Source organism: Chinchilla lanigera, unplaced genomic scaffold (assembly GCF_000276665.1).
Source record: "Chinchilla lanigera isolate Chin_1 unplaced genomic scaffold, ChiLan1.0 scaffold00001, whole genome shotgun sequence".
Classification (NCBI taxonomy): Eukaryota; Metazoa; Chordata; class Mammalia; order Rodentia; family Chinchillidae; genus Chinchilla; species Chinchilla lanigera.
In genome coordinates, this window is record NW_004955402.1 from 6,260,517 (window position 1) to 6,330,876 (window position 70,360).

A 70,360-nucleotide genomic window follows, 5' to 3' on the forward strand; every position below is an offset into this window, starting at 1 on the left:
AACAAAGCTCTGTCACTGTGAATTATCACTGCTGATTGCTGCCTGACTACATGAAGCTACTTTTAACAGTGGAGCTCTATTATTTACATTGAATTGTGTAAGTACAATTCAATTTGTTAAATGACCTATGAAGTGAAGATAGAACAACTTTTGAAGTACAGTAATTTGTTTCTTATTATTTAAATTTCTATCAAACTATATCACTATTACCTTCAGTATTGATAGTCTTCTTTTCTGAATAGGGAAAATGGAATTTTAAAAGTTTACTAAAAATTATTAGAAGTCTTTGCCTCATAGTAGTTGGGAGAAAAGATTAGTGATTCCCTCTGAGGGATAAATAAGCAGTAATTGTACTTAATAGTTGTGTTGATGACAACATATGGCCCTTAGAACAGATAAGGAGTTCAGCAATAGTCATGTTCTTAGCCATAACAGAACAATTATTTGCTTATTCATTCATTTAACATGTATCTGTTAGATGGCTATTACTGCATCATAGCCCTGTGCTAGCTGCAAAGAGCCAAATGTGTGAATAGAACAGACTCTAGTTTTCTTTCTACCATCATAGAATTAACAAGGCAAGAGGAGAAATATATTAAATCATCTCATAAACAGTTATGCAATGACTATTTTGATGAGAGCAACTCAGGGAGTAGCTAAGAGACCATGCCACATGTTTGGGGACCTTCACTATTTGGGGAACTGAGAGATGAGTAGTAAAACAGCCAAAGCCAGTCTTATAGGGAGAAGATGCTCCATGAGCAAAATCCATGGATCGGTGCTTGGTGCAGTGTGATGTCACAGGGGCAGACAGAAAAGGAACCTTGGGAAGAGAGTGAGAATGGAGCGCTTGAATCTGGATATGAAGGTAGGTACCAGATTATATAGACCTCTGCTGTGGTCAGAGTTGGCAAGGGAAGAGACTTAATACAGCATACATAATTTATAGGATTATTTTATAATATTCGCCCAAAGAGTCAAATGTAGAAGAGTGCAAGAGATCTGTCTACACACTAGAAACCCAAAGAATCCAGCTGAGGGCCTGGATCCCATGACAATATCCTACATGGGTCCAGTGGGAGGCCCAGAGCCAATGACAATATCTCATGCAAGTCTGTATCAAGGATCTGTGCTGGGAAGGCGCAAAGGTCAGTGGTGTAAGCTAGAAAGTCTGTGACAGTGGGATGAAGGATCTGTGCTAGCAGGCTGAGGGGTCTACACTGGAGCCAGGAAGCAACGCTCAAGGTAAGGACCAGAGCCCTTTCCTCATCCTCCCGAAAAGAACCACAGCCACCCTCAGTGACAGCAAGGACTCGAGCTCCTCTGATGATAACAGTTGAGCTCATATCAGGAAAGCCATCGTAACAAACTTCTCCAGGAGAATCAACAGCACACCATCTTCCCCTCCAGTTCTCCTTTCATGCTGTTGGCAACAACCCTCAGGTGGCCCTTCTGCACCCAGAACCACGCTGATTCAGTTCAGCTGGGTGTTACAAGTGGCCCATTAGTTAACCCACCACAACCTCCATGGCTCACCTTAATAATTTTGAACTTTATTCCATAAAATATGCTATGGAATATGATCATAGGTCCCATGGCAGTTGCTTCCAGTCCTGGCAAACCCTCCAGTCACTTGGGAATCCCTCATCTGGAATAGAATGCATTCATCCTGAGAGAAAAGAGAGCTTCCTGGCTTGTGGGTTTTGCTTTGTTTCCCTTGATGAGTTTAGCATCTCTGTACCTTGTCCTGGTCTGCTCCTTTGCTGTCTGCCCTGCTCTTGGTTATTGCTATCCAGGGAGTCAGATGCTTTTTTAGCAACCATTAACTTTCCATTACATTCCTTAACACTCTATCTTTTAACATATTCAAATTCAGCATTTGCTTTCTAGTCCTTTCTCATATATTGCAAATAGTACATTTGAAATTTCTCATCACTTAACAATTACACACACTATTTCATAAAAATATGAGACCTCCTCTGGACAGTAGTTATAAAAGAACTTAGATTGTGAAGACAGTGCTAGAGCTCAATTAATTGAGTTCATAAACAAGAGCCCAACTCATATGTGCTGGATTTTTATCTGGGAAGTAGAGACATTAATGTGTTGACCTCGCTGTGTTTTTGGAATGAGTTAGTTATAGTTCTTAAAACCATGCTTTGTATGTAAAAGTAACATATAAGGACATCCCATGTATTTATCATTCTAAAATGTATAGGTATAAAAAAAAAAAAAAAACTTCTGTGTGTGTCTGAAACCTTGTTTTCTGTTTATAACCAAAACAAATACTGATTGTTAGTCATAAAATGATCATTCAAGTGACTTTTTTGGTAAAGTGATATTGAAATGAGAAAAATAAACATATGAGAAATATCCTGGGACGAATTTATGAAATTCTTTGTCTTAACTGTCTAACGCACATTCAACAAAATGGAATGAACTTATAAAGACTAGAAAACAATGTTCATTAAAGGACAAAATAACTTTGGGGTTAACATTAGAATCCATTATGTACCATACATTTTTATTTCTCTTTTGTCACATACATTAAAAGTTTGATGTAAATTTCTAAGGGTATTTTAATGGAAGTTTTATGTTATGTGCACAACTTCCTAAATATTGTTCATGGCCAGCCAGCTTCTTTTGCCCAAAGATCTCATTTTTTCAGTGTTTCCTACTTTAGCTACTGCAGATCAAATTAACAATTCCCTGACCACCCGTGGTTTCAACTGTTCACATTTATTGGATATTTGGATCTCTCCCTTTGTGAAAGACTGTCCATGTCTCCATTTTTTACGATCATATTTTATATTAGGTTGTTGAAATTATTTATATGAGTCTTTAATGAGTTTTACATATTTCAAATATCTTCTCCCACTCAGTGTCTTGCCTTGTCATTTCAAAATATTTATTTTTTATTTCATCTACTTTTAAGATCATGCAACATATCAATGTTTCCTCTTAAAATTGGTGATTTTTGTATCCTGTTGAAGAAAATTCTATTCCAAGGTTCCAAATATGCTCTCCTATATTCTTCAGGAAGCTTCCTTCTTTTGTCTTGACATTTGGGAGTGATGTCTTCTAACTTCAACAGAGATTGGCAAAGAAGGTATTGAAATAGGAGTCTGAAGGGTATGAGTAGGGTTTTCTACACAGAGTATCCATCCATTCCTACTTACCCACCTACTTATGCCACCTATTTATGCTACTGATTTTTGACTGTTGACATTGTTTCAAACTATGCTACTAAATTTGATTATTAAATCTGCAAGTCTTTTGGTGGAATTTTTGACATCTTCTATGTAGAGTATCATGTTATCTGATAACAATGATAATTTCACTTCTTCCTTTCAATCCTTAGTACTTTTCTTTTTCTCTCTCTTGTCTAATTGCTCTGACTAATGTTTCCATAGCTATATTGAATAGGAGTGGTGACAGTGGACATCCTTATCTTGGTCCTGATTTTAAAATGAAATCGTTCAGATTTAGTATGATGTTGGACATTGGTTTATCATAGATGGCTTTGATCAGATTGAGGTAAAGACCATCTATTCCCATTTTCTGTACCACTTTTATCATGAATAAGTGTTAGAGTTTGTCAAAAGCTTTTTCTGCATCTATTGAGATGATCATGAGATTTTTGTCTTTGGCTCTGTTGATATGGTGTATTACATTTATTCATTTGTATATGTTGAACCATCCCTGGGATGAATCCCCCTTGGTCATGGTGTATAATCTTCTTGATGGTTTGCAGCATTGGGTTTGCTACTATTTTATTGAGGATTTTTGCATCTATGTTTATTAGAGAGATTGGCCTGCAGTTCTCTTTCTTGGTTGGGTCTTTCTCTGAATTTGGAAACAGATAATACTTGCCTCTAGGAATGAGCTAAGGAGAATTGCTTTCCTTTCAATTTCATTAAAGAGTTGAGAAGAATTGGTATTCAGTATTCTCTTAATTTCTAATAGAATTCTGCTGTGAATCCATCAGGACAGAGGATTTTCCTTGTTGGTTAGTTTTTAATTACATTTTCAATTTCTTTGACTGATATTAGGTTATTCAGAATTTTTATATCTTCTTGATTCAGCTTTGGTAATTCATATGTATCTAGGAATCTGTCCATTTCCTCTGTGTTTCCCGTCCTGTGAGAGTAAAGATTTTCAAAGTAGGTACCAAAGATCCTCTGAATTTCTACTTAATCTGTAGTAATTTCACCCTTGTCATTCCTCATTGCTTGAATTTTAGGTTTTTCTTTCCTTTTTGGTAAGGTTGGCTAGGCACTTATTAATTTTATTTATTCTTTCAAAGAACCAACTCTCTGATTGATTTGTTCTTTGTATTGTTTTCTTAGTCTCCATTGCATTAATTTCTGCTCCAATCTTTATAATTTCCTGCCTTCTTTGGGCTTTGGCTTTTGCTTGCTCTTCATTTTCTAGAAATTTAAGGTACAGTATAAGTTTGTGTATTTGTGCTGATTCTGTTTTCCTGATGTGAGAATTCACTACTATATTTCTCTCCTAGGACTTCTTTCATTGCATCCCAAAGTTCTGATAAGTTGTATCAGCATTTCCATTTGATTATAAATACCCTTTAATTTCTTCTTTAATTTCATCTGTGACCCATTGTTTGTTCAGGAGGGTGTTATTTAATTTCCATGTGCTTATGGAGTTTTTCTGATTTCTTATGTCAGTAATTTCCAGTTTCATTGCACTATGGTCAGATAATATGCATAGGATAATTTCAATTCCTTTGCATTCACTTAAGCATGTTCTATGTGCTAGAATATGGTTTATTTTAGAGAACTTCCTGTGTGCAACTGAGAAGACAGTGTATTCTGACATTGTTGGATGGAACACTCTGTAAAGGTCTACTAACTCCATTTGTTCACAGGTTTGGTTTAGTTCTGTTATTTCTTTGCTGATCTTTTGTCCAGTTGATCTATCTCTTTGTGCCTATGATGTCTTAAAGTCCTCCATTATAATTGTGTTATTGCTTATTTCATTTTTCCTGTCTGTTAAAATTTGTCTTATATAGTTGGGTGCTCCTGTACCTGGTGCATAGATATTTATGATTGCTATCTCTTTCTCTTGCAGTTTTCCCCTCACAAGTGTGTAGTGACCTGCTTTATCTCTTTTAATTAGTCTTTGCTTGAAGTTCATATTGTCTACAAACAGAATAACTACCACTCCTTTTTTCTGGGTACCTGTCACATGGAGTATTTTTTCCACCCATTGACTTTCAGTCTATGGATTTCCTTTTGAGCTTAATGTGTTTCGTGTACACAGCATATTGTTGGATTTTGTTTCTTGATCCACTCTGCCAGTCTACTTCTTTAATTGGTGAATTGAGGCAGTTTACATTGATGGTTATAAATGATATGTATTGGCTTATCTTTATCATGTAATTTGCCCACTGTTGGTTCCCTACTTTTCCTATCTGTTTAACTGCTCTGCTTGGTGATTCCTTTCTACTGTTGTTCTTAAAGTTGTACTCATTTTTATCTCTTTCTAGAATATTTTTCAGTACTCTTTATAAGGTTAGTTTGGTAGTCATGAATTTCTTCAGTTGCTCTTTGTCATGGAAGTATCTTATTTTTCCATTAATTTTGAAAGATAATTTTGCAGGGTACATCAATCTGGGTGAGAAGTTGTTATCTTTCAGGACCTGAAATACTTCACTCTAAACTCTTTTTGACTTGATGGTTTGTGCTGAGAAGTCTGCCATAATCCTGATAAACATTCCTTTATAAATGATCTGTTTGTTTTCTCCAAAAGCTTTTAATATTGTGTTCTTTTGCTGAATTTCTGGAATCTTGATTATTATGTGCCTTAGAGTAGATTTATTTTGTTTATGGCTAATTGGAATTTTATATGCCTCATTAACTGTACGTGAGATTGTTCTCCTATGCCTGGGAAATATCCTGCTACTACTTTTGCAAGTAGTCTTTTATGTCATCCGTGCTTACTCTTGCTGTTTTATTTACACCTATCAGTCTTATATTGTATTTCTTTGCATCAACTTGCACCTGTTGAATTGTAATTTCCTGTTCCTGGTTATTTCCTTGTTATTTGTAAGGGATCTTTCTTTTCACAATTACTAGCTGTAATGCTGTCTTCAAGGTCTGAAAGTCTATCCTCAGTTTTGCTCAAGCGGTATTGCCAGCTTTCAATGGAATTTTAACTTCCTGGATAACTCTTGGCATCTGTTTCATGAATTCTAATTCTTTCCTATACTGTTCATTCAAGGTTTCCATCATTTTTCTATGCTCCTCTACTTTTTTTTATCTATGTCTTTAGATGTGCTCAGCAATTCTTTCGTTAATGTTGTCATTTCTTTTTTTTTACTTGATAGGTTATTTCTGATCTATTTTCTTCTATGGCCTGATGGAGTTGTTTAGTTACTTCAGTTGCTATCATTTCAGAATTTTCAGGTGTGTGACTTCCAAGTTCTTTGTCAGTGTCTTCTGGACCTGTTCAGGCTGGGCTGGAGGTCTGAGATTGCATTTTGCTCCTTCATTTTGACATTTTCAAAGCTCCAAAATTTCACTGAGGTTCAGCATCACTCCAGTGATAGTAGAAGGGCTCAACATCACTCCTGTGATAGTAGGTCGTGGGGGCGGCTCACCGAGTCTCTCAAAGTTCCTCAGGATTCAGCATTACTCCCCCAACAGTGGTGGAGCAGAGCACAGCTCACTGAGGCTCCTTGAGCTCACCAGGGTTCAGTGTTCCTCCCACCATGGTGGTGGGCCAGTGTGTCACTCTGAAACTATTTGGGGTTCCTGAAACTATCTGGGGTTCAGCATAGCTCTCTCAACAGTGGGAGGGTTGTGGGCAGCTCACTGAGAATCCCAAAGCTGTTAAGGGCTCAGCATCATTCCTGAAACATTGGGGGTGTGGGGGGAAGATTATCAAGTCTCCTGAGGCTATCCATGGCTCAGACTTGCTCTGGCAACAGTGGGGATGTGGAATGCAGCTCACAAAGTTTCCCAAAGCTGCCCAGAGCTCAGTATCAGTCCCGCCATGGTGAGGCTGCAGGACACAACTCATCGAGGCCCCTGAAGCTGTCCCATCATCTTATTTTAATTACACATAAGATAATTATGTTACAGTCAATTTCTGATAATTGAATCTCCTGTAGCCTCTCTCTCTCATTTCCTGATATTTCTGGTAATGTTTAATTGAATGTTTGACATAGTGTATAACAAATTATGACAATAACCTTATGCTCTGACTGAAGTATCTTCCTCCATAAAATTTTTGGTTTTTCTCTGGGCAGGCAGTTATGTAGGCAAAGATCACCTTTATATACCAGAGATTGAGTTCATCTTATAATATGTGGCTGTAGTTCACTCCTATTTTAAGAGTGTATATGGCCAGCTTTTCAGAAATTCTGACAGAAACCCTCCTCCTTGGGGAGCCCTAAACTTCAACTTGTATATATTAAGACATTAAGACTCTGAAATCAGTATTCAGCTGTTTGATTGTGCTTTGTGGTTAGACAAATGATCAGATTAAAAACTGCGTTAAATGAAGATTCTTCCTTCCCCTCTGGTAGATATCTTGATCTCAAAAGCCCTTGCTGCCTACTTTGCTCTTTGATGTTAACAATTGTTTATTTGTTTGTTTGCCTGTCTGTTTCTTTAAAATTTGTGTCCATCAATAAAATTGATCCAGTAGGAAGGTTGGTCAGCAGGAAGGCAAGCTTGCCTTTCCTGGAAATGTAAACACTCTAATTATATTTTAATGACCTTGTCCCTTAATTTAAGAAGACACAGGAAAATGTTTTGACATCAAATGGGAGTATGGAGAGGTTTCTTTTAACTTTTAAAAACTGCAAAACCAGTAAATGTTTGACAAGCTGTTGAAGAAAGTATGTGGGCAGAGAATAAAAGAAAGCAGAAGGACTCTTGATCTTCCTCTTGCTCTGATTTCCACTCTATTTTGCTTTTATGTTCCATGAATTATTTTGATTCCAGCATAGCACTACAGAGTCATACAAACATAAAATGATAGAGTTGGATGTAGACTCTAACATTTTCTTTGTGAAATCCTCTACTTGCATTTGTATAAAAGGTGCTATTATTTCTTCTTTCCAGGGCTTTTAAATTTACTCTCTACTTTCTTTATTTCAGTTACCACCATCTTTCTCACCTCAGGTATAAAATACTTGAACAATGACAAGTCTTTCCAGTTGTAGGTTTTGTCTTTTTAATTCGTCTGACATTTTTCTCATGACTGACTCTAATTTACACTCCTGTCAGAGTACCACTCCTTCATCAAAACTCACAATGTGCCCTACCTTTACTGCATAGAGTTTAATAAACTGAAATACTCACTGCTTATGCCAAACCACCTAAGCAAACTTGCTTTGTACTGCTGCCCAGTCTCTCTCTGTTCATGCTGAATGAGCATTTTTCCCTCTTGATCTCTTCCTATGGACCATTTTATGCTCTCTTGCTCCATGTGTTGGCGTTCTTACCTCTTTTCATGTGGATCTGTTTTCTCTTCTTCTCCACACCCCACATCTTGAACTCTTTGTTTCTAAGTGTGGTAGTTTAAATTTACCTAATTGTGATGAAATTAGTGTTACTACAGAATTTTCAAGAAAATCACTACCTAAAACAAGAGAGTTAGTAAGAGAAGGGGGGTAAATATCTCCAAAGAATCTCAAAGCTAGCATTTATTGGCTATTCTATATGAAGAAAATCTCTCTTTTCAGAGATTAATACTATTGAGATCATTCATTTCCTTACACTCTTTACTGAATAATCTTTCAATTAATCTCACTATTTTCAAATTCATCCTCCTAGCACCCATGGAGGTGTCTTTTGTACAATCATGATCACGCTGCCTCAATGTCTGAATCCATTCACAGCACTGACCTTTTGTGGTCATTTTGACCTTGGGAAAGAACCAGAAGTGGCACAGTGTCTGATCTAGTGTGTGAGGTAGACAAGCACACCCAGTCATGTTTTTATGCACCTGCCCTTCTGTTGGGTGACCTTTGGTAGCAGCAGTCATCATACCTTTTTTCCACACCTCATAAAGACATTCAGTAAAAAAACTTTCAGAACTGCTTCAGAAAGTGGAGAGAATGATTGGATATGTGTGCTCAAAGTGACGCGGAAGATTTTGAAAGAGCTCGATAGCAACGGGTCGTGTACTATAATAAACTTCTTATATAAGCATTTTATATAAACATAGTTTTGATCCCACCTGCTCAGGTATATATACTATATATTAATATATAACCCTTAATTCTTCAAAGCTTTCAATAAGACCCAATAATTTAAACATAAAATTGAAGTTTCTTTTATCATTTGTCTCACATTTATACCTCCAATCTATCCATATAAAAATCTTCATATATATATACATATATTTATCTTCATATATATGAATATACATCTTTATATGTATAAAATTGTATGTGCAAAGTCTTCATATATATATAAACTGAAATATATATTCATATATTTATGTATATATAAATCTTCATATATATATATAAACCTTTGTATATATTCATTATATATATATATAAAATGACCATTGCAGCTATAATGCAGGCACTTGGGTACATGCGACATGTCTGTGACTTGATGTGTGTGGGTACATTACATAGGAAGCTAAATCTCTCCTGACAAGGAGACATCCTCCTTTCGTTTGATTCAGGGCAGTTGTGTCGGGGGACTATGCATGACAAACAGCCCCAAGGCCCAGGAAATCAAAGCCACTTTCAGCCAATCGCCAGCCAAGCCCACCCAGCAAGTTTTGAATTCTGCCCACAACCTGATTGAGCTTGGATATGCACCTTCCCCGAGGCAAACTTCTGATGAGACTGCAGTCCTTTCCAACAGCTGGATTACAAAAGGCAAAACCCTGGCTGAGCCATCTCCAGGCTCCTGTCCTGCCCAAACTGTGGGCTAATAAATGTGTGGTACTTGGAGCTGCTACTTTGGGGATGATACTGCAACAGGTGATTGCTCATTTGGTGCTGTTTCTCACCTTCGGACTTTCCATGTTCCACGCTGTCACCTACCTTCCTTTGTTTTCAGGGGAAAATTTGCATAAATAAAAAAATTGTTTTATAACATTACTAGGAGAGAATGTAAATACTCTGATAAAAATTTTTTCAATGATTGAAAAATGAACCAAGTATATAGTCAATTTATCAAAAAAGAATTATGTTTTTAGCTAATCACCGTATATTCTCTTTGACTCCCAGACAGGTCTAAAATGCTTTACACCATCTCATTCACGCAGTTCCACTGTCCTCTGTGAGAATACGGTAAAGGGCTAACAGCATACATTCTTGGATAATCATCATCTTTTTTCACGGGCTTGTGATAGAGGTGACCTAAGCTAATATATAAAGCACTGTTAGAAGAATACCTAACCTCAAGTAAGTACTATGTAAACATTAGCTAGAATTATCTTTACATAAAATTGCATTCTAGATATGTTAAAATACTGGCTAAGGGAAAATATGAGATGGACTTGCTGAAGTTTGAATCCAGTCTGTGTGATTCTAAATCACATAATTTCGACCAATAGTTTGTATAGCATGATAGCCATTTTTAAAAGTTTATTCTAGAGAAGTACATATTGAGATAATATTTCTCTTTAAAATTAACAAAGATGAAAATAAAATGAAGACAAATATCAAACTTATCTCATAAAAGTGAGACCTTGAGATTACCAGTATTAAGTGGTAAAAATTGAAATAGTTAGGCCTTGGTGAAAGTTAACTCTATAATGTGAAACCTACTATCTAATGACCTTTTTTGGTTCAACCTCAACTGTTAAAAATGAAACAAAAGGCTGGGAACAAAGATTTTCATCACTGTGTTACATACCACACCCGTGACTGTCTAAGAATAGTACAATGGTTAAAAAAATGCATTGTTTGTATTATTGAATATTTTATTTGTACATATTTATGTTATTGAATGCTCTACTGCTATTAAATCCATAGTAAGTAATGCCACTGCACAGAAATACATGTAAAAAATATAATTTGAAAAAATGCATAACATGGAATATTTGGCTCAATTTTTATAAAAGGGTTACCAAAGAAAAAATGATATATACAATGAAGTCTACAGAGATATACTATTATAATGAAAATAGCTTTTATTTATAGGAGGGATAAATAAGTAGTGGCTTAATTTTCTATCTGAGTGTTTCATTACCATGCAAGTCTCTGTAATGAGCCTATATTACATTTTAAAATTTTTACATGTTTTATTTTAAAGAGAGAAAGAAAAAATTAAAAGTAAAATAATACAGAGTTTCAAAACAGCCTCATGGGACAAAAACAACAATATTACATTTAAAGTGACAAAAAACAATAAATATTAGTTTAAAAAATAAAAGTCTGCTTCTAGCTTATGTATTATTGGAGAAATAAAAATAAAGAATTGCAAATAGTTTCAAGATGTTAAATGTGTGTAAGATCAATAAAGCAAAATTCGTAATAAAATAGTGTTTTACTTCTGCTGCCTGAAAGTGGCTCAGAATTAGTGGTGCTGTGACTTGGAATGAGTCCTCTGCATTTCTCATTTCACGGCACTGTGGATCACCCACGGATGCCACCTGAGAGAGGGAGGAAATCACCTGCCCAGCCCCTGTCCCAGAGTCTTACACATTCCTTTCCATGTCTCTGTGGTGACAGATAACGTCCCTTTATAACCATAGTAAGAGCCTCCTAGCCCCTCAACTCTTATCGACAGGATCTATTAGAGTACCTGTGTTTAACATAGATCATAGCTGAGTCTGTTAACTTCTGCAAGAATGCTGCCCAAGAGAAAAGGAGATGCAGAATATTCATGTCTTCCCAAAATGTCAGTTACCAGCATGTACACACTGCATCTCCCTAATGACTCGGTTTGGTAAATGAGCAGAAAACATTACCTTGTTACTGAGACATAGTAAATCCTGTGAATCAAAGCCTGACCTTTTACATTCCCTGCAGAGGAATTCCTAGGTGTGTGCCTCCTGCCTGGCAGCATTTAAATGTATTTCGGTATCTGTGATAACAATAAATAGCCTTGCTAAACTACAACCAAAGCACCCCTTCGTTTATCCTCCCCTCGCTGACAAACTTCTTGAATAACTGCTCCTTCACTTTTTCATTTCCCTTTATGTCACTAAAAAAATACAATAAAAAGCAACTTATGTTGACTTCTACCCTCCACAAGGTACTGAAAGACTACAACATTACCAACCATCTTCATACTGCTACAACCCCTAAACACCTTTGAGTCATTATTTAATTTAATCTCAATGCAGCCTTTGACATTGTCTGAATTGTTTACACATGCAGATGTGATTTATTTCACTTGTGATTATGGTCTTTAGCTGTGTCTATTTACCTATAAAAGCCTCAAGTTTATTTAGCTATTACAAATTGCGCTGTGCTTGCTTCATGGTACCAGGTAACATTTCTACCCAGCGTGGGGAGAGGAAGAGGAGAGCAGATCTGGGCAGGAAAACAGGTGATGTCCCTGCCCTCTGCAATCAAATATGCTTTGTTATCAACTTTTAGACCACTAAGAGTCTACATTCAATGATAAAAGAAACAGTGGAAAAACTGCAGTTCACCTTGAATGAGCCCTCTTCTTAAGAGGAGAGTCTGTGCAGCAATTGGACACACTGCTTTTTTTCCTTTAGTCCACTTCTGTGATTGCCTTTATCTCCATTTCATCTGCAAATGCTCCTTCCTGTAGTAAGTATATGTGGTAGTATCAAGTTTTGGGCTCTCTCTTGTCATTCTCCATGGACAGTGACATACGTTACCATGACTTCGTATTCAATAATTATGTAACCTTATCCCATGCTCAAAAATTAAATTAGCTAGTTTCTTACTTTTATATTTGCATTTTGAAATTCTATAGACACACTCTCTTAGTCATTTTCTATTGTTGTAACAAAATATCTGAGGCAGGGTAGTTTGTAAAGAAACAAGCTTCATTCAGCTCACAGTTCTGGAGTCCAAGAGCGTGGTACCAGCATCTTGGCTTCTGGTGGGGCTTGTGCTACTGCACCAATTCATGGCATGGAAGCAGAAAGGGGAAGTGAATGCATGCACAGATTTCATGTGCAAGAGAGAGACAAAGGGAGGCTGACCCACTCCATAACAACCTGTGTCAGTCAGTAATCCCTCACTGTGGCAAAATACCTGAGAAAACCACCTTAGAAGAAGAAAGGTTACAAAGCCTCACTGCCTAAAGGTTCTCCATCTCCCAGTAGACCACAGGTTGTCAACCAAGACTTGAACACCTAGGCCTTGGAAAACATTTATGATCCAAACAATAATGCAACCAATTCTCATGATCAGTAATCTATTCCCTTTAGACTGAAATCACTCCTAGAAGACCTAATGCAATCTCAAACAATCTCACTATTTTTTTAACAAGGCATTAATCCATTCATGAGTTTGGTGCCTCCTAAGTTACAGCTCTTCAAATGTCACCACCTCTCAGTGCTGTGACATTAGTGACCCAGCTTCTAGCCCATGAACCTTTGGGTAACAAACAGTAGCAGGCTGCACTCTCAAACTGTGTATTAATTTCATAAAACATAGGTGAAGCCTCTGGGTCTGAGCCTCCCCTAATCTTCCAGCTGTGTCACATTGGAAACCATATTTAATCAGCACTCTGGAGTGTTGGAGAAATTAAGATAATGTGTGCAAAGCAAACCCCAGGCAATTTATGGCACATAGTGAGTGCTCATCTCTTCTTTCTTATGGTTCTACTCTCAGGATGTGACCCATAAATACACCCAATTGCCCATGTTATTAACCCGAGCATTAAATCAGCATTACTCTCCCTTCTGACAATGCAGATTCAGTCTCCTAGTTTTGCTCAGGTTCTTTTTAAATATTTCAAACACAGCCATTTCTTTAGGTAGATACCTCTTGCTTGTATTTCTGATCTTATTATCCTCATCAAAAGCCTCTGATCTTCCTGTCCTTGACTTCATTAACTTCAAATGCACAAACACAGGTCATCAGCTGAAGTCTCATGATATTAATCTAACCTTTGTAGCTATTAATAATCCATATCAGTATAAATCCTAAACCGTTTTATTGAAAACTATATTGGCTTAGGTCTAGATGTCATTGCAGAACTTCCTGTGGTCAGAGGCGGGGTTTTTCTAGAGTTGGCTGGGTGTAGAGTATGTGATGCTGGGATAGGGGTGTGTTATTAGTAAATTAGTCCACTGATTGGTTTGGTGCCACTCCAATCTCAGTGCCTAGATAAAGTATAAAAGAGGCCAGAAAAGGCTTCTAAGGTCCCTTGTTTGCTCTGCTACCTTCTTCCCACCATGAAATGTTTCTCCTGTGTCATGCCCCTCTGCCATGCTATCTTGTCTTAAAATCAGCTGATTATAGACTGAAACGTCTACAAACAGTGTGCTAAAGAAACCTCTCCTCTCTTAACTTGTGAATGTCAGATATTTTGTCTCAGCAATAAGAAAAGGAACTAAGACAAACATGAAAAGGCTTTGGTGGTCTCTCCTCAACCTTATTGTTATCCACCTTTTGACAATCACTTTATTATATCCTCTAATCATGTGAAGCACTGATCCTCTCTTGATTTTGGTATGGTCTTATATTCTCGTTCTAAGACAAACATGTTTAAAATGCATAATTTTATTTCATGATTTAGAGCTAGTCCTTCTAAAGCAAAAAAACTATATGGAATTATCAATAAGATAGTGAAAAAAATTATTGTCTCTTTATCCAATTCCAAGACCAGACTGAGAAACAGACCTTGAAATGCTGCAATAACTTAGAAAAATACAAACAAGGATCTGCTAAAATTTAGAAAACTGAAATGGGAATTGGAAGTTCATCATAATTAGCTCAAAAACATGGAAAAATAGACTCAATAGAAGATCTGAATTTGAGAACATTTCCAGAGTAACTGAATATTCATGAGACCTTTGAGTAGAGATCTAACAATCGGTATTAATTCCAATTCACTGCTTGGCTTTGGATAGGTACAGATCCTTCATTAAGGTGACCTGTTCCAGGACTTTTCATGAGCCTCATCCTTTCCTACCATGGTTTGCATTCGTAGTACATTTCTGGAATGTTGCCCTTTCAGTTATAGGGATTTTTCTTCCTAGGATATGACGTGTTCTCCCTCAATTCCTGTCATGTCATACACAATGTTCTTGATTCCCTATTCTCAGATGCTTTGTATTAGCTAAATTCTATCCATCCTTCACATCGTGTCCTCTGGAAAGGCCACTCTGAAGGCTCAGCACTTGGTCAGATTCCCTTCCAGTGTCTTGCTCTATAATTATAGGTCTCACTCTGTCTGCCAATCCTCTCCCTTCACATACGTTCCCCCTTTCCACTGTCATTTCTTTAAGGTGAGAAACTCTCACTCTCCACTGTTGCCTAGAATTTAGCAGACAGCCTGCTCCATGAGAAGTTTCAACTGCATTTGGAATCATGCATTTAACAAGTTTAAATATGGAAGTCAAGAATCATTTACAAAAATCCTTTTCTGTAGGGCATACTTCTTTTTTGTTATTTTAAATAATATTCTCTGAATAATGCTAGTACACAATGCATTTTAAAATTTGCCCAAAGACATCAATTCTAAGAAACTTTAGTTTGCTCTCAAGGATTGGTCAGAAAAGTTCTCATCAAGAAAAACTTGCTCTCTATGTGGGTACCACTGTTCTTATGTTGTTTTTTCTACTTATTCAGTATTTCTCATTTTCTAGTTTCCTTTTAAATTTTATTTCCTCATCTTATTGCCATCATTCCACCCTCCTCTGACCCATCTGACATCTGACACCTGATGCAGCAGAGTCACCTTCACAGGGCTCACATTCATGGCTCTGGACCCATCTTATAAACTGAATGATGATAAATTTTATGTGCAAGTTCACGGGAATTTTTTTTATCATTTCTAATAACTGGTATGTAACTGCAGACAATTAAAACTCTGTTGAGTATCTTGAAACTTCTTAAAGTTTTATAGTCATGGATATGGTCATGCACCAGTGAAGGATGGGCCATATTCTGAGCAATGCACAGATGGCTTCATGGTTGTGAAAACATTATAGATAGAACTTGCACAAACTGGACAGATACTATGTCCCTCAGTGATAGAATACTAGGGGACCACATGTGTATCTGCAGTCCATGATTAGCCAAAATGTCATTATACAATGCAAGTATTTGCTTAGCAGTTACTGCCAAAAAGCACATGATTATAACTGACTAACATCATCTTCTTTCTTTTATTTTAAAGAGAATAGTAAAAGAAAGAACAATAGCAAAATACAAACAAAACAAAGCAAGGACATTAAAAAATGATACAGGGTTTCAAACCAAATGATAAGTATTAACAGTGGTTGTTATATTACATACTGTTATGTTCAGCAAAGTTACTCAGATTACCAGATGTAAGAATAGAAGATTGATCAAACCATTAAAGGGAATAAGAAAATAATAATTTAAAAGAACTTTAGAGACAATACATAGTTTCACGAGACAGGATGGTAGGATTTCACCAATGGTTGTTATACTACATATCGTTGTCTGCACATAAGCTACTCAGATTACCAGATATCATATCTATATCTATAGATAGATAGATATAGATATATATGGTGCCTTACTTCCTTCCCTCATCCCAGTTAACATCATCTTCTTAAAATGAGATTTTGTTCTCTATGTCTTTACAAATGCAAACACACAGGAGTGCACAGAACTGGTGTTCCAAGTAACTATAGAACAATCAAAGTACCAAGTGTACGATAAAGTACAAATTGACATGAGAAAAGAAAACAGAAAGATGTTTTATCCTCCCTGAGAACAGGAGATTTATCAGCATGTCCCTGAAATGCTCTTTTCTGTTCTCAAAATTCTTGCCAAGTCCAGGGGACATTGTAAGCGGACAGGGATGACAATGTCTGGATAACTGTGATCCTCATGACTCTGGGGACAGGTACACTAATGTCATCCATACAAACTGCCTTCCCACCCATAGGCTGAATCAGCTGCTCTGGGGAATACTGGTCATATAATGAAATAAGATAAACGATGTCACTGCTTATGCAGTGTAACCTATGACTGCCCCTCCCTGCAGGAACCAGCTGGCACTGTACCTCCCCAGTGACACAGTTGTTGACTACATGTAAAGATTTTGCTGTGGAGCATACACTCATGGCAGGACCATACAAAGTGATGCTATTGAACTTACATGCGCTTCTTGTGAACTCTGTCTCACTAGGAAGTTTTAGTAAACTCTGTCCTGTCCACTTGTAAATCTGGTCTCTCACAAACCACCTTCAGGTATTTTCCTTAGTGATCAAGGCCAGAGGCAACAAGACACACTTTCAATCCACCCATATGGGTCTCTAGCCTGTGCTTACAGCTCCCATTCTACTTTTTGTAATCCTCAAGTCACAGCCATCTTTCTCCTGTCTGCTTTCCCTGAGAACTTCTAGATCTAGTACTAAATGAAGAGACAGCAGTTTTTTCAGAGACTGTTTCACTAGTTCCTACAATTGTATAAGATCATTCTCATACAAATGCGCACATGTGGACACACATCACCTGCTGGTTCTTCTCTAAGTGAGTCCTGACTGGTAACATGGTCTATTTTTACTGTTATTTCAATATTTCTTCTGCGGGCACTGGCCTGTGATCACTTCTCGAGTTGCGTATGTGCCGCATGCCCAAAATACTAATGTGAAGACTTTCCCATCACTGTCTCCAAACACAGCAGCATATCTGCGGCAAGTATGGCACGCATACATTGCAGACATTTGTGTAAGAATTTCATTGTCATTTAATAATATACTTAATGCACAAAATACATAAAAATATTAAAGTATGAGGAATGAATGAATCACCTGAAAGTAGGGCAAACTGACCAGCTGAAGTCATTTCTACAAGAACATGGTTAGAGTATTTGTATTTTTACTACCAGAAACATGACCTATAACATGAAAGGCAAAGCCCTCTGTAAAATCCTTTACCTAAAGGATGGTGCATGTGTCTTTTTGTAAGCATTATATATTTTCACAGATTGACACAAAAGCAAAATAGGATAGAACAGGAAGGAATAACTCTGAAGAACATTTAAACCAGGCTCCTTCTTTTCTCCTTTTACCAGGAAATCCTCTGACTTCATGTCAGCAGAATCCGAAACAAAGGAAAAGTGCAGTAATGAAATCACAAGAAAATGATTATCAGTGTGAAATGCATTCTTCATGTAGAGAAACTATTCCTGGTTCTCATCGTTTTCTTTTCTCCCACTCAGGGTTCGTTATACTGCATGGTGTCCATGGTAACATCCACAGCTAATGAGTAGACTACCACAATGTCCTGCGACTGCCAATCACTATTGTTTTGAAGCCAAGGCAAGTCTTCTGCAGTTCTGAGTGGTTTTCCCAACCCCACCCCTCTCTAAGGAGCAATCTCTTCACCATAAACACATGGTACCAATCCAAGATTATCTGTTGCCTGATCTATTTTGCCACACTGGAAAGTTTTATTAAGGTGATAGCATTTGTGCGCAAACACTTGGGCAGATTGCAAAATCTTTCTGTTCTTTTTACATAATGAACAAGAAAATAGTAGGCTAACATATGTCAGATTATTCACGGAAGGCACTGTGCCCTGAGTACCATTTAGAGGCATAGTCCTCAATGTGTTTCAATTGGCAAATCACACTGAACAGGGGAAGCTGAAGCTAGACAAGGATGTCCACTCTTGCCACTCCTGTTCAATATAGCAGTTGAAATTTTAGCCAGAGGAATCAGGCAGGAGGAAGAAATAAACAGAATATGAATAAGAAAGGAAAAAGTCACATTTTTTGTACATATGATATGATTCTATATTTAAAGATTCCACCAAAAGACTCTTAGAGCCAATAAACAAATTCAGCAAAGTAGCAAGAAACAAAATCAACATTAAAAAATCAGCAGCTTTACTATACACCAATAAGGAAGCAGTTCAGAACAGCTATAAAAATAGTTCTATTCACATGAGCTTCAAAAACATAAAATAAAATACCTAGGAATAACTTCTCCAAAGAGGTGAAAGAGCTCTATTAAAATAACAGAACATTGAAGAAAGAAATTGAAGACAATGCTGGAAGATAGAAGGAACTCCTATTTTCATGGGTAAGTAGAATTAATTTTGTGTTGAAGTAGTCATTTTACCAAAAGCAGTCTACTGAGTGCAATACCCCTTTCACAGAATTAGAAGACAAAATCCTAAAATTCATATGGAGATACAAAACACCCAGAATAGCCAAAGCCATCCTGAACAAAAAGACCAAGGCTGAAGTCCTCACAATACCTGATTTCAAATTATATTCAAAGGCATAAGTAACAAAAATAGTATGGAATGGGCACAAAAATATAGCTCTATAGACCAATAGAATAGAATAAAGGGAAGAGAAGTAAACACACACGAACACAGCCATCTGATCGTGGACAATGTGGCTGAAAGTACACACTGGAGAGAAGACAGCCTCCTTGGTAACTGGTGTTGGAGAATCTGGAAAGTCTTAGGTAGGAAACTGAAATTAGATCCCTATACCTCACCCTACACAGAAATTAATTCAAAATGGATCAAAGCCTTAGTATAAGATCTGCAAGTCTGGCCACTAGAAAAAGATATAGGAGAAAAACTTGAGGGCATAGAGACAGCAAAGCCCTCCTGAATAGAACTCCAATAACACACAGAAGAACAAGAATCAACAAATTCAAAGTTTCTGCACAGCAAAGGAAACAGCTAGCAGAGTGAAGAGGCCGTCTGCAGAGTGGGAGAAAATCTTTGTCAGCTACCCATCTGACAGAGGATTCATCTAGATTATATAAAGAACTCAAAAATCTTAATACCAAGAAATCAAACAGCCCCATCAATATGTGGGCAAATGAATTGAACAGACATTCTTCAAAAGAAGTAAAAATGACCAATATGTATATGAAAAAATGGTCAACATCTTTAGCCATCACGGAAATTAAAATCAAAATTACTTTGAGCTAGGGATGGTGACACATGCCTCTAATCCCAGCACTGTGGAGGCTGAGGCAGGAGAATTGCCATAAGTTTGGGCTACATAGTGAGTTCAAGGCCAACCTGAACAATATAGCAAGATCCTCTCTCAAACAACAATGAAACAACTATAAAATGGCTTCTCACCCTAGTTAATGGCTGTCACCAAGAATAAACAAACAAACATAAAGGCTGGAGAAGATGTGCAGAAAAGAGTCCTCTACACTGCTGCTCGGAATGTGAGAATAATCACTATGGAAGTCATCACGCAGGTTACTAGAAAAACTAACAACAGAACTGCCACATGATCCAGCTGTAGCAGTCCTTGGTTTATACTTGAAGGAATTAAAAGTCTACAAGCTCTTGGGGTACCTGCACACCCATGTTTATTGTGGCACAATTCAAAATAACTGTGATAGGGAGCCAGTCTCGGTGTCCATCTATGGTGAATGTATGTAAAAGTGTTGTACATATACACAATGGAGTATTACTCTGCCATAAAGAAAAACAAAAGGATGACATTCGCAGAAAAATTGATAGAAGTGAAGATGAACTTGTTAAGTAAAATAATCCAGACTCAGGAAGGCAAGCATTGCATGCTTTGCCTTGTATGTGGAATCTAAAAAGGAACATGAACCCCAAAGGGGAAGTATTGTTAGAGAAGAGGAAGGTAGTAAGGAAAGAGGGGGGGTAAGGGCGGGTAATAGGAGGATGGAAAAGATTGTATGAGCAAAAGGTGTTACAGGAATGCATGAAAATACCACACTGAAGCCTAAAATATTATGAAAAAAAAAGGCACTAAGGAAAGTAGATTTAAAAACAAATAAAACAGCTATAAAACATCAGATTCATTTAATTAGAAGGCTATCTTGAAAGTGGCAAACCAGAATAAAGCATAATTTAAGAAAATGCGTGCTAAATTATGTGTTAAAACTACAGAGAATGTTTAAATTTTAAAAATGGATTACAGTGAAAGACACATTGCCATTAAACCCCTTCATACTATTCCCCCTTGCTTGGAATTCACTTATCTTATCATTCTTGCTCCTTCCTAAAGCCATTCTGGAAGTCCTTTTTCATGAGCGTCTTAACTAGTTGTGATCAAGCTACAATGAATGCTGCCTTCCCAGTACCACTTGTAAAAATATTACGATGTGTCCTATTCACCTTTTTCTTCAGATCTGACAATGTGCAAATTCTGGCTCTTCCTCAAAGTCACAATGACCATGAAAAGTAAACAATTTGAATCCATTCAGGACTTGGAGAGCAGTCACAGCAGCGAAACTAAAGGCAATAAAGAAAGAGCACGTCCAGATGGGATATGTGTGTTCAAGGAAAAAGGGGATATTTTGAAAAGTATTAATGGTGACACATCTTGTAACAAAATAATTTTTTAAAAAAATTAAATCGTCACTGTATTTTTTTTTTAACCAACTTCATGGGTCTCTTCCCAAGTACAGACTGCTTTTGTTATGGGTGGCATTAGGAGAAAGTTAGGGAATGTGAGAGCAAAGTCCTCCACACACATTTTCTGTGATTGATTTATGAAATCAACTTCTTGTGGTCTCCTTCTTCTATGGTACAGGTAGGGCACAGCAGGGTAGGGAGAGTGGGTAGGATGGACTGGGATAGGATATTCAGTCATAATGTGTCATGGATGGTAAGAGTTATTTTGTAAATTTTTTAAATAAAATATAAATATATTTCTCACTATTGTCATCACTGAACACAATAACATGGAAATAAAAACCCTTTTCTAGATTCTGATCCTTTAACGTTCTGTCCTGTGAAAACATAATGTGGCTATTGACTGGATTCATATGTTTAGGCTTTTTCCTAAGAGCTCACAGTTCAAAATCTACTTTTCAAAAGAAGCTAGCGTTCTTCACGTTCACCCAAATCCCCTATGTTCATTTTTTAGGATTGTCATTAGAAGTCACCACAAGTTACATGGCTTAAAGCAGCACAATTCTCGCACAGTGCTGGAGGCAGCAGCCTAATGTGAAAGCATCGGAGGGATTGCACTCCCTCCTCACTTTTGGTGACAAACATCCTTCCTGGAGGTCCGTGGCTTGCTTCTGCCTGGCTCCACTCTCTGTCCTGAGAAAGCTAGCTGCCCTTTGGATCTTCACACAGCGTTTTCCCTTCTGTTGTATCTCTTCTCCGCAGAGTCCAGCCTGATGCTACTTCTGCAGACACAGCTGACTGGACCTTAAATTGTGCACTTAATCTCTTCCCCAAAATATTATCCAGACTACCCCGCCCCTGTTTCCAGAGAAAGCTATGTGGATAGACAGAATTTGCAAATCATCAAGTCCTGGTTCTTTTGAACTTAGCAATGCCTTTCTCAGTTTATTTCTTTCCAACTGAATTTTATCATAAACAAATCCACATCCTTCACACTTTTCCTGTAAATGTCCTCTGCTTTATGTACAAGTTTTATTTTTTATCCAATAGCAGAAGACACTTTAGCAAAAATATTCATCACTTTACACTCAAGAACATCTTTGTTTCCAATAATTTTGTCTCTTTTCCCTTTGAGACCTCCTCCCCCAAAACAACTTGAACATTTATATCTCTACCAACAAGCTCTCTAAGGCTAAGTGTCTCTATCAGGTAACATGCATTGTGTCATTACCCAATTCCAAAGCAATACACCTAATTTATTATAGTAGTACTATACTCTTGGTTCTAAAGTTTTTCTTATTTTCCTGAGATTGACTGTAATGCTTGATACATTGTATCAACTTGAGAAGTTTAGAAGTTTAACTAAGTGACTCTGCAGGGGCCAGGGTCCTCACTTTGTAAACATCCTCATCCTGTGCAAGAGCAGGACAAGGAGATGGTGTGAGTGGTACATCCGCCTCAGTAGGGTTACCCTGCTTACAGTATAAGGGAAGAAAAAAGGCTCGCTCTGCCCAGTTTTGCTCTTGCTGCTTTTGCTATCTTCTGCCACCTTGAAGTGCTGCCCTTGTGCCATGCCACACTTCCCTGAAGCCAGCTGATCACAGACTGAAAACTCTATAAACATGAAAATGCCATAATGTCTTGGAAAAGATAATGTGTCTGAAGAAGAGGATTCTATATAACGAAACCCATGCTTCTAAAACTAATAAATAATGAGAACAATTGATGCTGTAGAAAATCCATTTCTTGCAATACTAAGATTCTGAGGTATTGTTGTTAGCTTATACAATAATATGACAGTAAGGTAATACTATACATTAATACTATTATTTAACCATTTGCATTTGTTGCATTAATTAAACATGTGCTCTGATCCAGGCACACTCTTATCGGCTCTAAAATTCCCAATCAAGAAAATGCACTGAGATGAAACAGCATGGTGGAGATGGAAGTGGAAACAGCCATAGTCCAGATATATTTCTAGGGAATGGAGCAACAGTATTTGCTAAGGCATGAAGATGAAATACAATAGACAAAGAGGACTTCAGGATGATTCCACAGATTTGGGGCTGCATATTTGAAATAATGAATTCACGTTCAAGAAAAAAAAAAAAAGGAGAAAGAAACACAAGGTAGTAGCCCTTCCAGATATTAAAACAACATAAAAACACGCACTTAAAAATTGGGGTCTGGCCCAAGAGTGGACAGAATGATGAGTGGACAAATAAAAGAACCAGCAACTGACCCAAGCACATGGAGGAACTGAATATCTGATAAACTTGTCATCTCAAATGACTACAGGAAACACCCCATTGGTAACAAATGGTAATGTTCAATTAGAAAGGATGAGATTGAAGTCACACTTTATGCCACTTACCAAAATAAATTCCAAATGAAATGTAAAGGAATAAAACGTTAAAAACTTTTAATATTAGGGGGAAAATCAATAAATTCTAAGGTAGTGGTAGTAAAAAATCTTTCTAAACATGATTCAAAGTCTAGAAGCAGAAATGAGGCATTCATAAAATTGTATAAACAAACACGAGTATCAGAACACATGAAGAAATAGAATTTTATAGGCAACTTACCCCACAGGACAAAGACCAAATCCCCGGTAGAAGAAGGGGCAAAACAGAAAAATGTACTACACTCATGTTTGAATGATCTAAAGTGATTTTCAACATTATTTTTACCTTTGACAACTCCGATGTGCAGGTTTTTTTACCCACATATGATATTGTAATGGAAAATGTTGGCTTATAACTGTACTCATTTACCTAACCTGTAACAGTTCCTTTTTTTTTAATTATTATTCTTCCTTGGGGTTTATACTTAAGAATTTCCACAAATAAGTACTTTGCTATTGATCTTAGTTTTAAACCAAGGTAGCTACTTATTGGATCTATTAACAGGTTGTTTATGATGGCATGTAATGCTCACAACTCTGAGATAACACCCAAAGGAATAATTAGCCATTTGCTTTAATTCCTTAATACATTGTACTTCCTCTTTCTGATAACCTCTCTTGCTTCCCAAAGGGACTACTGACACTTCTGATGGTGTCTAAGCATCAACTTTTAAAGTAAAGTCATTGAAAAGAGTGCCCTGCATGTGAAAGACACATTAGGACTTGAATATCGAATGATTACCTTATTTCTGGAAGACACTATTGTGGGCAGAAACCCTTGCATTACATTCAGACTTAAGTTATTACAAAACTTCTCTAACAGAGCCTGGTCCATTTCATTTATGAGTTATTGGTTGGGCATTCAAATACCCCTACATAACACAGGTCATGCTAAGTAAATGCTTACAAATGAATGAAAGGTAGAAAGAAATAACCCTTGCACTGTGTGCCCACCGGGATCCCAGTCACATCACTGACCACATAGACTTGCATGTTAAGTTGGTCATTTTATCCCAATACATGGTAGATGAGCATCTTTTTTAAATAAAAGCAGTGGGACCACGGGGTGGAGGGAATGAAGAGGGAGAGAAGAGGACATTTAAAAATCTAAGATGTGTTCTCTAATGAAGAGATACTAATGGTGAATAAATACATGAAAAAAAGTTCAACGTCATTAGTCATTCTAGAAATGCAAATTGAAACAACACTGAGATTCCATCTCACCCCCGAAAGAATGGCTATCATCAAGAAATCAACCAATAACAAATGCTGGAGAGGCTGTGGGGAGAAAGGAACCCTACTCCACTGCTGGTGGGAGAGCAGATTGGTGAAACCACTGTGGAGATCAATTTGGAGATTCCTCACAAAACTAGGATTAGAAGTCCCATTTAACCCAGCTATTCCCCTTCTGGGTATTTTCCCAGAAGAGTTAAAGACGTCATACCACATTGAAATATGTGCACCCATGTTTATAGCAGCACAATTTGTTATAACTAAACCTTGGAAACAACCCAGATGCCCTTCCACTGAAGAATGGATAAAAAAGATGTGGTATTTTTATACAATGGAGTATTACTCAGCTATTAAAAAAAGATAAACTGGAGGTTTTTGTAGGTAAATGGATACAGCTAGAGACCATACTCATAAGTGAAATAAATCAGACCCACATGTGTAAACATCATATTGTCTCTTTGGTGTAGGAAACTGAAAGACTAGGTAAAACTCAAAACATACAATAGATGATAGGAAAGGGTAAGAAATTGCTCAAAGGAAGGAACAACTGGGATGAGGAAAAGAAGAAAAAAGAAAGGAGGCAAAACATAAATATATATATGAATATCTGCGATGACTGTATTGCTGTTGTCTGATGGTGTATTGAAATGAACAGTTAATGCTCACAGATTGTGCGTGCTTGTGTCTGGTGGTCTGAGCAACTGATTTGAAGGTAACAATATGCAATGGAATTACAATGGTGAACTCCTACCATCTTGTCTAGTGAAACTCTGTATTATCTCTAAGGTTTTATTGAAGAATTATTTCCTTATTCTCTTTAATGGTTTGAGCAATCTTTCATTCTTACATGTGATAATCTGAGCAATGTAGTTGAGGATAGCAATATGCAATGTACCAACCACTGTTTATTTGTATTGATTTGTCTTGAGACCCTGTATCACTTTGAATGTTTTTGCTTTGATTTGTTTATGTTCCTGATACTGGTATGCTGCTACTGTTCTATTTTTTTGTTTGTTTGTTTCTCGTGTACTATTTTCTTTAAAATAAAAAAAAATCTAAGATGTATTATGCACATGTTCCAATTTCCCACCATAAATGTAACCTTTACACACTGCCAACATGTACTGAGAAAAACAAAATTTAAGAAAAACAAAATCAACACGTTACGGTATTTTTATGACAGGAAATAGGAAGATGTTTAAGAAAAGCACAACTGTTATGTACGATGACCAGCAATGAGCCTGGTGTTCATGAGCTAATCCAGGTGCCTCAATGATTTGATTCCTAGCTGCGCATTTAAAGCATCCCAGAGGCATCTTTCTGCCATGGAGAAGAGCAAAATCGTGCAAAACATTTAAATCAGAGGTATTTAACACATGTTACACAGAATTAAAAATGCATAGAGTTGGCGTCATATTGTGAATAACTTCATTTTAAGAAAAACAACATGATAAAGCTAGTATTTGTATATATCGTGTAGCTTGAAATGTTGTGGCTAGTACTGTCAATAGTGGATCAACAGACAGGTTGTGTTTTGCAAAAGTAATTATTGGTTTCTTGACAACTCCTTTTAGAAACTTTCCCTTTTAATCAAGCCCCATTATATGCTTTGAGGACATATTAAAATACCAACTTTTGATGACCTACCACACTTACTTCTCACTAAACTTATTTTAGAATATGTGTTTTAAAGAATCACGAAGAAATGTGCATATAAGCCAATAGTCCATGATGAATATATTCCTTATGTACCACACATACTACTAAAAATGTTTACAAAAAACAAAAATATAAATACAATGATACTTTTTATTATGGCAGAATAAATGGCCTTCGGGCAATTTCATATCTGTTTTGCAGTTGCTTCAAGAAGTCTACTCTTTGCTTACAAAGAATGACATTATGGCCATTATATACCATCTACCCTATTATCCAATAGATATTACATTCTTATTCACTTAGATTATTACATCCTTCTCAACTCTACTGAAAAATGCTTTGAAAATCTGCCTAAACTATGGATTTATCACACTGCTTGTAGAAAATGACTATTTTGACCAGGAGAATATCTGTCCTACATTAAGAAAAAGAAAGAAAACAGTTCCTTAATATCTGCAAAAATCATTGAAATGGCTGTGTAAAAATCACGTACTGCATTATATTATTTAAGTTGCTCTGAATGTTTATCACAGCTTTAGTGATTTTAGATAAATATATGACACAATATTAACACAGCTAAGCTAATGTTTCTCCAAAAGTGGGCCACACATTACTGATGAAAAAGAATATTCTTAAATAATACAGAAATCGACATTGCCCAATAATCTGTACAGTATTGATAAGGAAGCTGGGAAGACAGTGAGGACATCATGAAGGGGAGGTGGGAGAAGAACGACTCAAGTTAGATCATGACAGAAGTGTAAGTGAGCAGCTACCTGAAATAGTGAAGCAGATAGAAAGCTCTTCAAAAGAAACTGAGACTTCAGCTCAAGAGGTTTTGAGGAAGAAAGCTAAAAATGCCAGCATACTTGGGCTACCTTTGATAAAGTACAAGCAGTATGAGATAAGCTATGGAAGCAGCTGTTTAGTTTTCAAACAAAATTTGGGGGAATATGATGAATTCAGGACTTGCTAGGTCTTTAAATCTTTTGGAGGAAAAATACTTCAAAATAGTAATAGCTTATGCGCAAAAACCACATTCACAGCGCAATGCACTCTCAGGGAAAAACCTAGGTTGCAACCGTGTGCCCCATGTCAACAATCAGAATGGCTTGCAGCAAGGTTTGCAGACTGCCTCACACACAAAAAGGCTTCTATGAATATGAGCACTGATTCCTTACAGAAGGAGTAATAGGGTGTCTAAGAGGGCATCAAAGAATATTTTAATTTCATGGCAAGCTAATCCCTGATGCAAAGTAGACAGAAATTGCTATTGAAGAATTTGTGCTTGAGGTAGCTGCATAATAAGTGGATTATGATCTAATGCCATGAATGGCTTTAAATGTTCATGTATAATCTATACTAGCCCAGACTAAGGAGTGGAGCCAGAGTCCAGGAAGAAAGAATATTTTCCGGGCCCTATACATCCAAGAAGAGAACCAAGAAATCCAAACCTGCACACATAGACCATTTCTCCCACAAAATGAAGAATCAACTCAGTTTCAAACCCTAGAGTGCAAAGGAAAGAGCTAAGAAATTGGGAGGATAATGCTCAGAAACAGAGCTGAGTCTACACCACAGCATGCCTTGCTGCCCCAGACCAGGTCAACTGGCAACATATGTCTGTGTGGATTTCAGAACTGCTATGGGCCACTTGTATTCCATTCCAGCTCACTTTTGAAAAAAACTGTCTATCGCAGTCTCCCTATTTCCGTCTCACCTTTGTGATGTAGAGCCACTTCCTGATCTGAGCATTAAAATGGCCTGGCACTGTCTGCTTTTGCAGTTTTGTAAGTGCTAACCCACCTCGAATGTTCCCATAAGATGTCCAGCTACCAGAGTGAAGAGAACCATGTAGGCAGACTACATGAATCAGCCTCATAGAGAGGGAGAGACCCCATACCTACACTGGAGTGAGGAGGAGCTCAACTGCTTCATCGCAAAATGGAAGTGATTCATACAAGGTGTCCTCCAGGCACCAGAGAAGACACCTTGGACCTCCAGCCCCACCCACCCCTCATGGCTGCTTCGTAAATTCCTTAACTAAGAAGATCAGATGATCCAGCCACCTGGTCACACCATAGAGTTCTGAAAGTAAGAGAATGGTGGCTGTTTTCAGAGTCACTTATGATGAAGCAATAAAGCAAATGCAACTGTTACACAACCGTGATCCTCCCAAGGTGCTGCTCTGGAGGAAACATCCATAATCAATCCACCCACACTGTAGATTCACCATCAAACTTCAGATCTACCCACTCATGCCTCAGTCCAACATACTGAAACAGGGATGTTTTAGGAGAAAAAATGTCAATAATGTGGGTTTCCATTGATTATTATTAAATATTGAATTCACAACCATACTGCAGCATTGCTTTTTCATTAGTACTTTAAATGATGATTCCTAATCTGGTATGATGGTGTTTTCCTGTAATCCCAGCACTCTGAAATTGCAGAAGAATTATAGCTATAACCCCAGCCTGAGAAATTTAGCAACTTACTGAGACCCTGTCTCAAAATGAAAAAAATATAAAAAGGGAGAGTCGATGTAGTTCAACTCAAAGGCCCTGGGTTCAATCATCAATACTGAGAAAAAAATCATGTCTAGTGGTTGACAGTCATTGAATATTTTTAAAAATATTAACTACACATAATTGTGAATGGAGATCAGATCTGTCATTGGTAGTTCCTGGTTTTTCTATTGTATACTATTATTTATTAACCCCATCATGTTTAAATGATTTAAAAGAAATTTTAAAGCATGAAGGCAAAAGAGAATGATAAGAATGTGATTAAATCAGTCACGTCTTTGATGAGTTCCCAGGACCAAACAAATAAGCTACTTAGTGTTTTGTAAATGTCATCTACAAAGAAAACTAAAACATCATTAAAATGTATAGCAATAGTTCAAATTTCCTATTTTTATGAACTGTCAGTGAAATTTTTTCTCTTCCGCTTTCTCCTGCCTTTGACTTACAAATCAGGTCTACCCTTCCCAATTTGCCCAGGGTGCAGATTCACATTGGCACCGTTCATTTTGGATGTCTACCACTGTCAGATGCGATGGTGGAGGGAAGAAAATAGAAGGAGTTGTGCACTGGTTCCTAGAAATTCCACAGGAGGTGACCTGCATCATTCCACTCACCAAAATGAGCCACATGACTTCATTTCAGGACAGGTGAGGTGACCATGTGCAGGAACACTAAGAACCAAGATGTGAGATCCCCAAGGATGTCATGTTTTCCCTACACATCAAGTTGGCTAACAAAGAAAATAATCTAATCATGACAGACTTAGAAATATGCATATCCACTTGCTCAGACAAAGTTGAAGTGTTTTTCTTACCTAAACTATTTATATAATTTTTGATGAATTTGCCATCAAAACCATTTGGACTTTTATAAAAGGCACTGGAAAGATTTGAAAATTTTCTTTGTAAACATTTTCCCTGTTGGGAGGCACTAGTGAGTAGGTAAGAAATCTTTAGGACATGTAGGCAAAGATAGCATGATTCCCAAGAATTCATCCTCAATATCCTATTGCACCAGAGACAAAGAGTTATTTCCTCTTCTGACTCCACACTCACTTGATTCTTTAGTCAACACAAAATCTTTAAAAAGCAAAACTCTTACTATAGAATCTCATCTTCACTTTCTACTAAGCCAAATGTAGCTTTATCTTTTACTAATCAAAAATATTACCATTTTTCTCATCGGGTAATATGATGTTACAAATGCAATTTTGCAAACTGATTAGGTTTAGCATTACTTAAAAATTCTTTAGCATAAAAACTTCATTTTAATTATGTTTACACTTACAGTTACTTCCTATTTATGTCAAGTGAGATATTTTTAAATGCAGGCAGGATATAAGTTGTTTTGAATACATGAGTGCTAATAAAAGTTAACAAAATGTATAGTAAACATACAAATAGGACAGAGACAGCTAAAATTGTTCAAAGGTCATACAAACACTGATATTTGGATAGCAGATGCCATGAATGGATTACAAATTATTATTCTGAATTTAAAAGTAAAATAGTTATCTTAACAACATTTTGAGTGTAAAGTTATGTTCCATTCACTGAAACTTTGAATCATAAACAAATTTTTGAAATGTTAAGAGTTGTGAAGTTCTATTTCTACTTCTTTTTTTAAAACTGTATATCATGATCTTATAGGAATACTCAAAATGTTACTGAGAGTAGAAGTCATAAACAAAAGAAAATATTCTCTCTTACGAAGAAGAAACAAAAGGTAAAAACTTTTTCTATGAACAAATGAAACTAGTAGTATAAATAAAACAAATTAGCTTCTATCTTAAAATATTTTTGAAACAATGGAAGTATATTACAATAAAATAATTTACCTAAAATTAATTGAGTGTGTGCTTACTTATACAACACTGGGGAGAGAGAAGTGGGGATTGAACTCAGCACATTGTACAAATGAACATTTTTATGACCAAGTGTTTGTCACTACCTAAACAAATAAATCATTATCAGTGAATTTTAAATTATTACATTTACTATCACTCTAAGTTACCTTTGGAGGATGCACAAGATAAGTAAGTACTTCTTTCCAAATAATTTTCTGCCAAGAAAGTTTTCTTGCAGACACATCTGGCCTTAAGACAAGACAGGCAACACCTCACTTGAATTTATTTTAAAGATGATGAAAAGTCCTCTGGCTCCCAAGAAATTATAGTGAAAGTTTTGCTTCTTTTGGTTTATGATGTGAAAGTTTATTTAAACTTAAACAATCCTAAGAAGAAAATATTCTAGCCTATTCAGTGTTATTGATATCAATTATTTGTATCCTTTTATTGTTTGTAAGTCATTAGCAAGGGTCAGGTTGCTAAGGAAAGCATAGGATCTAAAGTGTAAGCTGAATATTAGAGAGAAAAGCAAGGAATATGAGAATATTAAAAATGTTGTTCAGAGGCAAATTTGAAAAATTTTGCAATTCTACCTACATGTAGCCCATCAGAGAATCTAAAATCAATTTCTAGAGCCACTAGTGCCTGGAAGATTCCTGAAGACTCAGATCTGGAGTCTCAAAACTGTGGGAGCCAGTGCATCGGGTTTCCAAAGTGCACTGTTAGCATCACCATCATGAAGCAAAGAGTTTACTCTCACCTTCCCAGGCTCAAGAAGGACATTCTTTACCAATGTACTTTCCCTAGTGAGAATTTAGACCCTGCCCCTCTGACTACACTCTCAAATCTAGGATCCCTGACCCCTATCCAAAGCTATATTTCCAGTAGGTGATTTTGGCACACTATTAAATACCAATCTTTACACACAGCTAGAAAAATCCTTGTTAACACAACAATCTAAAGAATCATGTATTCAATGGAAGAAAAGTATTTGTTGAGTTGCAGCCTACCAAGCTTGCCATTATAACTATTGATCTGTGGATTCAGGGAAAGGTCTTCAGGAGGAGAACCAACAAACTGTACCATGGATACAGGAATTTCTTTTCAAGTTAAAGGATGAAAACCACAGAAAGAAATAGAAAAGTGCTAGGGCATTCAAAATGAAACATATGCAAATGCAGGCCTGAAGGAAATGAAGTATACAATTTGTGTACACATAACATGGATAAAATTATGAAAATAACAACTGCTACTAAAGGTATGTACTTCTGTCAGATGATGGGAGTGAGGGTTCTCGCTGTTAGAGTGAGAATTTCCAGGTAAGGAAGGAGTGGATTGGAAAATACCCAAGTGCCAGTGGATTAAAGTTGGAAGCATTTATTAGAACATGTTTACTCTAATGTAGATATAAATGGTTAAAATTAGATATGAACATATTTTAATATGCTTTGGTTATGGTCTTTTATACCATTCATAGAGTAAAAAAAAAAAAAAAATGTAGCTCTTGATTCCAAGACCAGAGTCAGAAATATATAAGATGAGCTTTGCACATTTTACAGTATTGCAAAGTAAGGAAGTGCTCAAACAACAAATTCCCCACGAACCGTAGTGAAGGAAACTTGTTAAAGAGCACAGGAACTAGAGCAATATGAGCAAGACACTGAGTAGAGCAGGATTGGGTGATGCCCCTATGCATGCATACTAATAAAAACAAATGATTGTATGAATCAATACCCAGGTACAAATAGATAGTTCTGCTGTGCACAAAACCTCCAAGGAATTTATGCCGATACACTGCCCTCAGCGTGGTGGAGCATGAAGCTCACACTGCTGAACTGCAGCTTCCAAGAAAGCATACATCAGCAAAAAGAGTAATTTTCAGTGGAAAAATCTGACCAACAGTGTCTCAGCCAGATGATCAAGGATTACATACAGTGGCAAGTGGTTTTAATGGTCCGCATTCCTGATGAGAATGTCACTTTATCTCTGCGACATTTTCTCCCTCAAAAAGGAGTAACCTGATTCTAATAATGTGAACATCATCAAATTCCAACAAAGGTGTAGCCTGCAATCTACCTGGCCTCTGATCCTCGAAGTTTTAAAGTCATCAAAAGTAAAGGGATATCTGAGAAACCATCACCACCAAGAAAGGTCTAAGGAGACATCACATCCAAAGATTTAATGTGTCCTCTCTGGAACAAAAGAAGGATAGTAGGTTCAACGCAAGGATATGTACATACAGCATAGACATTAATTAATAATAATATACCAATATTGTTTGATTAGTTCATATACCATATGAATGAGAGATATTAATAGAAGACACTGGGTTTTAGTACTTTGGAAGGCAACGTGTTACTTGTTGTCATTTTTTGTTAATCTAAAACTATGCCAAAATTGAAAATTTATATAGAAATAAAACCGGGAAGATTTTTAAATTAGATAAGTACATGAAACCTGCACTTGACAGTCTACTGGCTGAGAGGGAGGAAATGTAACTGAAATTTTTCATTTTTACTGAACAAGGCAAGTCGCTGTCTTTGTAATAGCTTCCTGCCCATTTAACAAAGAAAATCAGTCCTTAAGAATCTAACCTTTTGACAAACATATCTGACCATCATTCATATTTGTGAAAAATTAGAAACATCTTAACTGTCCAAAATTGGGGAGACCCACTGATGAACACAGCAAACAACATGCATGTTTATAAAGAATTTCAAATTATATGGGAAATTATAAGGGAGAATGCTTATGAAAGAATTTATTGATAAGGCAGAATCTAGATTCTAGACTTCTTACATGTTCTATGTTTTGAAGTGCAGGTATACTGTGATTTACTGCCCTTCACTTTGTTAGATGCCACAGATATTGTACTTTTAATACACTGAAGGTCCGTGACCACCCTGCACTGAGCAAGTCTGTTGGCAGCGTTTTTCCAACAACATGCATTCACTTCCTGGCTCTGTGTCACATTTGGATGATTTCCAAAATAGTCCAAACTTTTGTAGTATTATTATTGTATGTTATGGTGACTTGTAAGCAAGGATCTTTGATGCTCTTCGTAATTATTCAGGGATGCCACGGATCATGCCCATATAAGCCAGCAAGCGAAAGTGACGAGTGTTGCACAGGTTCTGACTGCTTCAAGAACAGACCGTTCCTTCCTCTCTTTCTCTCCGTGGCCTCCAATTCCCTGAGAGACAACAGTATTGAAATGACATTAATTAGTAAACCTACAGTGGCCCCCAAATGTTCAAGGGAGAGAAGAGTTGCACAACCACTCATTTTAAATCAAAAGCTAGAAATGATTAATCTTAGTGAGGAGGGCATGCTGAAAGCTGAGACAGACAGAAAGCAAGGCCTCCTGTGCCAAACAGTTAGTCAAGTTAGAAAGGCAGAGGAAACATTCTCAGAGGAAATTACAAGTGTTACTCCAAAGGACACATGAAGTGAAACAGGGTTCCTGTCATTATGGAAAGAGCTCTAGCAGTATGGGTGCAAGCTCAAACCAGCCACAGTATTTCTTTACACTTCAGTCTGTGCAAGCCTTTTACTCCCCCATTCTTTTTTTTTTTTTTTTGGTTTTTCTCCGGTACCAGGAACTGAACTCACGACCTTGCACTTGCCAGGCAGGCGCTTTGCCGCTGAGCTAAATCCCCAGCCCCTACTCCCCCATTCTTTGAAGGTTGAATGAGCTGAGGAAGTTGGAGAAGTTTGAAGTAAGTCAAGGTTGGTTCATGAGCTTTAAGGAAAGAAGACATTTCCCCAACATAACACCACAAGAGGAAGCAGCACGGGCTGATGTAGAAGATACAGCAAGGTATCCAGAAGATTGTGCTGAGATCCTCAACGAAGATTTTCAATGTAGACAAAACGGTCATCATATGGGAAGAAGATGCCATCTGGAACTCTCATAACTAAAGAAGAGTCAATGATTGACTTCAAACTTCTCTGTCTTGTTTTTGTTTGTTTGTTTGTTTGTTTGTTTGTTTTTTCCTCCGGTACCAGGAACCGAACTCATGACCTTGCGCTTGCCAGGCAGGCGCTTTGCCGCTGAGCTAAATCCCCAGCCCCTTCGCTGTCTTGTTAAAGGTGAATGCAGTTGATGACTTTAGGTTGGCCCATTAACTGGGCCAAAATCCTAATACCCTGAAGAATTACTCTAAACCTTCTCGGCCTGTGCTCTACAATGCAACAACAAAGCCTGGATGAAAGCACATCTGTTTACAATATGTTTTACTGAATATGTTTTACCTATTGTTAAAAACCTACTAATTCAGGAGGAAAAAGATTCCTTTCCAAATATTACTGCTCATTGAAAATACACCTGATTATCCCAGAGCTTCAGTGGAAATATCCAAGATTGGTGCTTTAATGTCTGCTAATGCATCATCCATTCTGCACCCCAAAGATCTAGGAGTAACTTCAACGTTCAAGTCTTAAGGCTTAGGAAATACACTTTGTAAAGTACTGACTACCATTGGTAGCCATTCTTGCATAAGGGAGGAAGCAAATCCAAAAGCTTCTGGAAAGTATTCTCCATTCAATGTGTCATTAAGAACATTTGTGTTTGATGGAGGAAGTCAAAGTATCAACATTAAGAGGAGTTTGGGTGCAGTGGATTCCAACACTCATAAATGATGTTGAAGAGAAGGACCTTGGTGGAGGCAATAACTAGAGATGTGTTGGAAAGAAGAGAGCTAGAATTAGAAGTGGAGCCTGAAGATGTGACTGAATTGTAACAACTTCACAATTATAATTTTAATGTATGAGGAGTTTTTTCTTGTGGATGAGAAAAGGAAATGATTTTTTTGAGATGGAAACTACTCCTATTGAATATGCTGTGAACGTTGTTGAAAAGACAACAAAGGCTTTAGAATATTACATAAACTTAGTCCATGAAGCCACAGCAGGCATGGAGAGACTGGCTCCAATGTTGAAAGATGTTCCACTGTAGGTAAAATGCTGTCAAATACCATTGTGTGCTACAGAGAGATCTTCTATGAAAGGATGAATTACTCAACCTCCCTACTGTTCAGACACAATACTTCACTACATACACAATTTAAAGAAGTAGAGATTTAATTGGGCTCACACTTTCCAGGGATTTAGTTTATTGTTGGCTGCTGTAAGGCAGGAATATCATAGTGGAACCAGGAGAGCAGAGCTACTTATTCATGAGATCATGAAGCAGAGCAAGGGAATAGTACCAGAAAGGAAGGAACCAGGGACCAGATAAGACCCAAGCCCACCCCTCAATGGCTCATACAGACACACTCAAAAGGGTGCTATACCAATCCCTTGTGCAGATCCCAAACTAAATCAAGTTGACACTCCACCCTAACCACTACATTCTACCTCTTGTCAACTTGTAACCCAAACCATCTCCTTAAACCATACTTAATCTCCTAATAAATACTATAGCAAGTTCATAATTCTTCCTAACATAAACCAGTTATCCTGCCTGTTATGGGTTGTGTCTGGATGTCTCCCCAAATCCTCATACAGTTATGGGGGGCAGGCTCTTCATAGGTGGCTGAATCTAGAGTTTGTTTGTTTGTATGTTTGTTTTTCTTCCAGTATCACGAATCGAACTCACAACCTTGCACTTTGAATCTAGAGTTTGAGGTTGGTTCATGGTCTAATACTGGGGTTGAGGGTAGCCTGGGGCAGGTAGCCTGCACACAATACAAGGGACAGAAAGAGTCTTCTCTCTCTCTCCCTCTTGCTTTTTCTGTTTTCCACTGTCATGAACTGTTACCATTCTGTCATGAGTCATCCTGGCTTAGAGCAAGCTGATTGCAGTCTGAAACCACTACAAACCATGAGCTAAATAAGCCTTTCCCAATTCAAGTTTGGGTGTTGGTTATTTTGTGTGCTACAGAGAAGCACAACAAAGAGAAAAGTGACTAAGACAGTGCCTATGACCAGAAATGCAACAGTCCCTTCCTGAAAGTCTCAAAAGTTCCAGCATTTTTCAAAAGCCCAAGTCAAAGTTTCTTCTGTGACTCAGACAAATTCTTAGCTGGTAGACCTTTGTACAAATAAAAAACAAGCTACATAACTCCCAGCTACAATGCACAGGTAAACATTCCCATCACAAAAGGGAAGGATGGGGGATAGAAATTAATATGACTAATGGATAAAACCCAGCAGGGCAAAAATTGAATCCCATAGGTCCATGTATAGCATCCAAGGAGATACAACAAGGCTGTCATGTATGAGTTCCAGAGGGCTTGGGCATTTCTACCTTTATGGCCTTGTTGATTGTGATGCACATGTTCTCTCTCTTGGGTTGGCTCCATTCACATCTTGTGGCATTCCTTAGCAGATGCTTTATTTTCTGGCACCCTTGACTTTCTGGTGTCTCTACTAAAATTTTGGCTTCATTCCCCAGCTTCACGTATCATCCATCCAACCGCTCCTTGCCTTACCTCCGAGGACTTCCTTTGAAAGCTGGACGGAAACCTCCCTGACTCCAGAACTCCTACATGTTGGTAAAGCCTGCATCACAAGGAGAATGCCGTAGTCTGCTGCCAGTGCAAGCATTAGTCAGGGCCCCTTGGACTATGGTGACGGTAGCCTCTGAATGCTTGCATGGGTGAACAGAGTAAAATGAATCCCATGGAATTAATTTCCTGGAACGCCCCTCTCCAGCAGTTGTCTCAGGCACTGTCTTCACAAAACTATGTGGACACTTTTGTACCCTCCAGCCTGCCATGAGTGGGGTCTGATTTCTGAGATGCCCTCAAGGCATCTTTCTTCTTGTCCCCATGCAAAGTAATTAATTACTTTTTAAAGGCAGTACTGTCTTTAGTAGTCACACCACATTTGGTCCCAACTTTACACTTAGTTGATTCTGGGAAAAAAATTAAGATTTTCATGTTTTTAGCTCTGTTTTTTACCCCAGTTCTCACTATAACCCTTGCTAAAAATAGCCAGAAGTACTCATGCCACAGCCGGAATATTGGGCTGCCTTGAAATTTCCTCCTCGAGATCAATTAGTCCACCACTGCTAACCTCAGTTTCCCTCAGTGTCTCAGGACGTGGGCAAAGCATACACAAATTTCCAATCAGAGTGTAACACACATGACTTCTAGTCCAACTATCAGTGGAATCTTCCTTCTAAATGAAACCTGATGAACCTGGTTTTCCTCCCCACATTCCTTTCAGCATGCTGGCCTTCTGAATTCCAACCAGCATTTCCTGTCAATCTTTGGTCACAGCATTCAAAAGCTTCACTAAATTGTACTTCCAAACCTCTCAAAGTTCTCCTGCAAACTGGTTCTAAAAGTTTGTAAACCACACAGTCATGTATCATCACAGCAGTGACCACTGTCCTAGTACCAATTTCCCACATTAGTCAATTTCCGGTTGCTGAGACACAAAATATCATGACACCCACAACTTAAATGTGGGGAGGTTTAATTTAGTTCCCAACATCCACAGATTCAGCCCATGGTTCCTGGCTCCATGGCAGGAACATCAGGGGACGGGGAGGCAAATTTCCTTAGTTCATGGTAGCTGGGGAACAGAGCAAGGAAACTGTGCCAGAAAAAAAGGGCCGGGTAGCAGTTATAGAACTCAAGGTCACCCTTCCATGGCCCAACCAAAGACACCCAGAAATGTTCTCCACCAATTCCCTCAGAAGATCTCAAAGCCAAAGTTGACACTCAACCATAATTGCCCTAAAAGAAGTATTAATCAATGTGGCAAACTTCACTGTCTTTTTCGTTTATTGTTATTAGTACGTGTTTGCGGTACATAATGACTACATTTATCATAGGGAGTTCATATTTGTACATAATACACCTTAATCCTTTTTTTGTTCCAAACCCTTCCTACCCCTCCTTACTCCTTACATCTCTTGGGCCCCTTCCCATTTGCAGAAGCTCTATTTTCACTTTTTTCATCCCCTCCTCTCTCCATCTCTTGTTTCCTGTGCCATTTGAAAAAGATTTCCCTACTTCCTATTATCTTTTATTATTCCTTTAATTATATTTTGGGTTTCTCATATAAGAGAAACTGTGTGATATTTAAACCTGTGTGTCTGACTTATTTCACTTAATATTAAAGTCTCAAGGTGCATCCACTTACCTATGAATGCAGTGCTATATTTTAAGAAATTACTCCAACCTTCTGCCACCACCAGTAGCCAGGATCACTCAGTAGTCAACAATATTGAGATAAGAAACCACCAGTGAAAATGTGGTGATTCACCGAAATCTCAGGTAATCATCAACACTTATTAGTATTCAAATATTTTTAGTTTTTAAAAATATTTTTAGTTAAAATATGCATATTTTAAGCACATGCTACTGCATACTTAATAGCCTATAGGATAAACATAACTTTCATATATACTTAGAAAATGCACCCACAATATATCCCAGGTACACCTGTCATTAAATGAAAAAATGTTGATTAAAGTAGACATTTTGTAAATTATTAATAAAATGACCTTATTTTAGAATCTGTTTATTTCTACAAAGTACAAATCTTTCTCTTATAACCAAAACTTCATAAAGCAACCTTTTTCAATTGCAGAATGTACAAATACAGAATGTGTTTTCATACATGTATACACACTGAATTAGAAAAGAGATTTTATTTCCTTCCTTTACTTCTCTCACTGTATCATAGTGTGCCTTGTTTTCTGATGACCCAAAGACTCAGAACGAGTATTACTTCCTTTTTATTTTTTTCTGATATATCCAGATAGAATTCTTTGCCCTTAAAGTTATACACACATAGGGCATTTTAAAAAGCTGAAATGTAATTCACAGTCATCAATTTTACTTTTGTGCAGTATATAATTCATTAGTCTATTCACAAAGTTGCATAGCCATCATCACTATCTCACTTCAGAGTGTTCTCATCACTCCAGTAAGGAGTCTGTACCTAGGAGGAATCAGACCAGTTCTCTGCCGTTCCCAACCCCTAACGACCACTGTACTTGACACTTTTCAAATCCTTGGGACAAAAGAGTCAACACCCTCAATTTAAAAGGGGAGAGGTTTACTTCATCCCACGTTTCATAAATTTCAGTCCTTATGTCGTCAGCAGCATAGTGGAAGAGCTGAAAATCTGCTCACACCATAGCAGCCATGAAGCATAGACAAAAAGGAGGACCTAGGGACGCAGATGCAGCAGGGAATGTAGCTCAGCAGAGCAGCGCCTGCCTGGCAAGCACGAGGTCCTGCGTTTGATTCCAGGTAAAAGAAAAAAAAAGAAGGGAAATACTCCTTTTGCGGCACAACCCCAGTGACCCAGATCTTCCCACCAGGCTCCACCTTATAACAGTATGTTCAGTTATAACGAATCCACTGATGAGTGTGCCATGCCCTGACCCAATCACCTTCCAAAACTCACCTCCCACCTACCATTGCATGAGGCTTTGAGGGGACATCTAAACATAAACCATAACAACCACAAATCCACTTTCTATCTCTCCAGATTTGTCTATAGTGAACATTTCATACAAATGGAGTGAGATAATGAACGTGTGGTCTTCTCTGCCTGGCTTCCCTCACGTGGCATAACATTACCAAGATTCTCGTGTACCAGCTCTTCATTTACTTTTACATCTAATATTCCATTGAATGGACCATTCCTTCCTCTGTCACCGGACTTTTGTATAACTTCTACTTCTTTGGCTATTATTAATAATGCTATTACATACATCCACAAGTTGCTGTGTCAGCCTGTGTTTTTACTATTCTTGGTTTTATATACGTAAGATTGAATTTGCTTGATCATCTGCAGTAACATGTTGAACAAGTTTTCTTTCTGAGCAACTGCCAATCTATCTTTGAAAATGGTAGTCCACTTAACATTCCTGGTGGCGATCAACCCTTGTTGCAACCTCTTTACATTCTCCTCAGCATTTGTTCTCATCTATCTTTTCAACTGCAACTATTGTAGCAGGCAAGTAGCATTGCACTGAAGTTTTGATTTAATAATTTGATTCTCATAACCACTAATGATGTTGAGCAGATATATATGCTCTGGGAAAATATACCTGTACAGATCCTCTGCCCAATTTAAAATTATTTCCCTTTTTATTGTTGATTTGTAAGAGTTTTTTTAATATGAGGTGTGATTAAAAACGTGGTGTTTAAATTTTAAATAAAATGTATTGCTGTAAGACACCCAGTCACTAATTTCCCTCTCTTTGAACAAACTTATCCCATAGTTGTTAACACGTCCTGAAAGAGTTCGGGAAGTCTCCTTCATGAGGGTCTTTAGTTGTGCTGTTGTGGCTGCCTCAGTGTCCTGAGCTGATTCAGAATGTTTACTTATGGCCATTTTCACTTTAGGGAGAGACCAGAAATCCCAGGTCAGATGTGTTGAGTAAAGTGGTCAAGGACACACTCTAATGTTTTTAATTGACAAAAATTGTTATAAACATTTAATCAAAGGGGAGTGATCATAAAATATGGTGAAAATTAAATTTTAAAAAACTATTACAGTAAAATACACCTGGCCATTAATCTCCATTAAAATACTCAGAATATTCTCCTTCACTTCAATTATACTTTATCCATAATTCTTGGCAATGTGTCTTTCACTGTAAAAAGCTTTTCTTTTTAAATTTAAATACTCACAGTATCTTTTGATCTCCCCTTACATTCTGGATTCTAGAAGCTAAATATATTATCTGGAAATATTTTTTTTTTATTCTCTGGGTTGTCTTTTTTACTTTTTCAGTAGTTTCCTTTGAAGGACAAAGATTTTAAATTTTGTCCCAATTTATATTTTTTCTTAGTTTCTTTTGTTTTTTATATGAATCTGAAGTAATGTAAATGTACTCATCATATCTAAGATACTGTTGCCTAATCCAGCCTCACAAAGACTTATCCTTGTGTTTCTTAAGAGAATTTTTTGCAGGTACCTGGAATCAAATCCAAGACCTTGCACCTGCCTGGTAGGTGCTGTGCTACTGAGCTCTATCCCAGCCCTTCTAAAGACTTAAAGTTTTAGCTTTTACAATTAGACCTTTAATCCACTTTGTAGTAATTTTTACATGGTATACATAGGACTTCACACAGGTGTTTTGATTGCATCATTATCTACTGAATTTAATCTTTCTCCAGTTTTTGATCTCCTGGAATAACACATGTGGTATACACTGGAGCCAGAGTTATTATTTCTTTAAAATCAAATGTAAATCAATTCAAAGACTTCATCGATAACATGAATGTGCCACCCCAAATTTACTAGCTTTGTCTATCAGAGTAATTCTTATGGCTACACTAGTAATTGTTATTTTCAACTTTATACTGCATTTATCTTTTTGTGACAACTGCCCAGGGAAGGACATAAAACTCTTGTGAGTTGAAATAATGTTATATGCATTTATACTTTGTTTGTTTTTAATTGTTTCATTTAGTTATTTTCCATATTCAAATTTCTCCTTCACTCCCAGAGAAAACCCTAAACAATGCAAAACAAAATAAAGAAACGCCAATAATTTCTTCTGTTGGTGAAGGTGTTCTATTACAGACCTACACATCTCCGATGATTAAAGAAGACCAAAATTGTCTAAGAACATACCAGATGTAAGCTGCTTTGCTTTTCCCAGAAGGATGAAAAATTGACTGCTTTGTTTGAGTTTTCATCATAATGTGGCAAAAATCAGAAAATTAGAAAAGGAGCTTTTGAGGACATGGAATAGAATATAAAGCTTTTATTTATGAAAAATATAATTTAGATTATGCAAATTAGAAGAAAGACTTTAAAATGTTGAGAATTTGTTTTAAGAAAACTTGTCAGATGCAGTTGCTGGATATTGGCTTGCAATTCATAATATTTTTTCTATTAACTAAAATGTATAGAAAAATTCCATTATCTTCTCTAACCTCAGGCTTTCAGTATCAAAAAAGGCAAATAAATGATTAACTTGCCACTTATTGCCTTCAGTTGAAAGAAGCTCCACTGTAAACATCAGAGGCAAGACAACCTCCTGGAATATAATGAAGACTGTCAGAGCAGGTGCCATAATCCAGACACATGGCCTTCTTTGTGTCAAAAAGACTTTCCCAGAAGAGACTATGCAAAGAAGCAACAGTGGAGGCCTATGCAGTGATCTCAGTGGTAACCTACAGTGGGGCAGAAAGAAAAACACTTCCTTGGGCAGACAGAAGAGCAATAGGGCAAGCCCCAATAGACTGGCTCAGGAGGGACCACGTGTGGTCCAAAAGGCCTGAAAACAAGTATGTATGAGAAAGAATCTATGCAAACAACATGTGAAAACAGTCTTTAAGAAAATGAAGCTCACTATAATCAGGTATTAAGAAGCACAGCTGATTTGTACTTAATACTTTGTTTTATTTTGAGTGCCTTGCTCCGACAGGGAATAATGAGTTAGTTGCTTACAGATACAAGGATTCCCAATGGTAGCTCTATGTACTTTTAAATGAATAAAAGCACTTAAAAATTAAAAACAACCAGTAAAATCATTTACAATGCAAAACAGGCCAATCACAGAAAATGTAGATGCAGAGCTTCACCATACAAGATGTTAGGAGTTCAACAATGGTTCTTATACTGCATATTGTTTTCAGATCAGTCATTCGGATTACCCAATTCAAGTGTGCAAAGTTGGTCAAGAAAAAAGAGAATTTTAAACATTGACTGTTCCTCTCAATAAACTACAGATATCAGCAATACAGCTATTCCAGCTATCCTTATATATACACATAAATTTTGTTTTTCGTTAAAAAAACAAAATAACAAAAACAAATGCATAAACAAAACAGCATATAGAGAGCAATAAAAATGATACAGAATTTCAAAACATGGTGATAGGATATTAACAATGATTGTTATACTACACAATGTCTTCTTCAAAATGGTTACACATATAACGAAATATAGGCAGGCAGGATGGATCAAACAATTATACATTAACAGTTCCTTTCAGTAAGCCAACAGATATTAGTAGCACAATTACCCAAGCTCTGCATCATTTCCAATATTTTTTCTGGGATTTTTTTTTTTTTTTTACTTGTCACTGTCTTTGATTGTTTCATGAATTTTACAATCTTATGTCTAATGGACTGAGCAATTTCATTGAAGATAACAGTATGTAATGTAGCAACCATTGTAAATTTCTATCATTTTGTTTTGAGGTCACACATCATTTTTGTTGTTCTGATTTTGTCTTCATTGTTGTTTTGTCAGGTTTTTAATTTTCAAAATAAAATTTTAAACAATAAATAGAAAATGTAGATGTATATTAATGACAACGTTCATTCTATATGCTGATCCTAATAACTCAACTATCTGTTCTTACATCACCTTAGACAAGTACTCTTGAGTCTACCCTTTCTGCTCCAGCAGTCTATAAAAAAAGAAAAAATATCATATCCAAGTTAAAAGTGTATGGTGTTGGGACAGTATGGCTTTGGGAATGCATGCTTTTGACAGTTTCAGTTTATAAAATAATTATACCATGTACTCAGTGGCAGTAACAGCTGTTCTTAAACCTATATTGCTGCTGCTAACTAATTGTGGAAACTCACACGAAGAAGGACAACATCGGATGTTGAATCACTTTTAATTTCCTCTTATTTTCTATTAATGAAGCAAAATTTAATATGTATTCTATCATCAGCTGTTTTTAAATATGCACCCTTGCAATTTTTAAAAAAATATCCTTTTCAGTGAAATATTACGTTAATCATGTTAAGCAAGTGGAAATTATATGCCAGGTACAATTCAATCATTTATGCTGTGACTATCAACGGTAGCAGCAGGGAATCTAGATGAAAGCTTGATTAAAAACACACTTTCCTTGCTTTGAGACTCCTAAGTGTTTATTCACATGCACACTGAGGAAAATTTGTATGTAGAGCTCGACCCAGCTACAAAGCCTCAGACGAAATCAAAGCTCTTGAGAGGTGCAGGGTGGCAGAGATCATTGGTGTGAAAGTCTGGGTTAAGATAAAGAAATCTCACTGGCATCACTCCAGGCTGAGATGGCTTGAATGACCCTGTGACTTTGAGGGTAGTACCTCTTGGAGCAAGTCTCCTCAGGCTGAGACAGTTGAAACTATCAGCCCAGATATCCAGCTATCCCCTGGCTTTCTCTATAGATGCCTCACAGGCATTAGATCATAGAACAGGCCGAAAGCATCTTCCCTTCCTGTGCAGGTCTCATCTTGCATTTGCAATCTGTCAGTGACAGTATCAGTCATCTTTCATAGAAGCCAGACACTTAGAGCCCATACCCTCGGCCTTAACTTCATATTGTAGTAAACCTCTGCATAAGGTTAATTTCCTGATTACTCATCTCTTTTGTTGCCCCACCAATATGACAACTCTCACCTTCGCAGAATCCAGACCAGAACCATAGATTTCTAGCTGACTTTCCAACCCCTAGGTTTATGTGCTCTTAAGAGTCGGTCACTAGTGTAATCTTATTGTTGTCTTCCTTAAAATGCACCACAGTTCCTCATGCTTAGGAACCAAGCCTCACTTGTCTTGACCCCTTAACAAACATTGAATGCCTTCTTTAATCAGAGTTTTTCCTAATTCTGCAATTATACCTTCAATATCTCCATCATGGTTTCATAATATTGGACACACTTTTTCTTGAAGGTAACAGGTTTTATGCTGTAGGCTTTCTCTCTGCCAGGATTTCTGGTGTTTTCTCTGCCTTGCTTAGTTTTATTCAACCTATAATCAATCCTTCAGTTCTCTATTCAGATGTATCCCCCTCTGTGAACCTTTCCTGGGCTCTGCAATGACAAACAGAAACACTAAAATGACACCCTGGATTTGGAGGCAGATTTATTTTACATCAATGGGCACTGATAGGGATCATTCCCAAAATATCAGACCCTGATCACTGGTGGTCTACAGTTTATATGGGATAAGCAAGTAGGAAGTACAGAGGCAGAATGGCCTGTCAATTCAGGATTGATTCTTACAACATGCATCAGAGTGATTAGTTGTTTCTAAAAACCAAAAGTAACAGGAACTGGAACTGGAACTATGACCTGGGCCTCTGACAAACTGAAGAATACTGGCGCAGTGGGGGGCTCTTCTACATTTCCCTTTTTTTTAGCTTCCCTAGCAAATCTTTGCTGAGCATATTACAAGGGATCTTCTAAGACAAGGCCCAAGTACAAGCAGTAACATTAGGATTGTCAGTGATCCTAGGGTGGGTCCTAGCTAAGGTTCCCAAGATTGTCCTTTTACAGAGTTTTCCCCTAAGCTGCTTTTAGGAAGAGATCATTTGGGCCCCTCTGTTCTGTAACATTACTCTGGCAATGTAGTGAAGGAGTTACTCTGACCTAGGAAAGTGTCCAGTGTGACCTGAACGTTCATCAAATCTTGGTCAAGTGTCTGAGTGTTCTATTTTCTTGGGACAACCGTCTATAGAGTTTAAGGCAAAAAACACAGCTAGTAGTGGGTAAGGAAGCTAGAACTGGGGTGAGCAGCCTGAAAAGACACAAAAATCAGGGGGAATAGGTATGGAGCAATCTCATGAACTGTGTCCTCAGGCTTTGGTCAGGTGTGGACTGGTCAGTGTCTGGAGTAACCAGAGCAGAGCTTTGACTCCATCATCTCCTCAGAGTAAGCTGTTTGGTTCAGGTAAATTCTCCAGTGGATCTAAGACTAGATTTCTGAGACTTGCAGAGGTATTTAATATGTACCTGGGTTATATGCATGTGCAGAAGTACCTATAGGTATAGCTGGTAGCAGGGCCCTATAAATGCCTGTTGTTTTTTTACTGTGGGTAGGGAATATCTTGGGCCAGCCTGAGTAGGTGCAGACAAGAACTGATATTTGTAACCCCCATAAGGTTTCATTTTTGTGTGATCTATTTATCTATCTTTAAACAGGGAAAGTCCACTATATTGTATGTGATCAGGGTAAGTAACACAGATACTGAAGCCTGAACTAGCTGCAGGAGTACAAGTACTAGTGCTGTGTCTTGAGCTGGTAAAACATACAGTGGGGGCAGGTCTAGCACTGATCTTCCAGGAGTACAGTGTAAAGTTTGTTGGCTGGGGTAGATGTTTTAGTCAAACAGATTCCTGGAAGGGGTTTAGGAGCACACGTCTGGCATCAGTGGCGGCAGGTTTCTAAACAGCAGCAGAAAGTAGTAGCAGGAGAGCTTTAGGCAAAATAACTTTGTCTCAGGTGACCACAGCATATCTAACCTGTTGGACTGCATTCTTAACAGAACTATACCTATAAACAGGGTGTACTCAGCATCTGTCAGGGAGTTTATTTTTCAATCATGGTCTGATGGGTCCAGCTTGATGGGCAGATATGTGGCAGGACTGAGTGGTCTACAGTTATTCAGGAGGCCCAGTACAGCATGTGGCACCTGGACAGTTAGGTCTTGGCCTAAGGTGAGCTTGTCAGCTTTCTTTTTTTATTTTAAGAAATAAGGGGGCTGAGGATTTAGCTCAGCAGCACAGTGCCTGACTGGCAAGCATGAGGTTGTAAGTTCGATTCCCGGTACCAGAAAAGAAAAGAAATAAAAGAAGGAAAACATATTAACAAACAGACATCCATTTACAAAATAGCATAAGAACAATACAAACAAAACAGAGTTATAGACAAAGTTGTAGGAAATTAACAATGGTTGTATCACTTATTGATATCTTGAAAATGGTTTCTCAAGAAAACAAAAAGACATACAAGATTGATTAAACAAGTAATCATTAACTGTTCCTTTCTGTAGAGCAATAGAAGACAGTAGTACAACTATGTTAGCCAACCTGTATATACATACATACATACATAATTTCCTGTTCTTTCCCTGCTCTTTTCCCACACCTCAGTTGCCCTTTACTTTTGAACACTTTCCTTTCATTTCACAATGTCTATCATACCTCCTAGCTTTTATTCACTCTTTCAGGTCTTACACTAGTGAGACAATACTATTCTTACACATTCAGGTCTGATTTATTTCACTTATAAGTATGGTCTCTAGTTGTGACAATTTACCTATAAAAGCCTTGAGCTTATCTTTCTTTATAGCTGTGTAATATTCCATTTGTCAGCTTTCTTGATCAGAAGGACAGTGGCTATCAGAGCTCAAGAGCAAAGGGGAGAGGCAGCCCTTACTGACCAAACCAAATCCCAGGGACTGACAGTCTGAGTAAGCACCATTGCTTTTATGACCCCAAGGATCCAGATTCTATTGAAGCCAGCAGCTCCAAAAATTTGCAGAGTTTCTTTCTTTAACCAGTCTCTGCCAGATATTGCAGCACAGCTTTTTTGTCTTTCCAGCAGGTATTTTGGCTGTCATTAACCAGAAGTGAAATGATATTTTGTGCTGGGAAGCTAGCAAAGTCAGCTGAGGGCTTCACCAAAGAGTGTTAACAAATTTTTTTAACCACTGGGAGGTTGAATCCAGGTCAGTTGACTTGAGTCCAGGACTTCGGTCTTTCCATTTAAAGGTGAAAAGTAGCTGGCTGAGAGGAGCCGACTGAAGGCAGAAAAAGGCATTCTTTAGGTCCAGGCAGGTGTACCAGCAGGCTGTGGGTGGCAGAAGACTGAAGCAATGTATAGGGAGGGCAATCGTGGCAGCATTTGCAGCTTAGAGATCTTGAACTGGCTTTACAGGTAGGGGAGGTGTATTTTAAGCAGTCAACAGTCTACTGACATTTTACAGTTTTGAAGGCTCATTTTTTCCTGCTCGGGGGACCATGATGGATCTGGAATGGACAGAGAAACAGGCTGTCCTAGAGCCAAATCTGTTGCTAGGAACTCCCTCCAAATAGTTGGAGAGTCCCCAGACCCTTGTAGCAATTGAGTAACAGTCTGAAAACATGCATGGGTTAGGAACCACAGTATGTAAGGTGATGGCTGTGTTTTTGACTACTGCCTGGGCATCTGGCAAACTGAAGAATATTGGCTGGTGGGGGGCATCTGCTCCACCTCAGAACAAGAAAAAATGTTCACCTTCATCTTTTCCCACTCCTCTGGCTTCACTACCTTCACTGTATCATATACTGTGTTATTTTAGATTATTTGTTCATACACTTCTCACTACAATAGTATTAACTTACCTTATTTAATCTTAAGATTGTTCCTTATACTAAAATTCTCAGTACGTGTTTAATCTGGAAGTAAAGATTTGTGTAGCTAAAGTGTATGTAAGCACAGTATTTGTGGGGTCAGATTGTAAAAGGTCATGTGGCAAATCTAAGAGGCATCTAAATTAATCTAGAAAATGAGATCCTTAACAGTAGCAGATCATAGGGGATTTCATCAGCATTTCTGAGGGCAAGTATAGTTCTGGTATGGAATGTGTGAACTGAAGGAGGAAGGACAGCAGATTTGTTTATGGTTTCAGTTCAGGAGATGGGATAGATTGAAAGGTCATTACTTCATATAAAGAACATAGCAAGTCAGTTGACCAAAGTTGGAGTACATTATCTTCTAGCTATGAGATCTCAGATGTTCAAAGAATGCCAGACGTGGTAATTATTTGCACACAGATGAAGACTGAGGATGATGGGATGCTATTATCACTCTGGTAATTTCAATTTAGAATTGGATGACTGAGTTCCCTGAATGATTAAGGCAGATTTCCTATAAACCAGGAAGAATTTCGAAAAGAATTAGCATATTGCTGCCTTTGCCTTAATCACACTCTTCTTTACAAAATGCCTTCTTAACAAGTGCCAAAATAAAGAAACAAATGACATGATCCCAAAGGCTATTGAAAAATAACACCATCTCTCTCTTGTACATTCTCAGAGCACCAGAAAAATAGTGAGGACTATCCTATTGGTCCAAGGATTGTAGTTAATAAAAATAATGATGAAGTATTATGCTTCTGTGAATACATCTGGGATTCACTGGGAATAGAGTATGTAGTTTTTAGCTGAATAGTTATCTAAAGGCTATAAATACCAACCAAGTTAATGACTATCTGAGTTTCAACAAATGTCTTTGGAACAGGGTACAACTGGTTCTTTCTGATGTATCTTGCCCATAAAATTTACCCACTGCATTTTCTAAGATCCCATTCATTTCCCAGTGTCCCAGAAGAGAGGCCATAGATTTTGAACCATCACAAAAGAATAGAGCTCAATTGTAGTGAGATAGTAAAAATATCATTAATTCCATTTATATGTAAAAGAAAAAGACTTCTTTTAAAGGATTATAATAATTCTTGAGAATACCTTGGTTTGTACATCACACAACCTTCTCATACGCATTTGTTGGCTGCTAGGCACAGATAATGCAAGATGAACATATTCTCTCCCTTCTAGGCTAACTGTTCTCTGTGCTTTCAACTGTTCCTTAAATAAAATAGATTCCACTTCCTGCATCAGTCTGCTTCACTCACTCTGGCTGCGTTCCAGTTTCTTACCAATCTGCTTGAATAGAACGAGCAGATTGAATCTTAACCATTCAGCCTCTGACTGAAGTAAGCTGTAAACGGTAGAAGTCTCAATTACCCAAACTGGAGAACTAACTGCATATATTCTCATGAAGCCAAATCTTACACTAAATTTTAGTATATATATATACCTTATGTTGAGCTTTTACTGTGCATACATTTATTTACATAAGCTGTTAGTAATTGTTCCCCATGTACTCTATCAGATTATCTTTTAAAAATTGATAGAAATAGATTCTGAGAGCAAAACATTTATTGCTAGTAAGTTTCATGTTGTTTTAGCTCATTTCTTGAACATGCTATGATCACTACAAGTAGTTACTTGCCCCTCTAACATGACTTTCTTATGGACACTATGGCACTGACAGGTTTAATCACTTTGATTTCTTTATGTAATGCAGTGACAAAATTGTAAAAAAGATATTGGAAAATCCTGTCTTATGCCACTATTTACTTTTTCAATTATCACCCCCAGTGGCTGACATTGTATGAGTCAACATTCTTGGGAAAAAATTGTTCAAGTAAACACTATTTCTACTAATTGAGCTACAAGGTAGCACCAACTTTTCGGTCTTATCCATAGACGATGAGTGGTATATGTACATGTGTTGTTAATAGTTAAGATGTGTTTGGAAGTGTGTGGTGTAGTCAACAGTCTTATCTTGTAACAAATAACCCCTTGGAAATCTAGCCTTTATCCAATACATTGGCTTGTATTGATTGCCACTTTCTTTATTTATGGCCTTTACTGAATAATGTTTTTGTAGTCCCTGTAGAATTATGCTGGGAACTGATTTACAGTTTGGTAATATTTAATATCAAGAGTTTTCTGCATCTTCTTTTAAAAATATTATGGTGATATTGCTACATCTAAAGTCACCTAAAACTTCTCTTCATATCCAGAATTTCAATTGTATCTGTGAACTCACCCAATATATTTTACTTTAGTACATTTTAAACACCTATGACTATTTTTTTAGTTCTTGTCCCCATTGGGTTCTAAATCTCCCTTTGTAAAGCTTTAAAAAGTTTTCTATGTTTCAGAACTTTCTCACTAAAAGAACTAAGTATAAAATTATACCAAGAATAAGTCAATTAGTCTGACATAGTCTTATACCGTCTTCCCAAACAATATTACTCAAGCCATTTTCAGATTTGGCCCAATTTCATTTTGTAAAGCCCTATGTTTTTCAATCTACTAGTGTATAATCAGAAAAATAGAGACTAGATCATTTTTTCATGGGTATCCTTGGTTCCGTTCCTCTTTCCAATATCTGAGATAAAGATTTTCAAAATCTGAGCTCAATAGAAAGCTCCACTTGAAACTCATTTTCTTTCTTTAGAAGCCTGGCTATTTTGTCAGTTCAGAGTAATTTGTGATTGCACTAATTTAGAAAGTCTCATCCCTGTTGAAGAGTGTTTTTAAATTTTTTTTTTCACATTTGTGTTGTATCTATATTCTCTGTGAATTCTGAAAGGGAATCCTATTTGATTATAACCACTTGCTTCCTTAGCACTATAATTTCTCCTCTATAGCTTTCTTTGCTTAGCATATTTTAACTTTTACTGTTTCCTTATTTTTAAATCAAACCAACATAAATATGATAAAAAGAGTACTGTATTAATTTCACCTCATCCCACACCTTCTCCAACCCTGATACTGAGAAGCAAGCATTCTTAGACGTTCTAATAGTGATTTATTTAGTTTTTATACTCATAACTCTAAATAAGATACTGATCTTTCTTATCAGCTTTTATTCTAGGACAAAGGATTAGACACTTTCAAGTACCTTTGTGTAGATACCTCACGATGCTCTTAATTTTACTATTATATTATGTTAGTTTAATCATTGCTTACTTTTGTGCTTTAAGTAGTATTATCTATACTTCTTGATGTATTAACTTAAGATAGTCATTCCTTTCGTTGATAATATTTACACTCCAACTTTTCTTTCACATCTTCATGTTCATCTTATAAATTCTGCCAAGTGTATTTTTATCTTTCCAATGGCAACACCAATAACTTTTGATTCTATTTGTAACATGATTATTGTACAGATTGAGTCTCGGCCCTCAAGAAACAGCATTTACATTATTAGAGCTGTGTAACTAGCAACCAATAAAGAACAACCTCTAGTCTAAGGTGTCATTTTGTTCTCTATATGTCCAGTATGCCCAGACTACTTGCAACCAGTGTCATTTTAATATGAAATAAATGTGCTTTTTCTATACTTTTTTGTATATATGCATTCATTTCAATTCCTTGAAATCAGCTATATTTTACTTTGTTTCATAGATTAACTGTGGTTTTTTAGTATAGTGTATTTCTCCTAGAATTTTTCATTTCTGTACATTTTATTGCTTGGGAGGATAACATGATATTAATATTCAATTTTCTGTCATCTATTAACTGGAATTTATCCTATTCTTTTTAAAGACACCTTACATAGTGTCCATTGACTTTAGGATATGATTTGAAACAACAATGAATAAATTATTCTGTATGTTTTGCTCCCTTCTTAACTCAGTTGCACAATTAATTGGTCTTTATGTTTACCTTTGCTTTCCTGGAGTCAGGAAATTATGACCTCAAGAAATCTTCACAGAGGTGGTTCATCAGAAGTGAACTTATTTATTGTTGCAATTAGAATGTACATCATCTGTATTTTGCATGCACAATTGCATACCAATTGGATTAGGGATAGAATTGTAAGGTAACTGATTATAAATCTGCCATCACTGGAATTCTGATTATTCTGTGTATTTTACTGTCTCTGTATCTCTCTTGCTCAGATTTTCGGATATTTATTTGTACCTGATGTTCTGAGATTTCACAAGGATTTATATGCACGTGAGATTTTAGAAGCCATCTTTCTAGTCTTCACATGGATTTAAGTCAAAATGCGGATTTTGCTTGTATTTTTTAAACCAAACAAACAATTTATGACATTTATTATATTTTTCATTGTTTTTAGTTTTGTCTTCATAATTAACATGTTGTAGTCAGGGGCTACAAGGAAAACAATACAATATAGGACACATATTTCATAAGATTATTTTATAACAGGCACCCAAAGAGTCATATACAAAAAGAGTGCAGGAAATCTGTCCACACACTAAAGACCAAAGAATCCAGATGAGGGCCTGGATCCCACAGTAATGTTCTACACGAGTCCAGCTGAAGACCAAGAGCTCATAACAATGCCCCCGTACAAGTCCAACTGGAAGCCAAGGGTCCATGACAATGTCTCATGCAGGCCTGTTTCATGGATCTGTGCTGGGAAGGTCCAAAGGTCAGTGGTGGAAGCTAGAAAGTTTGTGCCAGTGGAATGAAGGATCTGTGCTAGCAGGCTGAGGGATCTGCACTAGAGCCAGGAAATCATGCTTAAAGTAAGAACCAGAGCTCCTCCAAAATGTACCACAGTTATCCTCAGCGACATTGAGTTCCCAAGCTTCTCTGAGATGAGAACAGCCGAGTTCACCAGCAAAGCCAACATGACAAGCTCCTCCAGGAAAACCAACAGCTCCCAACAGCTTCTTTTCTTCTTCTTTTCCAGTTCTGCTTCTTATGCTGCCAGCAACAATCCTCAGGTGGGCCTCACAACACCCAGCACCATGCTGGTTCAATTCACCTGAGTATTACAAGTTGACCAGCATTTGTCAATCCACCACATAACATATAATTAAATTTGATTTGGTAGATAGTTCTCTGAGTTTTAGACAAAATTGTAATCAAGACAAACGACAAAGCTATTTATTCCATTGTCCCCAAATATTTTGTGTGTACAATCTCTATAGTAAACTTCTTCACCTATCCATAGCCCTTGAGAACTCTGATAAATTTCTCATCGCTGAGATTTATCCCATAGATACAATCACTACAAAGCAAGTTGAGCCAGTTTCTTTCACTAAGCAGAACGCCTTTGGAATCCATTTGTGTGCATCACTTGTCTGCTTTCTTACTGAGTTGTACTCCATCATTTGAATAGACCACAGGTTGTTCATTCTTTTACCAGTTAAGACACACTGGGTTATTTCTAGTTTGGGATACTTGTAAATAAAATAGCTGTAAACATTCACATATAAGTTGTGTACACACAGGTTTTCACATCATCTGGGTAAATATCTAGGAGGATGTTTGCTGTGTATATGGTATGTGTATGTTTGAATACATTGGAAAGGGTCATAGTCTTTGCCAAGTCTGTGGCATTGTGCCCTCCTACAAGCCAGTCAAGCACAGAAGCTCCATTTTGCTACCAGCATTTATATTGTGCAGTTGTAATCTTAAGTATTCTGTTGTGATCATGTTATGATTTTAACTTTCATTTCACTACTGACTGGTAGCATTGAACTTTTATTCATGGGCTGATTTACCTTCTGTGCTTCTTCAGTGAAATATCTGTGCATGTATTCCACCCAGTTAGCAACGAAGTGTTTTCTTCTCTTACTGTTGAGTTAGAATGTTCCTTGCATGTTCTGCATACAGCTCCTTTGTCAATAGGGATGGCGCAAACATTTCTCCATGGCTGTGCTTAGTGTTTTCATTTAATAATACTTTTCACAGAGCAAAATTTTGTAATTCTGATGAGCACCAATTTACTTTTCTGTATAGATTGTACTTTTAGTGTCATGACTAAGAACTTTTCACCTAATCCAAGGTCTCTGGGTTTTCCCTTTATTTTTTTCTAGAAGTTTTAGATTTTATATTTACCTCTGTGATTCATTTGGAGTTCACATTTATAATGGTATGAATCATAAATGAAGGGGTTTTGTAATAGATATCTACATAAAGTCTTTCACTAGGACTTGTATAAGGGTCAGTGTTTCATTGTCTCTTGCTTCAAGGATGAGACTTTAGAAGGACAATACATTCTTAGCTTAAAACATGTTGTATTTATTTTTTCTCTTTGGAAAATGCCTAGATGCTCACTTTATAAGCAGTGTCTTATCTTTTTGAGTTTATGCACTCTGATTTGAGCCACTTTTGTTCAATACACTAGATACTTGCTGGTGACATCAACAGTTAGGACTTCTCAGCAGAACAACATTGGCAGATGAGATGGATTCAAGGAATCTCTGGGCCCCCAGATGCAACGCCTTTCTAGAAACACAGACGGGAGTCCAAACAAACAAAGGAGAGAACATAAGATGAATGGAAAGACTAACAGCTGCAATGGTGTGTTCGATGATTAACTTCTGAGGAGAACCTTCCTGGCCTCTTCTGTAAGGAGATGCAGCCGTGTTTTATGGAGGCTGTGAGGAACTTGTCCCTCAGTATTGGCCCAGGGCACATCACATCCCACTTCTGCTGGCATTTGGCAGACAGGAAGCTGGGAGAGAACTGTGCAGAACCCAGCCTAATGGTCCGGTCCTCAGCACCTAAGCTCTGGTTGATGAGGGCTCTAGCTGAGGAAGGATGGTGACAGAGCCACACGCTCTGTCACTGGGGGAGGGGATGGTTGTGAGCAGGAGGGGCCAATGTGACCAGTGACCACTGATACAAAGTGCCACAGGGCAGTGTGACAGCGGCCAACTCCAGGCTTAGAGATCTGCCCAGGAAGGGAGCAGAGTAGGTGGGAGGTGGGAGTTCCACCCATTGCTATCTCACACACTAAATTGTGAAATCTCAGAATCATCTGTTACAATCAAATACTTAGTTCCCACCACAGAACTCTAAGCTTTGGAGTTATCTCATTTCTACTTGTTGATTTTGCCAAAGCCAGTGTTTTTCAAGGACAAAGATTAGTCCTCATAAATGAATAGCCCCCTTTATCTGTCCATCTTTCATGTCCTTGTCCCTCACTTCATTTGTGTTTTAAAAGTTCTTATTTAATTAATATATATTTACAGTAGTGATTATATTCATCATGGGGAGTTAGTAGTATGCATGCTAATGTCTCTTAATTCTTTTTATGTCCCCTTCCTCACCCATCTCTGCCCTTTCCCTCCACCTCTTGCTCCCTTTCCCATTTGCAAAAGATCTGGTTTTTTTGTTTCTTACTGTCTGTCTTTTATTTTGCTCTTTACGTATTTATTGGGGTTCTCAAGTAAGAGAAAGCAAACAATATTTAAGTTGCTGAGTGCTCTCCCCGACAGCCACCTTTTGAAGAGCAGGGAAAATAATACAGCAAATAACCCAGGCAGGGAGAGGAAGATATCCCCAGAAGCTTGTCTACAGTGGGGTTTGACATACACTGTCAGCCGTGAAGGAGGACAAGGTACTGCAAGGAGACACAAGAGTCCCAACCTATGAGGGTATGAGACTAACAGACTGATGAGGGGCCAGGGAGGCTCCTTGGGTTACAGATGAGTGGCATCAAACACCTTGCTGTGTGCTTGAGAGCCACTTGAAGAGTACTGAAAGCAGAAACACAGTGGTGATGGCTGATCTCCTAGGATCCATGGGCTCTTGTGTAGTTTTGGTGGGCCACTTGATCTGCACTGTGTATGGGACTTCTCTCTTGACCTGTGATTCTCTGAGTGGGCTTTGCTACGAAGTCTGTGGATTGGGGCAGGGCTGCAACATGTTTTCTGCTGGAAGATATGTACAAAAGTACGGGTAACAATGCATAGGGATTTGATGGTACTCTAATATCTGAGCACATGGATTTTATACTTTATATTTATTGCTGACAATAAATGAAGTAGGGTTTTTACAAATTAAATCTGATCTCTCAGAAGTTCTGTTCAATAGAACATTATAAAATATAGTCTATTTCTCAGGCTATTTTACAATCTGAAATTATGTTCTTTTATTCTTTCTCAAAGGGCATTTGTGGATGTTTAATTCCCCCCTCCATCCCACTATTCTCAAAAAACAAAGAGAAAAATATCCTGCCAAAATGATTCTGACTCATTGTTGTAATGACCAGATCTATTCAGCATTTCCTTAAGCTAAGGCGCCCCCCACCCCAGGTGCCACTTTCAATGAGAAATATGCTTCCCTAGAGTTCATGGGTTCACTCTTACCAAGATCATCTCAGAAGTAGTAAGGCCTTCAAAAGTTCTTCTCTTACTGTTGTTTTCTCTTATGATTTTTCATTTTCTATTTCCCTGATTTAAAGAGCAAGCAAGCTGACCATTTTGCAGAACTTCATTTCGTAGGAACTGAGCCATAAACACCATTATTTTATAAGCACTTAATTTCTCTCTTCCTTGTTAATGCCTGGATGGCAAGTGGCTTTGTTGTTGTGACCATGGTTGTTGTTGATCCTAGTGGCTCTCGTCCTTGACTAAGACATCTCTGAGCCCTGACTGCTAGCTCTAAAAGGCATGTGGCTGCTGGAAGCTGACTGCCTAGTGTCCGATGGCTGGGACAACCACATGCTGGGAACGATGGAAAGAGACTTTCGCACCTGCACAGCTTGGCCTCTCGTTTCCCAGAGGAGGTAAAGACGGAGGAACACTGCGATGTTGAGCAGAGAAAAAGGTGTTATATTGTGAAATAAAACTTCAAGAGCTCAGCTTTTGAAACATGAAATGTTCACACTTCTACCTGACATCTCTCTCTGGATGCCCTTGCAGTATTGGAATACCTATCACAAGCATGGTGCTGAAGTCTAAAGGCTTTGCAGTACTTTTTGTGACCAATGTATGATTCTAAACTTGGATGTTATCAGCCAGTAAGAAGGAGAAGACATTGGCTGGAGGGTCAGGAGGCTTTGTTTTTAATTTAATACCTGCAAATGATTGCAAGGAGCATAAATCTATGCCAGTGGTTCCAACTTGACTGAAACAGTTGCCTTGTCCAAAACCAAGTGGTCAGGGAGCCAAGGAAGGGGCAGGGAAGGGATGCTACCTCACACATTATTAATTTTTTTCACAGAATCTTTAAAATTTATTTAATTGAGACTTGAAAACAAAAAATTACACATTTTGAGGTACATGTGATGTTTCAGTATAGCTGTACGTTGCAAAATATTTAAATCCAATTAAACAAACATGCTTCTTTAAACACTTATTTCTGTATGGTGAAAACTTTCAAAGTCCTTTTTTTCTTCAGCCACAAAAATGGATGGAATCCCGTCATTCACAACAGTATAAATGGAACTGAAGATCATTATGTTCAGTGAGATAAGCCAGGGACAGAAAGTCAAATAACACAAAATCTTTTCCATGGGAGAAAATTTCTCCATTTATCACAGAATTAATTAAGTGAAAATTATCAAATTTTTGGTAACCTAGGAACATTTATTTAGAGCCCACTTCATAGAGATTATCATCCTAGAGTTCTGAAGGAGGCCTCCCTATTAAATGTAATTACTCATTCTTGCCAAAGTAACTCTTTTATAGGCTTATCACATGTACATATATCATTACGCCTTGTGTTGTGGTCAGGCTGTTCCTAATTCTCATTCTCTCTTTAGACTGCAAATTCTATGAGGTCAAAGATTACATCTTACCCTTCTACGGATTCCCTTAGAACCTAGCACAGTCGAGCTCTCTACATGTAAGATGCTCAGAGAATACTAGTTAAAGTGGAATACTGGAGGAATGATAGACTGGTCCTCCACACTGGATTCAGAGAGGAACATCACCACAGAGGGGAGGCAAGTTTAATTATGAACAAACTCATTTGGTCATTCCAAAGGTGTTTATTTTGTTCTTATTGTGAGTCAGCACTCTGAAAGATTCTTGGGCATGTAGCTACAAGAAGTGGTGTGATGGGGGAAGAGGAAGAAAAGAAAGAGGAAGAGGAGAAAAAAGCTGAACACCCTGTAGTAAGTGCATACTCAAGGTTGGGTCCAGGATGTCATGGCCTAATAATGGTGCTTCAACTAATGTAACTGTGCCACAGGCACTTACACTGCACCCCTTCCACCCTCCGTTCCTGACAATTATACATTCAAACCCAGGCCCCCACAAATCTTGTCTGGTTGCTGACAGAGGTAAGAGTAAGAGTACCTAATTGCAGGAATGTAACTTAACTTACTACACATTAAACTAAAACATATGAAATGAAAAAAATCACCAAACTGGATTCACAGTAGATTAAACCTTGTAGAAGATGAGGGTGATGTACTTAGAGCTCACACAATAGATGCAAATAAAAGAGAGAAAAAATGAATAAATGGTTAGTGAACTATAAAAGAAACACAAGTACTCAAATACCCCTGGAATTGGAGTCTCTAAAAATTAGGCAGAGGCAAGTATAATGCTGAAAAGTTTTCAAACTTGACAACAGCGATTAAAACCCAGATCTAAGCAATTTAATGACTTTCAAAAACAACAAGCAAGAAGAAATCTCTATCCCGGCACATCACATTTACATTTGTTAAAGCCAGCAGTAACAAGAAAATCTGAAACAAACAAACAACAAAAATAGTCAGGAAAAGATGTAATATGTAGATAAGAACAAAGAAATGAATGACAGTAGACAACTTGCATGAAACAGTCTAAGTCAGAAATCAGGACAATGGCTATTCCACACTGAGAGAAAAGCTGCCAGACTAAAAGTCTATACCCCACAGAATATTATTTTTATTAGTACGTGCTTGTGATACAGAATGAGTACATGTTTGCTTGTGTATATAGTACTTTTTCATTCTTCTTTGGCTCTTTCCCTTCTCATCCCTTCTTGTCCTCTTTTGCATTTGCTCTATTTCAATTTTTTCTAATTAATTTTTTGTAAAACACTTTCCCCTTCTTTTCCTTTCCCTTCCCTCCATCTCTTATTTCCCTTCTCATTTGCAAAGGGCCTCCTTGTTTCCCATTATCTTTTATTTTGCTCTTTACTTATATTTTGGGTTTCACATGTAAGAGAAACAATGTGATGTGTAATGTTGCGTGTCTGATTTATTATGCTTAACAGTATGTTCTCAAGGTATATCCATTTTCCTATGAATAAATGCTCAAATGTTTTCCAAACAGAAGAAGCTGAAAAAAGATTTTTCCATCTCCTGAAAGTTAAAGTAATTTATTGTTATTCAGTCTCTAAACAGCTGTTAACTATTTCTCTCTTTTATTCTCATCTATTGTGTCAGCTCTAAGTATATCACCCTTGTCTTCTACAAGGTTTAATCTACTGTGAATCCAGTTCAGTGATTTTTTTCATTTCATATGTTTTAGTTTAATGTATAGTAAGTTAAGTTAAATTCCTGCAATTAGGTACTCTTACTCTCACCTCTAAACAGATGTTAACATCTAAACAGATGTTAACTATTTCAAACAGAAGGTAAATTATATGAGGAGGTAACCTGCATCTATTTAAATGAATTGAGAAATGGTAACTACATGGATAAATATTCAAAAATTTTTCATGTTTAAAACATTTTGGCTTCTTGAGGCCAAAAAAAAAAACAAAAACAATATATTATAAACTTCAGAATAAATTCATTATTTCACAAAAATGGCAGAATGGCCTGGAAAGAAAAATGGTATATGTGCTGCTGAAGAGGGCACTTGGAAGGAGAAATGGAAGTTTACTTCTAGGTAGTTATTTCTTACTTTACACAAGGTAGTGCAAGGTCACTTACAATGTGGACTGTGTAAGTTAAAATTGGATACTGTAAACCTTAAACCATCCTCTAAAATAGTACAACAATATGTATACAAATAAATCAAAGACCTTATAAAATGTGTTAAAGTAATTCAAAGAAAAGTTGGTAAAGAGAAAAGATAGAAGCCAGAAAAATGGAAATGAACTGGCAGGATTGTAGATATGTCTAACCAAATAAATCATCACATTGACTAAATGGTCTAGATACTTCCAAATAAAAGGCAGTCAATTTCACACTGAATGTCAAAATGATCCTTAAATATATGCTGCCTGCAAATACCCCAAATATTTCCTTCAACTTAGGAATTTTTATTTTTAAAAGCATAAATATGCTTGCAATAAAAGAATATGCTTGCATTTTATGTGAAAGCATAAATATGCTTGCAATAAAAGAATATAATCTATTTTGGGTTATGGCAGGATGATATTAATTTTCTAATTAGTTTAATTTAATTAGAAATGAGTTTAATTTTCTAAAACCTGAGCTCTATTGATACTGACAAAATATGCTATAGAACAAATAATACTTATGTCAGGGATAGAGAAGGTGATTTGATAATAATGAATGGGGATGGTAATCTAGAGTATGTAACAAACCTAAACTCTATCTACCTAGTAAAGATGCTTCAGAATAACCAAAAGATGAGCAGAAACAATCAAATACATCTGAATAACGATTTCCACAAGCATTTGATTTCACTCAGTGATATCTACATTGATACTTTCAGTAATTTAATGAAGAATTAGACAAATCAAAAAGGGGACAGAGGATTTGAGCAATGCTTTCAACTAATTTTCCTTTATTAGAATTTATAAAACATTCCACTTAGAACAATACATATATTTTTCTAAAGTGCATATAAAACATTTATCAAAATAGATCAAACTTTGGTCGGTCCATAAAGCATTATCAGTAAGTTTAACACTTCTTGATACTATAAGAGATTGACCTATTTTCTATCAATAAATTTGAAAATGTAGACAAATTGAAACATCCACATTACTATATATGAAACAAGAAGAAATGATAAGTTGAATATCCCAATATATATTAAAGTAGTTGGAGTTTTACTTTACAAGCTTGTCTCAAAACAAAACAAAACAAAAAACAAAAAACCCTCCAGGCCCAGATAACTTTACTGGCAAATTCTGAAAAATACTTAGAGAAGAATTAGTACTAATTTTATCCACAGTTTCATAAAACTGAAGCTCATTCATTCTATGACGCTAGTAGATTTGGTTTAATATTCTAAAATTATTTACTGTAATTCACCACTAACAGATTTTAGACATGAAAAATAACAGATGATTGTGTCAATAGATACAAAAACATCATTTGACAAAATACTATACCACTTACTGACCAAATACAACATGCCCCCAACTGCAAGCTAGCAATTGAAAGAAAGTTCTGGACCAGATAAAGCTCAACTACAAAAATGCTATAGCTAATCAGTGCTGAAACAATGTTATAGCTAATCAATGGCAAAAAATAAATATTTCCTTGCTAAGTTGAAAAATATGTGGAGAACATCTTCTCTCCCTCCTTCTTACCCCTCTGCCATCCTAAATACTGTATACAAAGCTGATGTTTCCTTGTTAACTGAAGAGAGCTATCACCCCATCTTAGCACATGCTATAGAGTAATATCATCATCTCTCAAGTTAATTAGGCCTGTTTACCCATACAAAGGGCCCTAGGCTCCTATAGCTCATATAATTTTACTTTGTCTTTTTATTGTTTATTATCTGTGATTTCCATTATCAGAATTTCTGTGTTTTGTTTTATTGCTCTACATCTATCACAAAATGGAAGCTTTATTATTCAGTTGCTTAAAATCAACCAAATATTACAGGAGAGATGTGAATATATAACCTTTGAAGCCAGTTAACTCAGATTCACATTCTGACTCTGTCAGTTACTGATTTGGATCTCAGAAAATTTACTCAACTCAAGCATTAACTTCCCTCCCATGAGATGGCACTCAGTGGCTAATATATACATTCGAGAGAATAAATAGAATGCTATAAGTCCAAGGCCAGCTACGCAGCAGACTCTCCAATTTTTTTACTCTGTGCTTCACTGTGTTGGATAAATAACTCTTGCTTTGTACCTGATAAATCCCTACACATCAGTTTTATAGTTCTAGCCATGGAACACAGCCATATGGGTCAACTTTAAGGCGCTGTGAGAAATCAGACTACCTGTGTACCCAGGGAGGGGTGGAAAATAAATTTGAGTGAACAGCTAGCAGTCTACTGCCACATTCCTTAGGTAAATTAAGAATGACTTGAGGTACACAGAGGAATTTTGAGATTTAACCTTAGTAATATCCATTTGTTGTGCAGAGCCCAAATTGGAGCTATATTTCAGAGAGTTCACGTTGCTGGAATGTGAAGTGTTATCACTTTAACTACTTATGCTTACAAACCTATAATAATCAACATCATTGTGAACATCAGCATCAGCTACCATTTCCTGAGCATAGACTTTCCAACAGCATTGAACCATATATTTTGCCAGTATGATGCCTTCAATTTCTACTTCAGAATGAAGAACTCTTAGGGACCGAACACATACTCGTCTTTCACCCCACCTCCCACAAATCTAGAGTAGAAATGTACTGTAGTTGTTTACTTTTTGAAAGAATGAGAAACAGAAACAATATCTCTTAAATAATCCTTAGGAAATCTACTTCCGTCTTTCTAGTGCTCTAGATATGAATGCATACATGTTTTATTTTTTAAATGTGTCTTGAACGTGCATTAGTATGGATGTATCAATATTAGTAGTACATGTCTGGGAGCTAGGCTTTTGAGAATTCAATAAATTATATCTTCTGATGAATTTATATCTGAAGAAGCCGAGTTTTAGAAGAGTGTAATATCCAGCTATTCATGCAATCAGTATAAATTCACTGCTGATTTTCTCCAAACTACACATTCTCCCAGTGAGAAAAGGTGTTTCCCTTTAAACCAACTGCACACAACAATAAAAAACAAAATAAAAATCTTCATCAATGTTCACTGCTCATTGCTGACTTAGTGGTTGTTTTATGTTGATGTTAGGTTATTCCAATATTACGAATTCCTCTTTAATCTAGATTCTCTTTAATGAAGGTCATGTTTGCAATGGCATTTCCCCACCAACAGACTGAGGATCCATCTTACATGATGAACGTAAGTGTAAACTGGAGTAGAGAAAGATGGGAAGGCAAATTACGTGCAATGTAAAAACAAATTATTAAGATTAATAGTGAAATTATTCTTGCCATTGACTGGATATATTACATGGATCATTAAAGGTCAAATAATAATCTTGTTATTTGTTTTTATACAATTTCAGTTAATGTAGTCTGTCAAGAACATTTATGTCTCTGGAGAAATTAGAGTACCACATGATTACACAAGGTTTCTTGAATAGGGTAAAATGTCTTGCTAAATTAAGATGCTTAAAGGGGAATTCTTAAATGTGACACTTCTAGACACAAAAATCTGAGGTACGTCCTTCCTCTCAGTTATACAACTATAAACTAATTTATTCTTGTTAGCTCCCAGGATGTTCTGCTTCTTTCTCCTCCTTTTGTTACTTTCTGTGTTGGTATATAGTTGGTCCAGGACCATGTACTAGCACAATCCTTAGTATAAATGGGCGACACGCTCACTTTTTAAAAACACTGATTGTTCTTGGATTTCGTTACAGATATTTGTTTTTAATCACAAACTGTTTCCAACTTGTTGAAAAGTATTTTAATGATATTCTTAATGTAGTGAAAAGTCTCTGCCGCTCAGTGAGTTACTTTGATAATTTAATGATGAGTCAGACTGTGAACGTCTTTACATGCCAGACCTAAGATTTTCAATTTTATTTTGAAGACAGGGAAGATCTCCTGATAAATTTTAAGCAACAAAGTAGGTAGCTTATTGGTGGTAAGACTTAGGGACTAATTAGACATGTTGATAAAGTAGAAAGAAGAGTTTCAGAGTGGTTTGGAGCTTTAGTATTATCACATGCAATCTAACTATGACTAATGTCACAGAAAATCATTGTCGCATCTCTTAACTGTAACAATATATGCTGGAGCTAACAATGATCAATGGAAAGATGATGTGAAAAAGTGCTAATGCTAGAAGGAAGATGTCCCTTTTAGCTTGTGGTACTGAATTTGTGATGCAGTTGTTATGCATGTAGAAACGCTGGTTTGAAATTTAGCATCAACTGGTCTCATCTAAAAGTCTCCTGTTCTTTGGTTTTGGCAGCAGTACCTCCCTGTTTTCGCCTCACTTCTCCAGTGTTGGGCTCTGTCTTTTCACCAGTAGGTGTTGGAGAAACTTCCACAGCTCTGCTCCTGACCATGGGCCATCTCTCTTCTGAGATCTCACCAATGGCCTCAGCTACCATTGGGAGCAGCATAACAGCAACTTCAGAGAGATAGTTAGGAAAGAAGGAAGTTTGGAACACAGAGAAGTTATAGACATTTCTAGTGAATCTTTTAAAAAATCAGTTATCAAAGGCTTAAAATTATACTTTGAAATCAAGGAAATAGGAATTACAATAGGTCCTTTTGTTGAGAAAATGAAGCCATTTTTAATAGAACAAAGCTAGATTGTGATGTGCAGGACTCAAGCTGTATTATAACAGGCAGAAGAGTAAATGGAGGTGGGAAGATGAAATAATGTATATAGATTAATCTGTAAACAAGAATGACAGTAAATAAAAGAAGAGATAGGACAGAAGTCAGTCCACTATATTCCAACGCTAATGTACTTAATAAAACAGGTTAAAAACATTAAGGAAAGATGTTCACTGGAAACCATTTGAAACTAAAAAGAGAACTGTAATTCACTTGAAGAAATATTAAAGTATTTCACTGGATAAACTTATTTTAAAAAGCAACTTGATTGGATACCTTCATATGTTTCTCCTCAACTTTTTTGTTTAGCATGACAAAAGAAGCTCCCCTTTCATAAAACTTAAGAAGGGATGGGTTCTCAAATTTGGTTACAGGGCTGGGGACATAACTCAGCAGCACAAGCATCTGCCTGGCAAGCGCAAGATCCTCAGTTCGATTCCCCATACCAAAAAAAAAAAAAAAAAAAAAAAAAATTGGTTGCAGGTGATAGTGTATTAAGTGTAGGCTTCTATTAAATGATATTGACATATACTTCCATCATTAAATATTTTAAAGAGGTTCATGTAAATTAAATTCCATAAAATACTTATTGATTCCATGAATCACTATGCTAGATATTGGGACCCAAATCAATATAGATATATTCTCTAAAACATCATAACTTAAATAAGCTAAAGATTTCAACACAATGTGGTTAAGACACAAAATAGTGGCAGTTGTGATGAGAATTGTCAACACTTAATCCCGCCAGATGATTTAGGTAAGAGGTCAGCATTGAAGGTTAAATAAATATTGAAGTCAGCATTGAAGTCAGCATTGAATAAATATTGACCAGCAAAAGTAGAAAGAAAGGAGAGAGGAGAGAAGAGAATATTCAAGAGAGAGAGGAAAGTCTGAGACAGTGAAGTTTTATGGAGCATGTTACATACATGGTGTAAACAGTAGTTTGATTTACTGAAGTATAATGTACAAACCATGGGAGCAAAATACTTTATACTGGGCTGGGGATTTAGCTCAGCGGCAAAGTGCCTGCCTGGCAAGCACAAGGTCACGAGTTCGGTTCCCGGTACTGGAGAAAAACCAAAATAAATAAATAAATAAATAAAATAAATAATAATAATAATACTTTATACTATAACTAATGGCTGTCATTTAAGGTCTTTTTGTTTTGGTGTGGTTTTGGTTTTGGTTTTTTTCAATGCTGGAAATTGTTCTCACCAGGCAAGCACTCTACGAATGAGCAACACACCCGCTCTTTATTAAAGCTCTAAAGTACTGGAATAACATGGTCAGCACTGCATCTTCACGGCCCTTACCATGAAGAAAATATATAACTGGCAAAGAGAAAAACTAAGAAGGTAATAACCTGGAGGTCTGAGGAGGCGGGCTTGATGGAAATGGAAAGTGAGGGTGGTTTCCAGATCTGAGTGTGGCAAACATCAGCAGTGTTCATTGATGTTATAGGTAACACATGAGTGTAGAAGTCAAAGATACCTTGCAGCTTTCTTGTATTGGTGACTTGGTGGATGACACTGCCATGGATTTATATATACCAGGAAGCAGAACACATTTGAATGGAAAGGAAGGCAAGAGGGTGATGGGTTGAATTTGGACCTGTTAGGTTTAGGGCATCTATAAAACTTTTCAGCATATATTCTGAGCAGGTTTTGGAATTCACAAATCTGAAACCTACCAGAAAGGTCAAGGCTGAAGACACAGGTCTGCAAATTATCACCACTTTACAAAAACTCTGAAAATGTGTATGGGTGCCCTATTGACGCTGGTTTGTATGCCTTCTACATTTACTGTTCAGATTGAGTTCTTTCTCCTTTCATAACTGCTTCATTTTAATGGGAATTTCCTTTTCATCATGTGGTGGTGCATGAGATGTCATCATTTACTATGACTTAACAGACAATTGATTTACAGACAATTGGAAATGCTTGGATAAGGACCTTACCTGTCCATGGTTTCCAATTTCCTGTTCTTACCATTTGCTGACTTAGCAGCTGAGTTACTCCTCCAGAACTAGGTACACTTTTCTGGACTCTTCCATAGTAAGGATTTTCATCCACCTGCTACCAACAGCATGCTTTTGGGAGGGTGCCCCTGAGGTCAGACAGATTGACTATGTTAGTTTCTCTATGGCTATTATCAAAATTACTTCCAACTTGGTAGCTTAAAGTAATGCAACTTTATCACCTTATAGTTCCGGAGGTCAGAAATCTGAAATCAGCTAAGTGGGCTAAAGTTAAGAAATTAGCAGGTCGGACTTCCTTCTGGAGACTCTAGGAGAGAACCATTTCCTTACCTTTTCTGCCTGCTAGAGAGTACAATGGTCTTCATGGCCACCTTCCTCCTTCTTCAAAGTGTACCACTCCAGTCTCTGCTTCCATCCTTCCATCTGTTTTATTCTGCCATTGACTTTCTTGTCTCTTTCTTCCAAGGGCCTCCCATCACAAAATTGTCAGCTTAATCACATCTGCAACATTTCTCTGGCCATGGAAAGTGGTGTTCACTGGTCCCAAGAATGGGAGTTAGGATTAGGATGGATGTCTGGTCGTGCCCGTTGTTCACTGCCAGATGGGGGAGGTAGAAATGAGCCCAGCTGACCAGCCCTGGTGTGTGGCAGTGGGAGCAGGCACTCTACTTACACAGCTAAGGTAAGCAGTCATGTGACAGATGTTGAACCGTCTGAAACTGCCTTAAGTGAAAACAAGCATATGAACAACAAGTGCCTTCAGTTTCTCTTACCCAAATGATTATTTCTAAATAACTACAAGAATAATGCAAATTTCATAGCCAATCAATGTGACAGACACTTTTATTTTCAGGGTCAGTCTCAGCTTTCTTTGCTAATGACTCCTTGATCTGCTTTTGTGGAATTACCCATCTCAATTCATATGTGCATGCAGAAGGGTGGTGAAGCCAGGTATCTGCCTTCCATCCTGGAAGTCAGGAACCTAGTGCTTCCTCTCCCCATCACGGTGAAGCCGTCAGTTGGTGTCTGTGTGAAGCACAGCCCATCAAATACTCAAGCCTGTGATGCTAAATCCTGGTGCAGTGATAGGACTCTGGAGGAAACAACTGGCCTTTGCTCATGTTGGATGTGTTCTTCTGTCTTGCCTGCTTCCCCACCTGTCAGTCTTTCCACAAATTCTGCCCATGTATCAGTGCTTTTTTTAATTCTGGAAGCTATCAGTATCTTTCAAATTAACGACTTTCACTTAGTCAAGTTTGGTTTCTATCACTTAGTCAGAAAACCCTAATAATAGTGCTATTCTATAGATCTTAGTGCTGCTGGCTTAAGTCTACCATAAGAATTCCGCAAGAAAATTGATCTTCCATTTCAAGTTATTTTATTCACTGAATACATCTACTTTGAAGTAGTGACTAACAATTAACTGACCTTCTTAATTATGTGATATCATTAAAGAATTCTATGACTTAAATATATTTACAAAGCTGGAAAGGTGAAGTAGTAGCTTTTTCCCAATTATGAAGACTATTTTCACATGTCAGGATTTCATCTTTCCGTGGATCATAGCTTGAAGTAATTCTTAAATTGGCTGGGAATATCTTTTTAGAACATTATTTGAACATTGGTGGTCACGGTACCTCAATGCTGAGAATTTACCTCCATGTAGTGGTTAAATGATACATTGTTTTCTTTAATGGAAAATCACCAAGTGAAATTAGGAAAAAGAGATTATTTATCTGAGTCATATTTTTAGGGAGACTGTTTTCCACTTTTATGCATTTTTAGAAATGTTTTCTTTAAAAAGGATGTTCTATTAATATTTATAATTAGATAGCACACAAAACAGACGCTACATCTTCTGTTATAACTTCATGGGTACGATGACACAAAGAAGATTATATGCTTTTTGGCATCATGTTTTTTCTGGGAGCTGTAGGACAAAGGGCATCTCCACCAAGATGCTATTTCTTTCTAGAGCTGGGGAAGCAGGAAGATGGTGATTATGATTACTTTAACTATCTCAACCTACTACTCTTAATACTTCAACACTTAATACTTAAGCGAGTGGAGCAGAAGCTCAGTTGATATTTAATCGTTCAGTTTTTCTTGACTGCAACTTGGTCCACCTACTACCCTGGGATCCTGTTTCTACTTCCAAGCGAGCTAGATGGGTCCTCCAGCTCTCTGCAGAGGCCCGGTGCCCGGCCCGGCCCGGCCTCTTTGAAGGGACCTGGTTTCTTTGGTCTTGGGCTGCGCACTGGGGAACTCACTAGGGTCAGAGGACAGAAGGAAAAGAGATTCCTGTAGTTTCTCTATTTGCCTTTAGGCCCAAACCCAGGGGAATTGGTGGAACACATACTGCACGACCCACTCCACGCACCCTCCCAAGGACCATCGTAGTAGAGGTGAGGAAAGGAAGACTCCAAGGAATAAGCCTCTGGAACCCGCTCAGTCCCTGTACTGTGGCTCTGAGACTTTGTGCCACCTTGTCTCTTTCCCGGTCTCCCCCTTTCCAACATTTCTTTATGGATCCTAAGGATGGAGGGAGAGGTCTGCCGAGCCACCGCGCTGGCGCCCACCCGCGCGACTCCTACGAGGCTGGGAACACCAACCCGCCAGAGGAGCGCGGGAGGTCAGATCCTCCGATCCTCCGATCCTCGGAGCAGCCGCAGGGCGCCGCCAGGTCACGCCCACTAGCGGTTGGCCCGGGCTCGCCGGCTGCGCCCCGCTCGCTGGGGCGGCGCAC

The 70,360-nt window shown here is 37.4% G+C and overlaps 1 pseudogene; it reads left to right on the top strand.

The window, feature by feature from the left end:
* Window positions 1–35,258: 35,258 nt before the first annotated feature.
* On the top strand, window positions 35,259–36,206 carry LOC106149669 (annotated as a pseudogene).
* The last annotated feature ends 34,154 nt before the right edge of the window (window positions 36,207–70,360 follow it).